Source organism: Crassostrea angulata, chromosome 9, assembly GCF_025612915.1.
Source record: "Crassostrea angulata isolate pt1a10 chromosome 9, ASM2561291v2, whole genome shotgun sequence".
NCBI lineage: Eukaryota > Metazoa > Mollusca > Bivalvia > Ostreida > Ostreidae > Magallana > Magallana angulata.
This window is the reverse complement of record NC_069119.1, coordinates 25,504,210-25,564,033: the sequence shown is the minus strand read 5'-3', so window position 1 is coordinate 25,564,033 and position 59,824 is coordinate 25,504,210. Positions and strand designations below refer to the sequence as shown.

The following is a 59,824-nucleotide window of genomic DNA, read 5'->3' as shown; positions in this document are numbered from 1 at the left end:
TTTGACTATTTTAAAGCCAGTCCCTACTGTAAATGATAACAATAACAAACCATCAATCGTCTCCAAAATCCATATAGCGATATACAAACTCAAATCAGAGCAAAACATGGACTTGTAAAGAGATAAAGGTGGGATCATGTGCCTAGGAGGAGTAAGCATCCCCCGCCGACCTGTCGCACCCTGTGCTCAATATCATGATCATGAAAAACGGAAGATGCTTTTAAGTCAATTCGGTGTATGAATAATAGTGTCTTTTATTAATTTAAAGACAATAGCCAAACAAGTATGAAAAGCGTCAGTCAGCATGTGTCTTTAAGTTAATAAAACACCGTACTTGCTGACAAGGTCATTGTATCGACCACAGAACTTGCGTAAAAATGATTATGGGTGCTGGCTGAATTGAAATAGTAGGGTTGTCTTTAGTCAGACTGAAATATAGTTAGGTACATGAAATGTCTACCTGCACATGTAAAAAAAAATGCTTACATATGTTTAAATTAATGAACTTGAGTAACAGACGATTCCTGTCTAATAATTCTTGTAATACAAGCACATTTTTGTATCGCTAATGTTACACGCAGCTGATATTATTAATAAATATAAATATAGCTAACTTACATGTAATGAGAAATAGATTGGTAACTTTATTTCAGCCTCAGTACACTATACAGTTACTAGTGTTTTAAAAGTTGACTATATGCATCGCATTTGTTTGTAATTTATACTCGTTAAAAATCTACAAGGGGTCATTATTCTAGGGAGAACATTTTTCCATTATTTACATAGGATTTACAGGGTTTAAGGAACGGGCCATTTTCTCCGCCGAATTAGATTCTAAAAAAATTACCCTCGGTCATTATTAATTTGGAGTACAATATGTCATGTTTATTTTGAATGTCAACGTGGAATGCAATTAATCGCTCGTTTTAAATTACATGTCCTGTCTTTTTTCTACATATATTTTGTTCTCATTGCTAGCAGATGCGGTCATAAAAAAATAATTTTCCTCCCAAAATAAATTTGACAGTTCGCTCACCGACTAATTCGTGTCAGACAACGGAGAACAATTCTGTTTTTACGAGTGCAATTAGTCGGCTATTTGCTGAGTTGTATTAGTTTGTTCTCGACATTTCGTGGGTTCAACAGTAAAACAAGGTATAACCTACATAGCTATTATAAATAAATCGAATTACTTTTAGACTCCGCAGTCCTAATTGAGTCCAGTCGTGCAATAAACGCTGTCCCATATAATTCACGACTAGTACGGTCGTGGCTGGGTTGTAAGGTACATAGACTGTGAATCGGTACAATTTCAGATATCGGTCTGTAAGCCATTGTTTCTTTCAAAGAGGCTGCTGCAGGGGGGAGGGGGGCATTCTACATCAGATATACCTTAAATGTCTTGATATTTTTTCGGATCTAGGTCTTAAACCACTTTATTCTTTAAATTTAGTCAGCAAATTAGATCAGATCTACTTTAAATGTCTTAATATGATTTTACATGTTTAACTACATGTATGATATGGTAAAGGGAAAAAAATCCAGATATATTTTAGTTTTAAAACTTAAATGGTTTCCAAACTCTTTGATTTGATTTCATTTGAACATATTTTTATTGTACGAAAATACAATTGGGATTGGGCACAAGTTCCATAACTTAGACCGCTCTCTCCCGTTACAAAGATATAATACAATACATGTGTACACAACATTTATCACAATCCAAACTCTTTATACAGAGCTCTTCTTCTCAAGGAAACCAATATAGTCTAAAACTGGTGGGGCCACAAGGGGGGATAAATTTATATAGAGAGAAAATCTTTAAAAATCCTCTTCTCAAAAACTATTAGGCCAGGAAAGCCCAAATTTGAGTGGAAGCATCCCCAGATCGTATAGATTCAAGTTTGTTTAAATAATAGTCCAGGGGTAGGGTGAGGCCACAATGGGGGATGAATTTTTACATAGGAATATATAGAGAAAATCTTTAAAAATCTTCTTTTTAAAGACTATTTGGCCAGAAAAGCTTAAACTTGTGTAGAGGCATCCTCGGGTAGTGTAAATTCAAGTTTGCAAAATCACAGTCCCTAGCTGTAGGGAAGGGCCGCGATGGCAGTTTGAATTTTTACATAAGAATATATAGAGAAAATCTTTAAAAATATTCTGGAAAAGTTTTCGGTCCAAAACTGAGTACTTAGTTTGAAAGCACAGGTTATGCAGATTTAAGTTTGATGAAACCATGATTCCCTAGAGAAAAGTGGGGCCACAAAATGGGGGGGGGGGTTTATAGGAATAGAGAAAAATCTTCTTACAGGTACAACAACAAAAGGGGCTTGATATTTTCCAAAAAAAAAGATGTGGATAAAAATTGGAAGATTTTGATTTTTTTTTAGCAAGATCTGCTGTACTTAGTTGTCAAGATATTTTGATACTGTACTGCTAATTTGATCAGATTTAAGGCAATTGTTGCTCAGGTGAGCAATGTGGCCCCTCGGCCTCTTGTTAGATAATAGTTTGCATGTAATAGGCGATGAATAACACAAACATGATTATTAACAATTTTAAAAAATGATAGCACTATTTGTTAAAAGAGGGAAAGAATCCAAATAAGGTTTGAATTGCTTTTCAAAGCCAATTTCATTGATTTAACGTGGTTAATGGACGATTCATCAACTTCAAAGACAGATTTTGATAGAAATCAAATGTATAATTTAGATCAACATTTCATACAAAGCATGTTTAAGTTGTCAAAATCAATGCACCGTAAAGCACACAAAAAATGTAATGATATACGGGGGTTACAATTTTCTTTTGATTTTTTGAAAAGTATTTACAATTTTTTTGACATGGTGTTTTTCGCATCAATACAAAGCCGATACTTTCATGTATTACACCTGAAATAGTTGATAACTTGTGATGTCAATAATATCGGAGATTGTAATATATACTCTCTCTCTCTCTCTCTCTCTCTCTCTCTCTCTCTCTCTCTCTCTCTCTCTCTCTCTCTCTCTCTCTCTCTATCTCTCTCTCATAAAGAAAGAGAGAGAGAAAAGAAATTAGAAATGGCCCTCTAGATCGGTCGCTTCAAGATGCAATACACGACTTCAAACAAAAAAAGTTATCGAGATTTTCAATTAAGTACTTGGATGATAATGTTGATTTGCGCGATAAAATCCGGTTGAACTTTCAAATGGATTAAAGATGTCAGATTCTACCATTATAAATCTTTCATTTTTTTGGTCCTGTGAATTTCTGCAGGTAACGAGAGACGGCTTTCAAGGAAAAAATCTCGGATTTTCCCCGTATATTGTACTTCTTTGTTATGTATATGCATTTTTGGTTAAAAACGGCCAAAAAGTGACAAAAATGGTACAGATTTGGGACAGATTATGCATGTGACATTAAACTACTTTAAAACAAAAATAATTATACATAACATGCCTTATAGCTTTGTCTCTTTCCAGGTTCGATTGACACTGATAATATCAATATCTATCGTGCATAAATCAAAACCATTTCTGATTAATTTGAACACAATATAATGTAACTGAACCCTCTATAGCTGCCTGAGTGAATATTAGTATTACTAATTGATGGAATGTCGGGAGTAGAACCTAATCCACTCCATGTTCCAAACTGTCATAACAATATCAATATGTTGTTACCATATCTAGAGAGATTACATGATTAATTTACGGCCACGATTCATATCCTTTAGGTCTCTCCAGGGTCTTCTATATCTCCGACAGAAATCGGCGCTCCCAGCCGGGTGTCCAATACAAAATGGATTTTCGGATTTGGACCAAATAATTACTCCAACTGGAAAGTTTAATTATCCGGAGGGAGGGCTTATTTTTTTCTCCTTCTTCTTCGGCGAATCCTGACTTTAGTTAATATGTTTGGTTGTGGAAATCGGGAACCCTGGGATACATGACGTCACGTGATTTCCTGTCCCCACGGACATTTCTGTGTTACACCAGGGGATAGTGGGTTCCAGGGCACTCACACCAAATTGTATTACTAATCAAATGCAAAGATAATCTCTCTCTCTCTCTCTCTCTCTCTCTCTCTTTCTTTCTTTCTTTCTTTCTCTCTCTCTCTCTCTTATTTAACTGGATTGAAGTATATTACTTCGGGTTTCAAATTATTCTTTCTCGACATACGTGACGCAATCCCATCCCAAGGATCTGTTCGATTTGTCAATCTACAAGAAAAGTGAATTCGTGCTTGGGTCCATTACGATAAATTGACAACAAAAACAACAAAAAAAAATAAAATAAAACATGATAGCGTGGGTGTAATGATAAGTTATCGAGTAAAACTGCACTGAAGTTCTTCAAGTGGAAAATTTCAGACGAATGCATGATGAACTATTTTCATCGCGACCAATTCACCGTTAGATCGGAGTGTATTTAGTACAATATAAATTATTTATTTAATAGATGTAAGATGTACGATTTGTAATATAGTAATAGGGATAATATATAGAACAGGGATATTTTAGTTACTTCATACACAAGGGCTTGTCTTTAAAATTGGCATTCTTTGTGACCGACCCCCACCCCCTAATCTAGACTTGAGTTCGTTGATCAATATACATGTATCATTATTGATATATCAAGACCAAAGAAAAATTCTTTGCTCAATTAATGTTGCCAGGCGAATCGCTTTAAAGGGGCATGGTCACGATTTTGGTCAAAAATTGTTTTTTCGATTTTAATGTTTACAATGCTTCAGTAAGGCATTTTTATTAGGCAACCAAAATTTGATTGTCATTTGTTGAATTATAAGCGAGTTACAGAGCTTAAAATTCTTCGCTATGTAAACAAAGCTTTTGTTTACATTTTGAATGTTGAAGTGAAAATTCCAGTTTTAGACCTCAAATGAATGTGTTAATCGTTAGTAACGGTTTATTTATGCTTTAAATGAATAAAAAGATAGACAAATCAGCTTGAAAAAGATTTTTTACTGGTATATTGAACCTATGTAAACAAAAACAGGGCACGAGCCTAGCTGCATGACTGTAGCTCCCGGTCTGAAAAAATTCGGATGGACGACCTGCGACCTGGGACGTCCATCCGAATTTTTTCAGACCGGGAGCTACAGTCCTGCAGCTAGGCACGAGCCTTGTTTACATGACGAAGAATTGTGAGGGCTGTATCGTGCTTAAAACTCATTGACTGGCACCCAAATTTCATTTGATCATTAGGAATGCCTTCCTAAAGCATTGTAAATAATAACAAGAGGCCCATGGGCCACATCGCTCACCTGAGGAACAATAGGTATGATAAAATCAGCTCAATGGAGTCATAATACAAACTATCTGGACAATATACAATAATTCATGTAAATCCTGTATAAATAAAATCCATTTTCCCCTGGATATTCTTATGTTTATAACCATTAGTCCCTTTTCTAACAGGATGATTTTATAGTCATATCATGTGTTGAGTATTGCAGTTCTCAAAAAGATCCCTAACAATAGTTTATATATGGGATATAAACGTACAGTAAACTCTCAACCTTCTGGTGAGGCCAAAGAATTGTCCTGGGGCCAAAGTCTTAACAATTATAAAGAATCATCTGGCTGATTAGTTTCTGAGAAGATTTTTAAAGATTTACCCTATAAACTCCTTTGTTAAACTTTGACCCCCCCCCCCATTGTGGCCCCACCCTACCCCTGGGGATCATTATTTTCACAACTTTAAATCTACACTACCTGAGGATGCTTTCACACAAGTTCCAGCTTTCCTGGCTGATTAGTTTCTGAGAAGAAGATTTTTAAAGATGACTCTGTTTATTCCTATGTAAAACATCGACCTCCCATTGTGGCCCAAACCTACCCCCAGGGGTCATGCTTTTCACAAATTTGAATCTACACTAACTGAGGATGCTTCCACACAAGTTTTAGCTTTCCTGGCTAATTAGTTTCTGAGAAGAAGATTTTTAAAGAATTACTGTATATAATCATATGTTTAACTTCAATCCCCCATTGTGGCCCCAACCTACCCCCAGGGTTATGATTTTCACAACTTTGAATCTTCACTACCTGAGGATGCTTCCACACAAGTTCCAGCTTTGCCTTCGAATTAGTTACTGAGAAGAAGATTTTTAAAGATTTACTGTATATATTCCTATGTTAAACTTCGATCCCCCATTGTGGCCCAACCCTACCCCCGGGGGTCATGATTTTTACAACTTTGAATTTACACTACCTGAGGATGCATCCACACAAGTGTCAGCTTTCCTGGCTGATTAGTTTCTGAGAAGAAGATTTTTAAAGATTAACTGTGTATATTCCTATGTAAAATGTCGATCTCCCATTGTGGCCCAAACCTACCCCCGGGGGTCATGATTTTCACAAATTTGAATCTTCACTACATAACGATGCATCCACACAAGTGTCAGCTTTCCTGGCCAATTAGTTTCTGAGAAGAAGATTTTTAAAGATTTACTTTTTACATTCATATGTTAAACTTCGACCCTCCATTGTGGCCCCACCCTATCCCCAGGGGTCATGATTTTCACATCTTTGAATCTACACTACCTGAGGATGCTTCCACACAAGTTTCAGCTTTCCTGGCCGATTAGTTTCTGAGAAGAGGATTTCTAAAGATTTACTCTATATATTCATTTGTTAAACTTCGACCCCCCATTGTGGCCCCATTCTCAGGTGAGCTAAAAAGGTTAAGTTTACAATTCAATAAGTTGGTTTCTGGAAGAACAGATTTTGAAAATTTTCGTAATAAATATTGACAATTTTTTTACTTTTTAAAGCGCTAAGCATAGCTCAGCCCTTTATTGTCATTAGACTTCAACTTCCGGTGCATCGAATAACCGCCCCCTATAAGCAAAAGTATACATCATTTAAACTGGTTAGGGAACCAGTTTCAGGGGTTTATGCACATAACTGCACGGGCTATTGTGAATCTAATTTATGGGTTATTGTGAAATTAATGTACGGGGCTTACATACATCATTGCAGGGACTGTCATGCAGTGATGAGGAAATATAGTGCGTATACAGAAGCTGAAATGCTATATACATATATCTGTTATATACATACAGAAGCTGGGTTAGCGCTTTTCAGTACTATCAGTACTTTGATTTAATCTTTAGCTTTTAAGATCTGTGTACAAACATAGAATTGTAGCAGATCTCTGTATCTTGCTTATAATTCGAAGCAAACACTAAAAAATGGTTAGTAAATAGAAATTGTTAACAATTAAACACAAGAAACATGCACTTCATGTATAACAAATAAAGAACACAATTTATTTTTTCGAAATGAATCATATATATACATGTATATACCTACATATTTCCGTAAGCGATATCAAACTCTATTTGAACTGAATAAACTAGAGAAAATGCCGAGTATCTCAACAAAAACCTATTGCATTAATCTACCATTACGCAAAAAATAATGCCGAATTACCGATAGAATGAATTGTATTTCAGTACTCCTACATCAGATTTGGTTAATTTGCGCAGGTAAACAGTTAACGTAACTGTTTGATTTACCGAAGTCCCTGTTTGATTTGATACGTAAAAATCACGAAATACAGACGACAGTTTCCAGGTTACAAAGCATAAATAATGAAAACGAAACGAAAATCAGAACAAGCTAACATCAACGTCATGTGTGAAAACTGTCAACGCATTGAAATATTTAGCCTCAATTTACTTCACAAAATCGGCACCAATATATTTTTCATGTTTCAAAAATTTCCCTTCATACGCGAACTGTTGCACAACAAGCAAATTCATCATAGTCAGATCGACCCTTTTTCGTATAATGTCATGGCTGCTTTCAACAAAGAACCTCGTTTTAGAAGTATGGAATACGAGTCTTGGTAAAATGGGTAAGCAAAACCGGGCAGTGGCAAAATAAAAGCCGGGGCAGATCGGCAATCGTCAATTCCAAATACGCATTATTTTGCAGCAATAATTACAGCAAATACAAATATACTGGTCCATCAAATATCCTGAAATTTTAATGAGATTGGCAGATTAATAACTGCTTATCTTTTGTTTTGCCCAGGCCAAGTCTTGTCTACCCATTTTACCGGATGCCGAATCCGAGGCTATTAAACTGATTGAAATACGCCTTTCCTTTATTATTATTTTCGTAATAACTCAGATTTGAAACAGAATTAGACCTTAATATTTGCAATTTATATTTTCCTTCCCATAAGGATAATTTATGCTAAACTACGTTGAATTGGAATCAGTAGTTCTTGAGAAGAAGATTTTTAAAAATGCACCCCCCTTTTTCTACATTTTCAAGGTTTTCTCCGCTTTGAATACAGATCGGACTTTTATTTCTGCAATTTATATTCGCCCTCCCATAAGGATGCTTTGTGCCAAATTTGGTTGAAATTGGATAAGCGGTTTTAGAGAAGAAGTTCAAAATGTAAAAAGTTTACAGACGGACAGACAGACGGACGGACAGACGGACGGACGGACGGACGGACGGACGACGGACAAAAAGTGATCAGAATAGCTCACTTGAGCTTTCAGCTCAGGTGAGCTAAAAACAGAAAAGCAGAATTTGACCAAAATCGTGACCATGCCCCTTTAAAGGTACGTAAAGACTATTTATTTGTTTATATCAAATCAATTAAAATAAGAATTACTACATGTAGCATATAAATAGTTATATAATATGAAAAGCATTATAAAGAGCCCCCCCCCCCCCCCACCCACACACACACACACGCAAATTATGCCAGTTAAACATTACAAATTCCTAAATTTTAGAACATCAAAAAAATTAGAACAGAAACTTAAGACAGATAATTATAGGTCGATTTGAGTTGCTGGGAAACAAACAATACATGGACATACATTTAGCTGTAAAATACCTATCTCCCACCCGATAAAAAAGCAAATATTTTTAATGGAATCGCTTTAATTGGCGTCAAATATCTTATCGTGACAGCCAGTGAATGAAATCGAACGCCTGCGTGAAAATATTTCAGTACATTCAGGTTCTGCAAAGTACTTTGAAATAAACAGATGAATGGTGTCCACTTCGGGGCAAACGATCCGATAGAAAACCGATGATAATGTGTCACCGGTGCAGTTGCATTGCACTGATTGAATGAAAGTCAGAAAGAGAGAGATAAATTCTAATAAAAATTGTATATAGAGCAAAAGGAGAGAAAAGTTGGTTGATTTTGTTTTTGATTTGTACTAAATGACTTGTCTTGATTCAGATATCTGGATAGTTGAGAAGAATTCTCGACTAAATTAACCTTCTTGAAAAGAAGAGTTCTCAATAAAGATTGAGGAAGCGACTCAGATCAAAATATTTGGAATTCTTCTTTAATAACCGTTTTTATGGCTATAAAAATTTGTATCTAAAATTCAACTTAGGTCGGATCAGTAACTTGTTGACTATTTAGCCCCCTTAATATAGTCTCTGCTCGAAGCTTCTGCCGTGATAACCGGGACTATTACATGATTAAGCCAATAATTATGCCTATAAAACGAATACCCAACTTCTTGTCCGATAACCCCAACGTGCTCCTACGTCCTCTGGCGGGAATTTGTCATGTACGCTGATATGGCTATACCACCATCGCAAATTATTACTAAAACCGATTTGGTTTGACTTTTCCGATCGCGTCGCGTTCAACTTTTTCAGCTACGTCATACATAAACAATACCCGCACCTTAACCACAACTTTTTTTATTGGTGGATTCAGCTTATCGCTGATTGGCTGCTGGTTAACTAAGACTAAATTATGCACGGACAGAACAACAACATATCAGAGAATGAAAAATTCACATGGGTACTCGTGACTGTCGAAATTGGGCTATTTTTCGAAAGTGTACACTTGTGATAAAACAATACATACGGTACATAACATATATAGCTGTAGCTCTGTGTATAAATTTTGGGTTAGAAAATATAAAGCTACAGTGCATACAATACTTACATGTACAAAAAAACTTAACGGCAATTTGCCGCGTATAAAAATAACACTATTTTTTAAAAATTATTTACATCATACCATACCACATTTTGTGCAAATAATCCATTTAAATAATTCTTCATTTAGTTTACTACTGTTAATAATTGTAGCTTTACCCGCCCCAAACTTTCTCCTATTAAACAACCTTTAACCGTACTCGGAAAGCGGATCAAGAACTGTATTTTTTATGTATGTAAACAAACCAGTGTTCATGTATGGAGCGGGTGATCGGGGGTTCAGAGACAGGTAAAATAAAGAAATCTGCAGTAAATGGTTTGTGGATATTTTAGTATATATATTTACACCGAAAGTGATAGGGCAACAGAAGAGAAACGAATCGGACACTTGCCTAATGAAGACGCACATGTTCAAACCTCCTTGCACTCTCCACTTCCGTCTCGTTCTTTCACACCATCGTTCAATACTTTTATTGACTGTCGATTGCCGATCGAAAGGTGTAGAAATCGAGGAATTCATACCTATCACTTTGACTGGCAAGTTAGTAGGTAATACATGTGCATTATACATTTACGGTATTTACATGAAATGGACGCTTAGCACATGCAACTTTTAAATATTAAATTTTTTATAACGCCGTACTCTGGACCGTAGCTTGAGGCTATGGTTTAACGCCCGTTTACACAGAGAGAGAGAGAGAGAGAGAGAGAGAGAGAGTTTAGCACAGAATTTAAACATACGGGATAGTCGATTTTGAATGAATAATATTGGGGGGAAATAAACTGTTCTGAGAAATCCTTCAGCTCTGGCATTGCATAAGCGTATACTGATAACTCGGCCTAAAAATAGGAGTTAACCAATCATATAGTTTTCACACCGGCGGCGTGTATAATTTATGCATGACGTAGCTGACAGATATGATCGTGACGCTATAGGAAAAGTCAAACCAAATCGGTTTTGATAATATTTTGCAATCTGTCCTGAAACAGCGCTTTGCGGTGAAATCGAAATCTTGATATTAATTTTTTCTCTACGTGTTCCTTCGAGCTATAATTACACGGCATCGTATATAGCTATGATAATCTACTTTATCGGGAATGTTTTGCATATTGTTAAGTATGGTTCTCATTTTTTGACGAGATACATATTTGCCCATATAATGCACTGGCAAAAAAGAATGCAGAATTGTTTTTTGACGATGTACTTTTGAACGAGAAATCTAACGATTAGACCAAATAGATGAAATGAGATCATCCCAAACTCATAGCTTTCTTCGTGAGTTTTGAATCAATTTTAATTTATAAATTTCATGTAAATTTTATGTTGGCTACCATAATTTACTTATTTTCTGTTTAGTGTCGTTGGGAATTCTGAAAAAGAATACATGTATATCCTTATTCGATTCTTGAAAAAAATCTCAGTAGAGATAAGTGAAATCGGTAAAACTTTCTTTGTTTTTGAGTTAGTTACTAGTAATAATGCAGTATACATGTATATTTAGTAACCACCGGAGAAAACTAAATAATTGTCTACACGGGTTCATGTTGTAAACAAACCACGAGAAAAGTCAATAGCATTGTCGCCAATTTAAACATTAAGGTAAACTTTCCGCGACAAATGCGAATTCCCACCGGGTTGGGTTCTCATAGTAGTCACTCTCATTGTTATTGGGGTAGCGGCGGTTAAATATCATGTTAACTATACATATATATGGTGCGGCAGCGACAATCGGTGGGGAAAAGAAGCAAAAAACCAGACTACAACGCTTTCTGTAAATATCTTTTTATTGACATTGAAAATTTTTGCACCAAAGCATGAATAAATAGATTAATTTTATTTAACCAATCAAAATATAAACATACTGATTTGTACTAATTTTATAAATTCTGTCATTTTATAATCGGATTTAGGACAAGAGAAATCAACTTCTTTTGTGGTTTTTATGGATACACTTTTTGCAGTGCGGGATTGTGGAGTAAAGTTATGTGTCTCAAAATGCATACTGTATACAGGATAATTTTCGCCCCGCTTTTTTCGCCATTTTACTCTTGCAAACGATTTCCCCCTGTATTAAGGTCTGCCAGACAATTGAAATATTATATATGATGCATGCTCTTTTATAATTAACACAGTAATTAAAGAATAGTCTTAAATTTATCCAGTTTAAAATTTGCCCAAATGACAAGGAGGGTAAAAACGGCCAAAATAAAACTGGGGCGAATATTTCCATGTAAACAGCAATTGTAAGGAACGGTAACTGCGTAATTGTGTGAAATTGTGTAAAATTTTGCTATGAATATTCCCTATTGAATTGAGCAATAAAAGAAATATTTCTACAGTTAATAACGAAAAATAATGATGAATAAAATATTGGGCAGGAATATCCTTGAAGCGACGTACATTCGACTGATTTATGTTCTTCAATGCAAACGTATTTTTTCAATCTTCTCATATCTTTATATAGAGATAAATTATGTTTTTCATCCCTTTACTCTCTTTATGCATGTACCTACATGTATGTATATAGTTATACCGCAAAACAGATATATAGATACAGTTGAACTTCGCTATCTCGAACACCGATATCTCGAATACAATGGATATTTTGAAGAGATTTTTAAGTTCCAGGCACTTATTTTTTAAGTAATTTACCCTCGATATCTCGAATACTAGAATATCTCGAAGTTTTTAAACAGAATCCCATCTAGGTCGAGATAACGAAGTTTGACTGTATAATTATTCTTTTTTGTAAAGCATCACTCTCCTCGTCTGCTGGGGCCTCTTTTGATATGGACTATGACATGATAAAACGCGGCCGAAATAATTTGAGGGAATATATTGTACTAAATTTAAATGTTGCGTCTAACGATACAAGAAATGCTCGATCTGTAACGAGTTTAGCTCGCGAGTCCATTGATTCTAACGACCAATTTAGAGGATTTACGAATGGCGATGGTGATTTTTTAAGCAAGTCATTGCGGCCATTACCGGAATTGTTAGGCGTTCTTTGAATAATTCTTCATCATTGTTCCGTATGCTGGTCGTTCATTAGGAGTTAATTCTGTAACCTGCACTTCTGAGTGAATCGTAAAATATAAAAAAGAAATTGAAGGACAAAATGGATTTGGCATTGCAAAGGATGCTGGAGAATACAGCTGTTTTATTGCATTTCTCAAACCAAAATTATCTCAGACCATCTTTCCCTCTCAGCCGTATCGTATAGAATTGAAGAAATCTCAACTCTAACATTTTCGCTAGCCAAGGTGTGGATCAGAAAACCTTGGCTAGCGAAGATGCAACTGTAGTTACTGTAATATATCCATCATTGAAATGGGGTATGTTTGGATCCATAGGGAGTTTGGGCAGAAGGAGGAGGATGATGCCTCCACCCCTCCTCTAAAAATAGACTTAATTTATTTGTAATGCAAAATTACAAAAAACGGGTATTGGAACCCGTAATGCAAACATAATTACATGTAACGACCCTCGAGTCCCCCCCCCCCCCCCACCCTCCCCACTCCCTTAACAAACCTAACATTAAGGCTAATACCTATCTTTGATGCCTGTCGGATAATTTACTGTTTTAAAATAATGTATGATCATTCGATTTTATTTACAATTATTCCTGAAAATTGTTACATGAAATACACAACAGATAACCATACTATATTTACATGTAAATGTCATAATTATCTTTAATTATTTGCAAAATAGGAAACAAGAATTATTCTATTTTGCTGACAAGCATAAAGGACTATTATAAATGAGTATTTTTCAGCCATTTTACGAAGGAATCATTTTTTGTGTATCTAAATATATATGTACATCTACCTACTTTTTCACCGCTCTCAAAGACCACAGCTGTTTATTATTTGTTGAATTAAGGTTCTCTATTAGTATATTCCGGTAATTAGGATGGCCCGATGTCATGTGATGCATAACTCACACAGGTGCGTGTAATTTTGAAACCATTACACATCCAATATCTCATCAATCACTTCAAAAACAACAACAAACACAATAGTGCTTCTTCATTTTTTCTGGGTATAAAGTCACCAGGAATTCAGGCTGCAACATATTCGTGAAGCCACAAAAGCAGAGACAGATACGCGCCGCTCTAAATGCTTGAACAAAACGATAATGATTTTGTTTATATACAACAATTGGTTTCAATTGTTAATTCACAAGATTTGTTGTTTTAGACATGTATGTAGAAAGTTTTCTTTTTTTTGCTAGAAAATTTTAATGAGTATGTGAGTTTTCTTTTTTTGAACATGCACTGCCAGGTTATACTTGGATCCTAAATTTTATTACACTCACTATTTTGTAATACTTGGAAAATTGTATATTTTATAAATAAAACCAGAAATGAGAGAGAGAGAGAGAGAGAGAGAGAGAGAGAGAGAGAGAGAGAGAGAGAGAGAGAGAGAGAGAGAGAGAGAGAGAGACCTTTTGTTCTGTAACAGTTATATTTAGCTAAATTTCGTGAAGAAAGCAATTTACAATGCTAATCAGTTTAAGAACGTCTTATTAATAAATACTTTTGCTGAAAACGAAGATGAAAAAAAGAGTCCTCTTGTCAAGTCATTTGGTACTTAATACTTTGGAGGTAACGAATCTAAAAATATTATGTTCTTTCGTATTTTCAGTGAATGTAATCAATAAAGGGCAATTTTCGTTCTTTTAAATAATGTTATGAATTATTATTATAATAGTTTTCTTTTTTTCACTTTCTAAAAGAAAGAGCTGATTTAACCAATAAAAGCAAGGGCAAGGGTCTCTGTGTGCAAACAATGTAAAGAACAAAAAAAAAAAAACCACCCCAGAGCGCATTCCCCGCATTGCATTGTTATTGATAGCGTGAGTAGATGGCATTCAACCAGCGTTAAAAGATAAAAATAAAAAACAAGTTGATTTAATTTCACTGCTAAAATCGGAGAAGATATGATCTTAAATACGTTTTTTGGATATAACGACCGTTTAGCAGAATTCTTTTTGCACTTCCTCTCGATCTAATAAACACAACGTCAAAACCTAATTTAAGAGGGCTGGATGGTCGAGTTCACTTTATTTATCTCCTTAAGAAGAAGAGTTAATAAACAGAGATGTAAACAAAAAAATAAATATTTCATTATGATAGTTTTTTAAGCTCACATTTTTGGGATTTATCTTCACGCAGTTGATACAACTTATCTTAAAATTCATATGACCGATGGGTAATTTGATGACTACCCCGCCTTATTTTTAAACATTTGAATAATTCAGAAAACATAAAAAAGCAAATTTTAATTTAAAAGAAGTTCCACCCCTTATTGTTTCATTCGTGCTATTTACATAATTGATACACACAGCATACTCATACCAGAGATGAAATACTTTACTCATCACGTGTGTAACTAAGTTTTGTTCTTTCAAATATACCAATAGACGACTATCACGTGGTACTCTCCATCCAATGACGTTGCGTTATTCTTGTCCAAGGCCAAGCGCAACCTTTTGGAAAGGCCCGAGAAATTACGTCTTGTCTGAGGAAAAACAAAGGCATATTATGGAGACTCCGAAATACTGTAAAATCTGTAGTTTTTCGAGAAAAAAAAGGAAATACATGTATAATAAATAAGATTTATAAAAAAACTTATATCGAATATTGTCACTAAAAACAGCTTTGATTCGTGTGTGAAATGAACTACTGTGGAATCGTCATTATTCGTGGGGGATCAATGTTCGCTGCTTTCATGGATAGCCCTTGCCCACGACTTTACATCACCACAAACGTTTAATGTTTATGAAAATTATCACGAATTGGCTACCAACGAAATTACGTCCCCACAAAATAGGAAAATGTTGGTTACCAACGAACATTGACTCCCACGAATTCCACAGTATATATAAAAATCCTATAGTCATAAGAATATCAATTCAACTCAAAACCACCGAATACGTTAAAGATATATTCTTTATTAATTAAATATGTTACCTCGATGATTCACAATTGATACAATGAAACACAAATCTTCATTATTGTTATGAATAATAATTATACATTTGTACTATTGCAACAAATTTATGCAACTTAGTCATGATAATACAATTAAAAGACAATATAAATTATCTACAACTAAATCCAAGAAACTGGTTTATACGATATTGCAACGTTGAATACATGTATATCACTATACTACATGTAGTATCATCAATAAATCAAAAACATCAAAATTATACGAACAAGAATGGCGATCATGATGCAAATATTTGTAATACATTCTTCATTGGACATGATAAGAAATTATATATTTCATCCTTTCGACTGTCGTTTTAAAATCTCGTACATGCAAAAAGTACGTTTACTTATTTGCGAGATGTAGCGTTCATCGGGATTTTCTATCAGGCCCTCTGCGTTGTGTGTAGCAAGGTACATGTACATGTAAGTAATGGACACACAGTCGTAATGTAGACATGCTATTGAATCACGTATGCATTACAAAGCATCAGAATCTCCCAAATCCAGCTATAGTTTAAATTTTCACCAGGCAAGATCATTCATCGTCACAGCCAGACATATTGTACAAATCTAAACGTATGTGCTTCCAACATTTTTAAAAACCCACTTAACTCTGTCCTCAGATCAATTTCTTTGAAGAAAAGTATATACATTTGAGGCCAAAACTTCGACTTGAAGCCGCGTATTCATTCGCTTGCGGAAAGATAGAGACGGCGAAGCTTGGACGTATATATTTCCAAAAGTGCTAAACAATCTATGTTAGTGTCAATAAACAGAGAACACAAAGTGATATAAACGCAGATCTGGTTTCAAATTGGTTAAATCGAGTTTTTTTTCTGTAGACAGAGAACGGTGAAACACAAACAAGAAGATGTATAATAACAGTTTCTCAGCACTAATGCCTTCTGCAGAATGTCAGACTGACGTCAGAAGATTTACGTCACAGACGTCTGCACCTGTGACATTGGGTCAACAATCGTGTATTGTGTGGCTGAAGTAGACTGCGCGCGCTTACGTTTCCCCGGTAACATGGCGTTATGTTGATTCCATTTTCGTTTTAGTAGTGAAAGAACCTAGAAATTAGAGCAATAAAAATCGATAACCAAAACTTCAAAACTATGCGTAAAATGACTTAGAATAAATGTATTTGAATTACAGGTAAAATAAATTATTGTAAAACGATTCTCAATTCTTCATATCATAATGGTTGATATGACCTGAATTTTTTAATTATTACTTTTTTCTCTTAAATTTCAGTGCAGCAAACATTTCAACACCACCAAACGATATTTAACTCTCTAGTCTACAAAAATGCATGCAAAACGTCCGTGCAATGTTGATATGGTTGTATTCCAATTTTACTCGGCAGCAAATATGGACACTTCACAAATATAACAACAACAATAGTAACCTTCACCGCAATAATCAAATCAATACAACGCTTCACCATTCCTACTGTGACATACAAAATGAAAGCACTTCTTTAACGCGGATTAAATATAGGATGTCCAATACAAATCGTGGAAAAACATTACGTAGTGATGACGTCAACAAATTTGATTAGTATAACGAGGAGTGGATATTACAATATTCAAAAACAAACCATGTGCTTATGAGTTAATAGATCAATGTGAGAGACACGCTTAACCACGACATCACGTTCTTGTGTGTGAATAAACATTTATTCACCTGCGCGTTTTGACAATAATCGGCTCATTCGAAACGAACTTATGGTCGAGAGTTGATACGAGTTCTTTAACTTACGCACCTCTCCATTGCAAAAACAGTACATTATGGATACAAAAGCACCCTGAAAGTAAAAAGAAAACCAGGTCATGGTGGAAACAAAAAGTAAAACAAAATCACACACACACTGAACTTGTACAATGTTTTACTCTATTACAGAAAAGAGAAAAACAAGAAACCAAAATAATTAAAGATTGAATAAGTTTTTAAACGCTAATCAATTAAAAAAAATCATTCTAGGAATCTTAATATTGTAAAACCTCACACACAATTCCGAGAATACCAGTTTTTATTATTATTTTATTAAGCTATTAAAAGCATTTTACCGTGTTTCAAAACAATTTTTATTTTATTTTTACATGCTGTGTGCATGCAGTGCGTTTCTCCAAACATTCCCTCTCATATTACTCACTCGTTACCTCTCTGAATCATTGCAATGAATATTATTAACTTAACCACAATCTACACTGCGTTTATTATTACCTGTAAAGGAACAAATATCGCCAATACATATTGGTATATTGTCGACAATGTCGAATCTTTGTCCTCTGGGCGCTTGATGAATATGAGAAACTGTAGGCCGAGCAGAGGAATCAAAATGGCCGTAGCTCGGACGGCCTTCCTGTGGATAGAGATGAAACTGTGTGCAAATTAAAACGATCCTCAAAAAGGAGGCACGAGAACTGAATTTTCAAATCAGTGTGTCGTCAATTACGAAGTTAAGACACTGGAATTCAATCATCTGAGGCTACAGGGTGCTTCAAATAGTTTAAGATTTACTCTTAAAATGTTACATGTACAATGTTTGTTCGAAACTTTTAAATTTGTTTTTAACAGTCGAAGATGCAAAATGGTCGAATATCACCAACGGGCTTGGCTAAAACAATAACTTGAAGAAAAAACCCAAATAATAAACAATAAGCTAATAAAAGTAACATTAACAAACAATGCTATTACAATAACCATAAGAGATAAAACTAGAGGTTTTTTTTAAGTATAAACGGGCATAAAAAACCCATTAATAAAAACAAAAGCCGTTCAAAGTTGAAGGTCCCACATTTAAACACCGAATTGATAGAGCCCGAAGTAATATGCTCCTTATAGATATTACCAGAATCCAGGATAATAACTTTTTTATATGATAGTAAATACTTGTAGTGTAATGTCTCCCCCTAAAAACGGAATATTTACCCTTCTTTCTGACATCTAATCACCGCGGAGTAATTTCAGCAATTTCCCCGCATTGTAAAAAGACATTAGTATCTCCTTAAGGCATGCGGAATATGAAGACAATAACCAGGAATTTTCATCTTAATGGGACAGAACGGCAATTGTTTGGATCGATAACCCGTTAAGGTCTCATTAATGGCTTCAATTAATTGCCAACTCGTAAAATGTATTAAAGTAATGGTCGTCATTTTTGAACAGGTGTTTCCCTGACAATGATTGAACTATTTGTTTGTCAGTTTTTTTTTAGATTATTGCAGTGTTTAAGATGAGATATCGCGCGTTAGTTCAACAACGTTAAATGAAACATTTTTAACAATCAAGTTATGAGTTCAACTCCATGAAAAATTACGATAGCAAATTTAATTTGGGAGATAATTTTTATTTCGTCTTACTTGTGGTGTGTTTCGGTAGCTGACAAAGTCTTTACAAAATGTCTTTACATTGTTCATGTATCTCAAATATCAAAGAATATCTAACAAACTTCGAGAGATCATAATATACACTTAGAGTAATAGCCAGTAAAAATCAAACTATAATTAAGTAAAGAAAAATGCAATGTACTGTACACAGGGTTATTTTCACCCCGTGTTATTTTCGCCCTTCTTCATTTGCAAACGGTTTCACCCCGTCTTGAATTCGCCCAGATATTGGTGTGTTTAAAGAAAATTAATCTGAGATACTGGCAATCGCCCATTCTTAACATTCGCCCGCTGACAACGAGGGCGAAAGGGGCGAAAATATTTTCCTGTATACAGTAATAAAACTTGATAATTTTTCATATTCTCCAATAATATCTTCATACATAGCTCTTCTTCTCGAGGAGATAAATACAGTTATAAAATGACCACGATCATAAAGCCTCTTTAAGGAAAGTTGGAAAACATGAGGAATAAACATAATACTGTGCACGGTGTATTCTGATATTTACCTGGTCTGGGCGACTTCCGGTATCTGTCTGAGTTTTGTGATGAGCAGCCTCATTATGTTCACGACAAACACAACGTTTATCTAAAAAGTCAAAATTTCAAAAAGTCAAATGTTTCCCTTATATAATTTCAACAGTCGCCTTGTATATATAACATCGTCGCCTTGTATGATATGACATCGTATAACAATCCGAACTGCAATTTCTATGACACAACATGACTGTATCTAAAACTGCAGTGATTCTTTTTGTAGCATACATAAACTTTTTTTTAATATTTTGTAAGTGTAACATTATTGTTGTGAAAAACATCAAAAGGCCCTGGCCCCGGGGCCATAAAACTTAGACGAGTTCACTTCTTTAATCTCAGTATCAATTTTCCACTATTTATTAATTTTCTTTTGTAAAAGTGAGACTGAGATCAAAAGTTAGCTCGCCTAAGTTTAATGGTCCTGGGGCATGATGTTAATTAACTATACAAATGTTGACAAGAAGGGATACACTTAGACATTGAATCCCTTTACTTACCGCCATGGATAGGACCACGGGGGCGTACATTATCCACAGAAAACTGCTCTCGCTGCTCCAACACCTGATGGCAAAGGGTGGAAGGAGACAAATCAAATTAATTCAATTTATTGTGCAAGATATTACAACATCGTGTGGCATGCAATTCATTTCACATTTAATATATTACTTCTATATTACATATAGCGCAATATTGCGACTATCCATAGGGAATTTGGTGGGAGTTGTGAATTACACGGATTTAGTGGTTTTGGGTTCATTCATCATACACAATAGGAGAATGACATTCAACTTATTATTTATAATTGTTTTACAGCAAATCGAAAGGATACAAATCATGGCAAAATGCCCATGGGCCTTAACGGTCACCTGAGTTTATTTTCATAGAAAAATCATTGATTTCGAATATCCATATGAACGTGTACATGTTCAAGTGGAATTTAATATGCATGGATAAAACCCCCCACCAAAAACACGTATACATATCGTTCAGATGGCAAATCATAGAGATAATTTCACAATGCAAGAAGCAATATCGGTGGGGAGGGGGGGGGTACTTATCGTAAATGGCCAAGACATTGAGTAGGAGGCTACAAATAATAAGTTTAAAAGATTTTGACACATACACGTCACACAAAAATCACCCCATTCCTTTTTGTATTAAAGAAAGGATTTGTATCCCCGCATACTGTAAAGTTAATGTGAGATAACATACGCTATGATATTGTCCTTCAGTGATGCTCTGACCGCACCGTAGATAATTGTTAACGGAACCGGAACTCCTGCAAAATATAAACACAGAAAGGGGTAAACTCAAGGAGGATGCGAGGTCTTGTCGTAAGATCCATCTGAAATTAAGGTGGTATGGGACATTTCCCTGTCGTGACGTGCTATTTATCGAAATAATCAAAATAAATCAAGTGTAATTTCATAAATAGTTTGTTTCTCAAAGTCATTACCAAACAGCGTAGAGCAGTGGATTTAGAGGGTTCACTATGAATCTGTAAGTCATGAGTTTGAATCCCGCTTGGGATTTTAAAATTTTTAACTTTCCAAAAAGATATTTTTGTTCTATATCTGAAATTCTAAAACTGTGAAAGTATTTTAATTATAATATACTTAATTCACATGAATATCGGCAAATGTCCCATACAACCCTGACTTAAATGAACTTTCTGGTCATAATACATCATTTGTTTAAAAAAAAAATCAAAAGTAAATCTGTAAACTAGGTCTTTTTTTGAATTAATTACAACGCTCTCCAGCGGGATGAAAATGACATTAAAATTGTGAGTACTGCGAATGAAGAATACAATTCACGTGCACTTTGCTCAATGGTGACCTGATAATAGTGATAAGATCATATGATTGTGGACAGATAAAGAGAAAATTGCATCAATTGCAACAGTACGCAACGTGCAAAACATGTTCTACATTTCTGCAATATAATGTAGGATGTTGAACTTGCCAATTATCGAATTGCATAGAATTGTATCATACATTCAACAGTACACCAACATCAGTGATTGGCAGAACTATCAAAATATGATTCCGCTTACCCCAACCAATTATGAGACATGCGATAATGACAGACTTTCCGGAAGTGAATGCGCTCATCATCACCGTGTGGAGATATAGTCCCTCGCAGAACATCCAGGCAAAGTTGCAGACGATCGCGTATTGTGTGATGACGTGAAGAAATTGACACCAGTCCTGTGGAATAGATCATTCTCCATCAAATAAACGAAATCCTTATATATATTTTAAAAAAAAGTACAAAAAAAAAAACATGTGGAGACAGAAATTTATTGGCCTGTTTAATGAGATAGTGCAAACTTTGGATTACTAATTAGTCAATCATTACACATGGGCTATGGTCTTATCCAGAAAATGTCATTTTGTTACAACATATGAAAATAGTAAGTTAATACTCTACAGGGATTAACGCAATGTTATTGAGTAAAAATCGTCATTTCATGGAATATTTAGTTACTTTTTAATGATTTGTCTTTCTCTTTTGCCATTGTGGTAAAAACCAATTCGTTTCTCAGACGGGCATGAGAGAGAGAGAGAGAGAGAGAGAGAGAGAGAGAGAGAGAGAGAGAGAGAGAGAGAGAGCACCAGACTGAACTCAATCTAGAAGCATTCTTAATCAGTTATCAAATATGCACAGAAAAAATAAGCTGCTTCTGCTAAGTAGAGCAATTTCTCTAGGATCTTGGATACAAGCACAACAAGAGATCAACCTTGAAGAGATAAAGACATTCATTTAGTTACTGTTTTTTTTTTGTTCTATGATGTTTCTTTGCCCGATTCCTGTCAAAATGCGTGTCTGTCTTATAGAGATTAACACAGTGTGGTTGGGATCATTGAAGGGTGATCGAAGGAAGAAGCATGAGAGAGCTGAAATGCATGCTTTTTGTAAAGACAATTGCAACAGACATGAATAAATGGTGATTTTTAAAACATATTATCTGAGAGTAATACATCATATGAACTGCACACACACATCATAATATTTAAAAAGATATATCATATCTTTTTAGTTTGCTGACGATTGTTGACACGGATCATGCTCAGATTTATCTTTTTAATGTAATCGCGGGGCGGAGGGGGCGGGTCACAATGTCCTGTCCCCGTCTCCTACCATGTGAATTTCAGACGCACTAAAGCAAGCAGTAAAATCACAAAAAGTAGACCTCATCCATTTTTGAAAGAAGGGCCCCTCCCCCCGCGGAAATATTAGAAGAACCACGCCTTCGCTGAACATCTATATATATTAGATACATGCTGAAAACTTAGAATAACTGCTTATACAGTTCAATGTAAATCTTTGTTGTTACATGTAACCGTGCTGTCCCAAGAAGTGCATAGCGTTGACCAAAGAAGGCATAAACTCACCGGGTTGTGTAGAACGACGTCTTCCGCAAAATGAATGACCGACAGGTACACCAGGTAAAATAAGTCGGTCAACAGGTAGGAAATGAACAGGTTTTTGTGGATGGTGATTCTGTCACATCGAAGTTGTCTGAAGGAAAATCCGGAATATCATTATAGTTGCAATGACTCAAAACCAAGATGTATACATCTGGTTCTGTTAAAAATATATTTGTGAAAGTTTTATATTTTGTTTAGATTTTTTTTTTTTTTTTACAAAATAATTTTTCATTCCTACGAATCAGATTTAAGACAAATGAAGATAACCGACAAAAATATGAAAGTTTGCATACTAGTGTATTTCAGATTCATTTTGCCTTTAGCTTTAAAAGCTTTATTTTTAGTTTGCGAAGGTATTTTGGTAGGAATGATAGATTTGTACAATTAAATTTGAAATTTTTACAACCGTTTGGTTCTTTTTTGTGTGCATTCTTCAAAGATTTAGAACGTGCATCAGAAGCCAACACAGACATTTTTTCATGCAGATCGCAGTGTCAGCATAATTATTAAATTTCGGTGCACGTACCTGAATTTGAAAAATATGACAAGCGATATGGAGATCATGACGAATGAAAGACAGAACAGCGCTATGGTGACGTAGATGTGAATTACGTCTTTGTCCATTTCCTGCATGAAAAAAGAAATGAATATGATAAATAGATAGATAGCAAGCTCAGTTTTCTTTTTCAATATATTGTTAACTGAAAAGCTTTAAGTCTAGATCTGTTTTCGATACTATATACTAGAATATATACCGCTTGTCGGAATGGACCGAGACGTAAGTCGTTGCAATTATACGAATTACTTGTAATAAACATATGTTCGGGCTAAAACTAGCAATATTTTCTAGACAAAAGAATTTCAATATTTTTTTGTAAATGCTATGCATGTATTATCAGACGAGTATATTTTGCAGAAAAAAATTTAACATGAAGCACCTTTTAATTATAAATTTTCCTTGGCATTTCAATAAAAAGTTCTACTTTCAAGTATTGCAATGGGAATTAACTCAATTATTTGAAGACACATTAACCTTAACCTGTTTTGAAAAGTATTCCATTGGGAGTAAGCTTCTTTATCAGAAGACCCCTTCAGCTTAATTAACCTGTTTCATTTATTAAAACTAAGCTCGCTAATTAGAAATCTTATTTACCAAAAAATGTTTCATTTATTCCAATTTAGAGTTTGCTCCCTTTTCAGAAGACACATCCACAGGCACCTTTACCTGTTTTATCTATTCCTATGGGAGTTAGGTCCCTTATAAGACGACCCATCCACCTTAAACTTTTCTGGGATTTCAATTACATGTATCTACAGTCACCTAGTACCTTGATAGCGTTTTCGAAGTTCAGGCACGCGGAGTAATCTGCATATTCCCGCCCCGTCGCTGGATTTACGTTCCACGTGCCGTTTTCCCGACAGTCAAAGGTGGCGTTCTCTGTTAATACAAGAACATGAAAACTGAATTGACACAAGCGTAAAAACCCGGCTGCAAAACAATTAAAACATATTAAAAAAATTATCAATACATTGCTGTTTAAAGGGCATGGTCACGATTTTTGTCAAATTCTACTTTTCTGTTTTTATTGTTTACGATAGTTTAGGAATGCATTTCTAATGATCAAATGAGATTTGAGAGTCAGTCGTAGATTTATAAGCAAGATACATGGCTCACAATTCTTTGTCATGTAAACAAGGCTCAAGCCCTGTTTTTGTTTAAATAGGCTCAATATACTCGTAAAAACACTTTCCCAAGCTGATTTGTCTATCTTCTTATTCAATTTAAGCATGAATAAACAATTTCTAACGTTTAACACATTCATGTTAGGTAAAACTGGAATTTTCACTTCAGCATTCAAAATGTAAACTCTTTTGTTTACATAGCAACGAAAATTAAGCTCTTTAACTTGTTTATAACTCACCGAATCACACTCATATTTTGGTTGCCTATTTAAAATGCCTAACTTGAGCATTGTAAATATTGTCTTATAGAAATGGCTTGATATTATTTAGTGTTAAAAGGACATGGTCACGATTTTATTCCAAAATCATTTTTCATATTCTAATATTTACAATGCTCAAGTTAGGCATTTTAAATAGGCAACCAAAATCTGGTTGTGATTCGGTGAGTTATAAACAAGTTAAAGAGCTTAATTTTACAAATTAAAATTGATTAATCCAAAAGTTAGGCCAGCAAAACATTAGCCAGATAAGAGATTTTCTCTTTGCCTAGTCACAGAACCACTTTTGACCAAACTTGGTAAAGCATCCTTGGTATTCGACTGAAGGTCACGGTGTTTTCAATCGTCTTTTGCATAAGAATTAAGATACACATATATATAGCCAGTAACATCATCAAAGTGAATGCCTCTACTTGTATATATTTAGCCTTCTTATATACAGGTAGTTGATTTAATTTAAGCTAAAAGTTTTTTTTTTTTTAAACCACGACCAAGAAAGGGGTCCCAATGGTGAACAGCAATAAACGAAATTTTGTACCGTACAATTCTGAAAAAAAAATACGACAATGATTTCTGAAATTAACATTCAGGAAACCAGTCCTAATTGGATTAATCATAATGTAATTTTGTATTTTATCTAATCTTTGTGTTTTCAAGGTGAATTTTCTAACAGAAAAATTTTAGAAAAGTAAAAAAAAAAAAAAGTTCGACGGAATGGAGAGATCACGGTTAGAACAGGATTCAGTTGACAATCAAATCAGATTACAGACGACAAACAGATGAGCGATAGAATAAGAGGCCGTCAGTTTATCTAATAAACAGAAGATAAACGTGTCGACTAGTTCCCCCCATTCCCTATTGCTGCTACTAGATAGAGGCGGGAAATGCATGCATGCGTCGGAATCTTTTGTATCTCGAATCTCGTGTTATGTTTCCATTCATGTTTTATTAGCGTTTTACAACTTTTTGAGTGAATTGCTCAATTTCGCTCACTGAAAGAGATCCTATCATGTATTATAATGGACGGTCTCTCTGCGCTTTTATTTTCTATATGTTCTATGTGCTTGAAACTCGCATTGGCACGCCATATAGAAAACAACGCGAATTATACGGATATAGAAAACCGTAATTGATTTAGTGAATACACTAAACATTTTGTAACGTTTTTCCGCATAAATTGCGTTTATTGACATCCTCTAACATAATATCTCTTGTTAGCAATGATTTACGACCGAGGAACTTAGTGAATAATTCTTTGTGAGGTTTAATTTATTTTCATTTTTGGTATTCATTGCATGTTTTTTTTTCCTAACGCGGATGAATACTTCTTTTACAAGTAGATCACATAAAAAAAAAAATTGTAAAAATAATGTTGTAGAAAAACGTTGATATTCTTTCGTGCTTTTTGTTCCTTCGATTTAGCATGCAGACAAGCCAAACATGAAATAAATGTAAAAAAAAAAAAAATTGTGAAATGCATGGTAATTCAAGAGCGAGTATAGAGAAAAGACGATTGTTTAAAAAAAAACCACTTTGTTGAGTTTGAAGAATATGAAATTATCTGACTAAATCAAAATTGTCAGTTTAAGTGTGAGTTAAGGTATAAAAAGGTATAAGAGAGAGCAGCGATTTGTAAAAAAAAATATCGGAGTGAGGTCGAAAAAAAATATTTAAGAGCTTTGAAATTATGAAAATAATTGTAAATTTCCCTTTATAAAAAAGAAAATTTTGGTTAAAAAAGTTAAAGTTGTCTGTGTGGTTCACTAATTCACTAAAAATCATTAAAGGTTGAAATGACGATTTTTAAAATAAAATCAATCGTGGCATCTTTATGTCTTTGTGTGTGTGTGCGCATGGGGTGGGTGGGGGAGGGTTGATCTGCTTCTCTTGAGCTGCCAATTTCCGAAAAATGTTCAATATACTCATATCAATGGTTTAATCTTAATAATAGATAAAATTTATGTATATATGTATGATTTTAGTAAATGTTTATTGAATAGTTTTATTTTGAAAAAAAAAAATCTGAATAATAACTCACGAAAAAAGTCAAAACCAGGTATTTCCGGACAGGGTATGGTGGCCCTGGTTCCTGCTTCCGTGTAATTCCAGCATCCCATGAAATGGTCGAGTTTGGGGGTGCAGTAAGACTTCCCTGTACGAACGAGAACCAGGAAGTGATCAGAATATCTATCAATGTAAAAATGTGGTTGATGGCAAATACCGGAACATAGCGAATTCATTTAAAAAAGAAGGCTGCAAAGTCACCAAAATAATTACCCATCAGATATACCTTAAAATTTTAGACACGATTTTTTAAGTCTTGAATTTTTATTCAGCCAAAAAAAAAAAAAAAACCAGAGCAGTCAAATAATTTAACTTTAAAATTTTAATTTTTACCTGTACACAAAACTTTTCTTTTCAAGGAGGTTATTTTAGTCTGAAATGGCCACAACCATCCTCCCCTTTTAAAAATTCAATTTAGTTCTCTCATTATATTGTCTTTTACTAATTAAGAATTCCTAATTTTCAATGAGTTCACGACTAATGATAAGGAATCGTTAATAAGTAAAAGATAATATTAAAAGATCTTGTAAAAAAAATTCATGTATGTCATTGCTTAAAAATATGAATTAAATTTAAAATTCATTATAAAAAAGATTTATGGAAAATTTTGGGATTTTTTTTCATGATTTATTTTGCAATGTAGAAAAGTAAAACCTTGGGTTTTATATGCATGTAATTTTTTTTAATTACTACGTGCAAAGGTGTGCTGTATCTTAGCTTGCTGATTGAAAAAGGGTGGGTTATCTAAATTTTATTTTTTTCTCAATCACAGTTTTTTAATGTTTCGGAGCAATTGGGCATAATTTATGTTATGTTATAGCTGGTCGTTCACGAGAGATAGAATTTCAAAATATATGAAAATCTAAGCTTTCAGTACAGAAAAAATGGTTGGAATCTGTTTCCGCAGGCAAAGGAATAAAAACAATATCAGTTGAAAATATACAAGATCAATTGTACAAAAAAATACCATGTTTTTACGAATGTGAAGGAATTCGTTCAATGAAACAAGGAAAGTTTGTTGGCATCATTTACTTTTCTTTAATCTTATACTAAAAACCTCAATTACGGAATTTTCTGAAAGAAATCTTGAATACTTGGTCTATGTTTGATATGACACATGTATATCTGGTATATTACATAACTGCAATAAAAATGTCCTCGGGTTTAAACTGGATTTTAAAAAAAAATGGGAACACTGGACCGCCTAAGTTTTCAAAAATGTTAGGGAAAAAGAATTTAATCATCTCTTAATCATTCGATTACTTTAGAAACATAAAAATTGTAATAGGTTATCAGAAAATAACTTCAGTCGAAACTGAGAATGATATATAAGGAAAATGCAAAGAAGATTTACATTCCGACCGATTTTTTAAACGGAAAATTGGTTGCCTTTAAAATTCCACCATTTTTTCATCGCTCGTAATAGAATACTGATGTGTTGTAAATTTTGACTCCACGGGAGGAAAACAGAGCGGGCAATTACTTCAGAATTCACCACAGCGTGGGTCCCCCATCTGGAAAGAAAGGGGGGTTAAGAAGGTCGAGTGTGTTTTTATGCTGTAAACAATTATACGGAACCAACCAAAAAGAATGGCTGAAGAAACTAGACAACAATGGGGATTGAGGAGGTTAGCAGGTGCGCTATGCTGTAGACTGCACATACTACACTCAATGTATATTCTATGTGCGCTATGCTGTAGACTGCATAATGCTATATTCAATGAATTGTATATTCTATTAATGCAGATCATAAATCTTCTTGTTGCATGCTTTTCAATAAAAATAACTGGTTGATTAATTAAATTTTTATTCATTTTCATTGTACTGCTATTGGACCAATTCTGTCCAAATGACGCACTAGTTTTTGGCCAATGCAGTGCAAACGACACAATTTGAGAGCACGCAAATTTTATTGGCAGAGAAATTGGTAGATTAATTTTTCTATTTCAAGAGAATATAACTATTATTTTTTTTTTTGGTTGGCTAAATCAATTTAGAATGAATTTGCCAAACACACCAACAAACCTAGTATACAATCAAGTCTTTTTAACGTTTAATTGTCTGTACACGATTAACTCTGTTGTGATGTATTCGTTTCATACGAACCATGGTTAAACAAGATGTACGATATCGAATTCGTTTTTTGTTTTTTGTTTTTTACAAGAAATGGGATAATTACAACAAATGTAGTGCCATCAAATGTTTTACTACACATAAATGTAAGAAGTAAGGGTATTTATAAGTAACAACTTCCTTACAAATGCTTCAGTGACAAGGAACAAATGCTGGATTTAGAAAAAAATGACTAAGTTTTGAATGCTAAATTAATAAAATGTGTATATGTACGTAATTATCTTTTGCAACATATAATTATACAGGTGTACGTAAATTTTGATACCTTAATTACATGCATTTGAAGACATAATTACAATATAAAGTACCCTTAAAAGCGTTTTAAAAGATTTATCGTTATTTCATTGTATAGTCAATAAGAAAGACTTTATTACAGATTTTCTAATATAATTGCGTATTGCAATATACATTAATCAAGGTAGGCTCATCCATGTTCAGTGTTGTCCTCAGTTGATCTATGACCAATATGGGAAGAGACGATACTCTACCCAACAGAGAGTGCAAATAGGTCACTTTCTAATAAAGATTCGATTTGCAGAGAAGACAGATGCATTAAGGAGATTGCAAGGTCCCGATTTCATTAATGACTTTGCGTTGTTAACGGAAATGATTTTAGTCGTTTACTAATACCATGTGACCTGAAAATTAGACTGTGATCAAGCCATACGAAAGTTGTTGATGACGCGCGAAAATAATTCAACGTAAAAATTAATGTGCTCATGAATAAGCAAGGAAAATAATCCTATTGTTTACTGTTGAACTATAATTTTGAGTTGAGGAGGCTAGCTTATCGATATCATTTATAATAATTTTCTATCTCCAGACAAAGAAGAATTCGACGAATAAAGTTAAAGCTAAATATATAAATATATGATATGAATTGCTGCAAGTGCATTTTTTGGAGACATTTCGCTGATATTGCTTTAAAACATGGCAAAATTTGACCAAAATTGACCTTTCTTTCAAAATAGCAAAATGTTCCAGCTCTAATTACCGGGAAAAAAGATCCAGATATTGAAAATGGTGGGAAATCAAAGTTTTTCATAATATTAAAAAATGCACTACAAATGCACTTTTGCAAAAGGGTCATCCAATCAAACAGAATAGAACTACAGTGTATCGCTACGTCTTTGTCTTTGAAGCAGGTACACATGCATTGAGAAGTTGGATTCAGAAGCATATTAGTCCCCCCCCCCTCCCCCCACGGATTAGGAATTTCGTGATTTTGGGAAAAAAAGTTTGTTGGTAAAGAAGTTTTTTTTTTATGGAAGTATAGGCATATCCCCCCCCCCCCCCCCGGATTAGGATTTCCATGATTTTGGGAATTACTTTTTTTCTCAATATTTCTGAGGATTAGTCTAGCCCCCCACTTTCAATTTGCTTCCGACGCCAGTGACATGTAAATATATTTTACCTCAGTGGCATCGGAAGCAAATTGAAAGTAGGTGGTAGACTTATCAAAAATCTTGACAAGCAAAAAAAAAAAAAGTTTTTGGTTACGGTTAGGAATAACTTTGCAAAAAAGCCCCCTTAGCCCCCCCCCCCCCCCCCCCGGTTCTGACGCCTAGGGACCTTGAAGTTGTTTGGACCACGATCAGATAACGTTGGGTCACGCTGAACCAGAGAGTCTCCAACTATTTACCTAAACACAGCTGTGACTTTCATAAAATCGGAAGAAAAAAAAACACGAAGAGCAGCGCGTGTATTCCATCCTTCTTCTGTTATATACCTTATCCTCGTCCTTTGATGGCAAACTAACCACAGCTGGTACGGGCACAATAGGGGATTAACTGAGAACTAGCGAGAAATTAAAAGAAAAAGTTATGTTAATTTACCAGATGCTGTCAGCGCCTAATCCGATTAAAAGTGAAGCGATCAGCCACTGTTATAAAGCGCTCATCGACTGCTGGTGATGAAATTACAAAAAAAAAAATGTTATAAAGAGGGAGCAGGACTACTGCAGAAAATCGCTTACAGTGAAAGAGAAGATAGCATGTTCTTTAAAACTCATATAATTTAAAATTACCTATAACAGTTTAAGATTGTTTTTAATTCTTTGAAATCAATTTTATTTTTTTTTTAAACTGTTGCTTGTGTTGAGGTGGTGGTGGTGGTGGGGGGTGGGTGGGTTAGTTGTTGCTTTGTTTTGTTTTATTATTTATTTTTTTGGGGGGGTGGGGAAGAATGGGGGGAAAGGTTTTGGGGGATGGGCAGAGGAAAGAGGGTTAACTGGGAGTTGGTTGTTAATATTACCTTGTAGGCTGAAAACTTTCAAAGCAAGATTCATATTGACAAAAAAAAAATATTTATATATAGATAATTTACTAACGGTAAAAAAAAGTTTGTTGAAAAAAAAACCTAGAAGCGCATCTTGTCACTGAGTTGATATGATGCTGATCTTAAAGTGCAGGGAACACACATGGTTTGTGTTTCATGTTTTAAAAGAGTTCTTTGTGATGGGCCGCCTATCTCTTTTACTTCTTTACCTCTTCTTTATTTATATTTCAAACGTGAAAGAATCCAGACCCTCCAGTAAACCGTATTAAATTCGTTTTTTGAAACTATATTTTGTTGAGTAATCGGAAACGACGAAAAAAGTGTTTCTGCCTGGTGAAGGGGGGGGGGGGGGTGTTGTTAGATTTCATCAGTGCACAGATAAAAATAAATTAACTCCCATTCATAAGGTCAAGACCCAACATAAGAAATAAGAGAGTGAAAACTTCAATACAATTAAAAAAAAAACCAAACCAAAAGAATCTTGACCAGATGTTCTTTATACCGCAATAATTGGGCCACTCATTTTGACCTTGTTGAAGATTCAAAAACCCAGTAAATTGCTCGTTCAGATCCGGCGATTCAAGCATCATTGCATTAAAAGCTTATTTAAAGAAAAAAAAATCATGATGGTATTTTTTATTTATTTCAGAAAACATAAAAAGGGGCCCTTAGACCTCTTTTCATTCCAGGAATATGTCCAATCTGTTGTTGTTACAGAATACGTTCTCTCCTTGAACCATTAAAGTTAGATGCGGACAATTAAGAAATTCTGAAATAATAGCTTTATCAGTGAACAAGAAAGGGGAATTCTTTCTTTATGAACTAGTTTTTTACCCCCCGGAGAATTCCTCTCAAAGTAACTCTATTAGTTACTGTGGACTTGCCAGGTGAGTTTTTTGTCTAATTTTTTTTTTTCATTTCGCTTGGAACGCAAAACGGAAAACACGTGAACTATTTGAAAGTCATGCATACGTGGGGTATGAATAAACTTACCTTGAACATATGGTGACCGGGCCTGTCAAAAATCGCGTTTGAAGTCATTTACTTTGTTTATTTCAAAGATGTAAGATTGCTGCATGGCTGTGGCCATTTAAAGGCTAAATATACCTCCTTTTGACGAAGAGCTCTGTATAACGATATTTGAAACCGCTCAAATTATAACCCCCCCCCCCCTTCGAAAAAACTGTTGTTGTTTTTTTTGCTGAGTTAGAGTTTATAAGCTGTTTATGACCACAGTTGTAATATCTTTAAAAGTTTAAGGTCAGACGACACGTTCCTCAATTTTATATAACCTTTTCTAGGAATTGTAATTGATTTACTATTCTACTTGCAAATATAATTTTTGAAACCCATTTCGGTGAAAAACCGGATTAATATTTTGATCGGAACTCTTTATTATGAGGAGATACAAACTGATCAAGGTACGTGTCGTCTGACCTTAAGGTAGATCTGATGGGTAATTTGTTGACCACCCCCCTCCCCCCCCCCCCCCCCCCCCAGCTTCATAAATGTGAAAATCAATATGCATGTACATGTGTATCGTCCCTCAAAGAAAAGAAGATGGAATGTCTTTCACCCTTTTCTGCCTCCTCTTGAGAAATAGCACCCTAGATTACTTCTGTAAATCATTAATTTCATAAATTGTTTCAAACAGAGTTATAAGTCGCAGGATTTAGCAACCTGATACTGCCGCGCTTGATATATAAAAAATTCTGGGGATCGTATCCAATGCCCATTTGATAGATATAATTATTATTTTTACCAGGATCAAAACGACATGGCGGTATCCAACACAACCCACTTTATATATTAAGATAATGAGAAAGAAATGTTAAACAGTTCAAATAGTGCGGATTCTTTTGTTAATTCTACTAGCTAGAGGTCGGAACAGATTACAAATAAGAAACAGGTCGGGTCAAAATATTGGGAGCATTTGTACATACACCGAGAGCAGTCAATATCCGATTTCAATTAACGTGTGCCTCTATTTCCAGAATACGACTTAGAATGAGATGAAATTCGCTGAAACAATGTAAACCGTATCAGATTTCGGACATACGTGTACATGTACACTTTTCAAATGCCTGTGTCAGACTGCATGTACATGTATAGGTTTATTTATACACAAGACGACACGACATTTATACACAAGACGACACGATATTTTAATATAAATACTTTATCATGCAGATTTTTAATTTACTTTATTCTATCAATCTGGAAAATATAATAATTATTGCGTGCATACAGCAAGTACTAAAGGGAGGTTTTACTTCCACACAAGTTGCGGGTTTCACTTCCGCTTAGATTCGCGGCGGAAGGAGATTTCACTTCCTCTCCTAAAGCCGCAGCGAAAGGATTTGATCCGAGTGTCATAATAAAGAAGGTAGTTTATTTTTATTAATTAATTATCGACCAACACGTTCTATCCAAGTCCATCAATAAATCTCTTCATCCATGTTAGAAAATGACATAATATTCAAAAGTATTGAAAACCAAATTCGTTCAAGCTGCACATTGCTTGTATATTTTAATATTCATTTACTAGTATCTTAATTGAAATCGTATGCATTCTGTCGAAATGCGTTTTTATGTAAATCCAGGTCATTCCAAGATATCGCTGTATTCTGAAATCGAACCCTCAGACGACTATGAAAGAAACCGAAATTGAACGATGACATGTCATATTCTAGCAACTTGATAATCCGTAAAAGTTTGAAAATAATGCTACTAGTATTTAAAGCATGAACTTTTGCGTCCAAAAATTTCACATTTCTATCTGAAGCAGAGAGTGGGAGATTTTTTTTTAAAACCGTTTTGATGGACGACGAAATGTACAACAAATGGAGAAAAAAAAATATCAATGGTCTCGAAAGCTTGCTTTTTGTCCAGTAGTTATTAAAAAATATGTTCGTTGGTAAATTGATCTCCAGAAGGAAAGCTATGTTAACGGTTAAATGTCGTAATAATTTTAGTTGTTCCTCTCTTTATGGACAGCTGATGATATATATTGTGGAAATCGTTCTCAAGAGGGCTGGATGGTCATGGCCATTTTTAGACTTTATCTATCTCCTTGAGAAGGAGCTCTCTCTCTCTCTCTCTCTCTCTCTCTCTCTCTCTCTCTCTCTCTCTCTCTCTCTCTCTCTCTCTCTCTCTCTCTCTCTCTAGAAAAATATTCAAATTTCAAACATAAAATATTTGATTTTTTTTTAATTTTACTTTTTAATAGAAAAGTTTATGGCTAAAGAAATCACCTCTTTAGATTTTAAGGTATATCTGATGGCTAATATATTCACCATTCGGTCTCATTACCAGAAGGATGTATGATATGTACATGTTCCAAAGCCTCATATCCTTATACTTTTAGCAATATCATACAGAACCTGCTCCGAAATTATACGATATTTTATACTTGTCAGTACTTATAATTCGCCAAACTTTAAAAATCTATCATCTGTTTGGGGATTTTCAGAAACATAACAGATCTCAGTTGTCAAACAAAATCACGTAGATTTTTCAATTGAAAAGATCAGAAGTTCAGAATTATCATTACATCTCTGACTGTATGAAGAGTTTTGAAGGCTAAAGGTCATGTTTCGAGCATTGTACATGTACCCATAAATTAAACCGAAAAAAATCAGTAATGATCTTTTTTTTCTAGATTTAAGAAATTATATTGTAAACTTGTAAAGGAACGATAAACAATTATAATATTTTCATATATACAATATATATGTTCACAAGAGGTTTTAATACCTTAATAATGAACAAAGCGGTCCAACAATTTTAAAAAGAAGGCTGAATAGTAGTTTACATTTTTAGACTATATTAATCTTCTTTAGAAGAAAAGCTTTGTATAAAAATGTAGGAAAATATTCAAACTTTAAGGGCTTAAATAATGTATTTGATTTTTTCTGAATCTAATAGTTATAGACAAGAAAAAAATCATAATTTAAAACTTTAAGGTAGACCTCATGGTTAATTTGATGACCAAACAACCTCCCTAAGGTACAATCTAGTTTAAGACAAGTAAAAATTCATAATTTAAACTTTAATGTAGACCCGATGGTTAATTTGCTAATCATACGCCCTTCTTAAGGTTAATCTGATGGTTGATTTGCTAATCATACACCCTTCTTAAGGTAGAACTGATGGTTGATTTGCTAACCATCCAGACTCCTTAAGGTTGATCTGATGGTTGGTTTGCTAACCATACAGCCTCCTTAAATACTGATGATTTGGTGACATGATAAGGAGTATACAAAGAAACCTTTGTACTTACCATCGGCCGGTGCAGGTTGGGATAAAACCCGGGCTTTACATTCCGCTTCTAACATTGCAAAATATTGTCTGATATATTCGTTTTCAGTCATAAACTCCATCTCTAACGTCGAGTTAATTTAGCACTCTCCAAACCAAAAATGATAAAATGCTCTCCTCCAAGAATGTATATATATCCCTCTTTCTGGAAATCAAAAAATGTTGCCAAAATGACAATATCCTTTCGTTAAAAATAAAACTAATGATTTATTGCTAATCATGTGTCAAAATCACTTGGTGCTGACTTTCAAATTATGATTTTCATTTTTCTGTCGTTTTTTGGAAGTTTACTGCTAAATCTCTCGCGGAACATTCTAGCTGGATATGTTCCTAACATTAATAAGGTTTTCAATTTCAGAAGTCGGGAGTTATCAATTTCCTCTGGGTTTGTTATCCTGGAAGTATTTGGTGTTAGAAATATCGGAAATCACATCGGCTTCTTCGCTCACAGTCTGTCTCCAGCTTAGAAGAGATTGTTGTGTGCTCGAGCAAGCACCAGCGGTTAAATACTAAGCGCTCTCTCTTCCGCTCGCTGGATCAGTATCACATCGTCCGGAATACGATCGCTTGTCGGTTGTCGTAAACAGGAATACGATCGGCTGTCACAAACTTCCGGTTCCAATTTAAGATATTAATTGGTTTCGGGATAATCAGATTTATTTTTTATTCGCCTGAAATAAAAAGAAGATATATCACTGAGTTAATCCCAGAAAGAGTTGTGAACTGTCGACTGCATTCATGTCGAATTTCAATGTGTAATGGAAGCGAAAAAGTTAATATTTAGCCAGAAATGTTGTGTAAAGGTGATTATACAAACATACTTTGTTCGACGCTGATAAATTAGTGGTTTTTATTTAGACGATAAATTAAATAAAAGCTATGAAAGTCTTTAAACTTGACGCGTTCTTAATTAACTTCAAGTACCCGTATGTTTTTAGTACTAGCTTAGTATTGTTACAGCTAACTCAATATTGACTGTCCCCATACTTGAATGCACATACGATGACTGTGTATTTGTCCTCTGATGTACGATAAGAATTTTGTTCTTAAATGACTAAACGGTTGACCTGTCTGGGACATTTTTCCCCACTTAGCCGCATGTACATGAAACGCGATATTGATTAATTTATTAGATTGTATGTCTGCTGTTTTCACCCCTTTGCTGAACAGTGCATCAATTGTAGTAGTAGATTACATGTGATCAATTTTCAGGAAAACCTATACAAAGTCAAGGCTATATATCAGTCTGGCATTCTAGCCGGGCTTTAGCTAGAGGACTTTGATTTAAGTTCATGTGAATAGTTAATTATTTTGGGGGCGGATTAATTGTTTTCCGTTGGTTTTTTTGTTTGTTTTGTATTTTTGGGGTTGTTTTTTGCTCGAAGGGGGGGGGGGGGGGTGTCGAATTGTATTTAAAAAAAAACTATGGGTCTGGTGGTTTTCTTGGGATCGGAAGCCCCTGACTCAGGCAATTCATTTAGCTCTCTCTCTCTCTCTCTCTCTCTCTCTCTCTCTCTCTCTCTCTCTCTCTCTCTCTCATTTTAAAGAGGATAAAACTCTCTCTCTCTCTCTCTCTCTCTCTCTCTCTGATTTTAAGGAGGATAAAAAAAATCTTTAAAAAATCTGCGCTCGACCGAAGATGTAGAAGGACATATTCAAGATGCAGGGTGACATGAAGCAATAGATTTTGATTGATATTGACAAAGTGGGGAGCCCGCGTGCTATATAGTGATGCATGAAAAAATAAATGAAAAGTCGATCATCCTAAGCTTTTGTTTAACGGAAATCTGGATCTGCATAAATTTTGAATTGACGTTTAGGAGGAAAGATCGTTAACATGGTTTGAACATCTTTGTCGCGGGATTGGATTTTTTCACACGTTAACTTATATTTGAGTACTAGTAATTGATTTTAACGAAAAAAATATACATGTATATCAAGATAAAGAATCATTGAACATTAAGATTATTAATCAAACTCCGCTCTGCTCTAATATTATAAGATCTTTAATTCCATTCGTCACAATCTTAACTACACATAACGGTAGGTCCACAAACAATTCTTAATTGACAGAGTAATATAATTTCAATCCATTATTTTACCCGATTGCAAAGATACCAGTTCTATAGTTATACTAAACAAACAAGGAAAGGGACAATGCAACTACAGTGGTTTCATCAATATTCGTTGAATACCAATTTTCGTTGATTTCGTTGTTAAGTTTATCCTTGAAATTAAATATTCTTTGAACTGCAATTTCTACTAATATTTTGCATTGATAGGGTCATTGGCCATGAATTTACGTATGCTTGAAACTTTATCCACGAAAATTGATACCCTTGAATATTAATGAAACTACAGTATTTGCAAGTTGTATGTCTTTGGTCTGTGACAACCCACGTTCAGGTAGAAGTGGGGGTGGAGGGTCGGAGAGGGGAAACAAGTACTATCAAAATGTTCATGAAATGCCCGGATCTAGAGAGGATTTAAGAAGTAAAGACCCCCCCCCCCCCCCAAAAAAAAAAAAGAAAAGAAATAAGAAATTCAAATTTATTTAAATCACATTATAAAATTACCAAATATATGCCTTGGACACCCCCCTCCCCCCCGGGGCAAACTCAAATAACCGTCGGACTCCTCCCTCTGGAAACAATTTCTGGATCCGCGCATTCATGTAGGGATTGAACTATTTTGAAAATTAACGGTTGCTTATTGAATTTTCACCATGCGCCGAATATTTAAAAAGATACTCTCAACCTGAATTTTAGATTTAATATCAAACTTATTTTTTACGTTTATGTACAACTGACAGACCTTAAACCCCCTACATGTATATTCGCCCCTTTTTCAGGAAATAATGATCTTTCATGGACCACAGACCCCTGTCCCACCCCCACCCCGTCCCACAGGTCAGGGTTTCTGACGATGCTATATAATTAAAAGTTGTTGTATTGATAGGAAATAAAAAATTGAATGATTATATTGATATTTAATAAATAATAAAATGTATTTGAAAACATCATTTCAAAAGGTATTAATTAAATTAAATCTAAAGTCTATAAGTTGATTATTATACAAATTCCCGTTTCGCACACATATTTGTATGCAAAACGAGAACAAATCAAACAAAATATAAAGTGTCAAAATGCTGTAATGATATTAATGGTCGTTATATTTACTTTGCATTCACAATATTTCATACACGGACCATGTACTCGTGTGTTTCGTTCCTGGCATCAAAGCACATGAAAAACATAATATTTTAAAACACACAAATAAATGTAGCTAGCTAGCCCTTTTTCTAATTCGCTTTTATTGAAACATGCTTGCAGCGCTCTATTTTTTTTTTTTGGCATGAAATGTTGATTTGTTTCTCTTTTTGTCGTTTTTATTGAACATGCAGGCAATTGTTCATGAAAACTGCACATTAAATGACTGAGATTGTCATTGCATTTTTAGTTTCTCTGTTTCGTTGGGTTTTTTTTTTCTGTTTGCTACTTTAAATAATCAAAACTTCTTTCAATATTCTACTACTCTTGGACAATACATGTACATCTAGATTTAACTTCATATTATGTAAATAGAAACACCTGCTTGCAATAGAACCTCCCTTACGGACAACGATTACTCAGAATGGAAAAAAATCCCCTGATGATAATGAGAAACCATCTATTGTATGTAACAGACCTTTTATTGTAGTGTTATTTTTTACTTTCAAAAAGTAGGTCCAATGACCTACTTTTAGAGTTAAAGCTTAAGGTCACAAGCAATGTTAAAGGTCATATTCCAAATAAGAATGTCAAGGTCAGGGTTTTGTAAGTAAAAGTTCAAGGTCAAAGTTAAGGCTAAAGGTCTAATGCATGTCTGGGACGTACATAATTTTAAAAGCTATATGTCGCTGTGATAAGATTTAAAACAACATTTAGGTTTTTTCCTAATATTACTATATTTCACGTCATTTTCGTAAAGTGTGCATATTTTTCTATTGTTAGGCAACAAGCTAGCAACGTCACATGTTATTTCTATAGCGCAGTTTTTTAGTGCGCCCAATTTTTTTGAGCTACAACGAGCAAGTCTGAGCTATTTTTACGCAAACCCACCCACCCACACCAGTTGTATTACTGCAAACATACCTTGTTTTTAGCAATTATGGGAGGTTACTTTTTCACATGTACTACATGTATGTTCTTTGTGTTTATTTGCGAATTGTATATTGAGCATTGCAAAAATAAAATTTTGTAGGCCAAGGATACTCCTGTTTATTTGAAGTAAGGTACATGTACATCTGTACTAACTGATGTGCATGTTAGATGTGTGTTAAAGGAAATGCATCAGGTTAAACGAAACACATTACTCTTTAATGACATTATTCTGATTTCAAACAAGTACAATGTACAATGCATCGTTTTATTCATTTTGTACTTTTTCACTCGTTTTTTTTTTTTTTTGCGAGCTAATAATTGTTGCTAATATTAGCAATTATTTAATATGGTATTACATGTCCAAGATTAATTTCGCTTTTAATCTACACTAATTAATTATTGATTTTATATGATAAAGTAAATTTCTAATAAACTGATGGTATTATATTGTTTGAGTGGGTGGGTAGGTGTGTGTGTGTGTGTGGAGGGGGGTGGGATGGCGGATGGGGTGGCCGGGTGGTGGTTTAAAGTTAATCATGAGAAAAACAGTGTCTGTACAATCACAACCAAATCTAATGAAATTTACCTTCAATATGGCTTATACACACGCCATGATCACTAAATATTCCACCCTTTATGAGTGAGAAAAAAAGTCACTTGCATTCAAGGACCGAAAATAGGACGTTAAATTCATTCTATTATGAATTCATTTTTTTTTTACATAAATCATTTCTACTATGTAATGTTTGTGTCTTTCCCATAAATATCAGTTCAACAAAACCGGAAACACTCCACTCATATCAAATTTGGATTTCAGAAGTGCTTTTTAATTTTCGAAATAGGATGTCTTATGGGAATACTGGTCACAAAATTGTATCACGGTTCCCTCTTTAAAATTGCTGTGCAATTGTGTGTGATAAACGGTATTAAAAAGTACATTACATACGGCCTGGCATTTGCTATATTGTCTTGCATTTAGCTTTACACTGAGAGAGAGAGAGAGAGAGAGAGAGAGAGAGAGAGAGAGAGAGAGAGAGAGAGAGAGAGAGAGAGAGAGAGAGAGAGAGAGAGAGAGAATCTCCTCCCTACTAAGCTGAGTTTTTTCAAAGCCGCCTGCGCTCTTGAACAAGTCCATAAGTTAATTCGTTTCTTAGTTGGATATCAGAATTTGTTAATTGAATTGTCAATTTCATTAACAAGCATGGCGAACAGGATAATTACGGGAAACATATCTCCGCACTTAAACCCAATCCACCCCGGTGGTGAAGTGATGAATATTTTCTTAATTTTTAGTATAATGAAAATATGAGGTAAAGTTAATATCAAGCCCGGAGACAGAGGCACCATCAAGCTGTTTAAAAGCAATTGCGGAATAAAATGAAATCATCTTATTCGCCCCATGATACAGAGGATATTATCTCAAGTTCCAAATCTTGAATGAGCTTGATGGGCGATTAAAAATAAAATAAAAATTATTATTATAATGATAATCATAAAAGATTTAGACATACCAGGTTGTTTCCGAATACGTCACTAATCCGTCACAATAATTCAAAATCTTGGAAAAAGTACGGAATTTAATTTGAAAAACAAAAGGTTTACAAACAGTAAGACTCAACTCTGCCAGCGCGCTATAAGCTAGCCAGCTCTGGTATCGCGGCTCCGTCACACGAAAAGATACCAGTGAACACTTGGAATGGAGAGCTGATTTGCGAGTTTGGTATACACCAGTACAAGATCAATTACAATTAAGAAACGATTTCCTCACATCATTTTCGCATAGACCGCATCAGCGCGATAAGTTGGGTCCTCAATTTATAATAATCTGAACTCTTGATTACATCCAACGCCGCAGTGTTGAGGATGCTGCAGTGTGCATGCACGGATCGGTCAGAGCCTCAGATTCCTGTCGGATCAATTGTATTCTGATTTTAGAGTTTGATTAATGACTGGAGTCGCGGATATATTCTCGCGTGAAGCTGTTTATTAAAACCTTCAGTAGTTTATTTGGACTAATAAGACGAACGGGATATGTAGAGATTCCCGTAGGATTTAGAATGTACTGTACGGGGTACCGAAATGCATTCTCCGTTGCTATGTACCCGAGACATGAAATTCATGTCTAGATCACATCAGGTAAACATCACCGCTGCTATTTTATATACCCAATCAAGTTAAGATTAACGAAACATTGTTAACCTATAACCCCGTTCCCATTTAAAAAAAAAAAAACTTTCCTCACCAAAACACAAAGAAACATTTTTAAAAAGAAAAAAAAATCAAAGTCTAAATATAATGAGCACGGATTTACAAGAACCATTATCTGTACGGGTGCAGCACATTCATGAATGAAAAATGAACGGTTTCTTTTGTTTGTGTGGAAAATGTTATATCACAATAACTCAATAAGATAATAGTTCCGACATTATGATTAGTCCCTTATAGTTGTCATGAATTGAAAAAGAATCTCTCTCTCTCTCTCTCTCTCTCTCTCTCTCTCTCTCTCTCTCTCTCTCTCTCTCTGAGAGACTCTTCTACAAAGAGACGGAGAGATGAGAAAAAATGCCTTTTGAGACTCTAATGATATCAAACCATTTCATTATAAATATATAAGTATACCCTCGAGACTCCGTGAAAAAACTCTCTGCTTACATTGAGAGATAACGACTTTAATTGCTATAAGTGTTCGATAGCGCCGCTTTGGCCAATACATATAAGAGTCAATTGATACACAAGCTGAAGGTTGCTCCACAGCTAGTATTGAATTTTCATAATTAAATATGTATACACTTAAGGAACGAGATCTGATATTGCGTTGTTTCTTTAAAACAAGCAGTAATTATTTGAATATTATGTTGGTCAACTTGTAGTAGTTCTTATTAAGAAGTATTACATTTTTGTATGCATTTTTACGTGCGACGATACATTTCAGTCGCTTTCTGGAGACGATGCAATCGCAAAAAATACAATTATACTCAACTTTTTCGCGTGCGAGAAATTTTCGCGAGGTTCGTTGTTTTGAATATTTCTCACCGCGAACAAGACATCAAATGTCTCTAATATAATTTTATTTTCCATATTACATTGTATTTTTTAAAAAAATTATCGCAGAAAAAAAAATCACCCACTTATAATTGGTTAATCGCGAAATAATGTTATCGCGAAAAAAAGTTGATTTATATTATTGAAAGCATGTTAAGTGCGATTTTAGATACAATTCCTTGTTTTTGATAACGAATAATGATTGATAAACAAAAAATGATTAATCAAATGAAATCTGTAATTATTATTTGACGGTGTTATCAGTTTAAGAGAACTGTGTGTTAAGGGTATGCTTATTATTACGGTATACTAAGCATTTTCCCGACAATGTGTGTTCCTATTATACCGACAAAGACCACCAAAGAAAACAAAAATATTGCTACAGTTTTTTTTGTTCTGCAGAAAGTATGTCAAACCTCAAAACATTTTTTTTTTTGGAATGACAGAAATGATTTAGATATATTATATGCATACATCTGACTTCTATGCGACAGAGATCCGTCCTTAGTTACACAACAGCATTATCTTGCTGGTTTATTGATGAATCTTGTAAGTTCCAGTGTATAATTGTAGCTCAGTATGCATATCAATATGATTATGATATATCAATATGAGAGAGAGAGAGAGAGAGAGAGAGAGAGAGAGAGAGAGAGAGAGAGAGAGAGAGAGAGAGAGAGAGAGAGTTGATAGAAAAAATATATAGGCCTAAAGCAAATCAATTTATTTATTCCTAATACATTTTGTAAATTAATTCAAACATTATATTTACATCTAATCGCAGGAAACCCATGGCCTGTGTCATACAGCTGTATACACTTCCTTAAAGGATATCTATTCCTTAGCAAAGATATATATATATATACGTGTACAGACTTTATATATACATCAATTTAACAGCGCATTCATACACTTACATGAATTATCTTAATATTATAATCCAAAATACTGATGCTGAATCAGATTTATACGTGTATAATAAATTAAACCTACATGTAACATGATCAATATACATGTATAGGGACCTCAATATTAATTTACAATATCTCGGTTGTTAATAATTCATCAATACACTAGCAATTCTCCATATTTTTCTTCCCAGTTCTCAATTAAGTGACCAATATTCTGTTATTATCAGATAATTCAAGGATAAAAATATATATTATATATATACGTGCGGGCGTACGTGTGCTTTGTTGGGGGATGTCAGTCGTTTCCATGAAATTATTGATGGAAGTAGAAGCTTGCGTGGGTGACCATTCTCATTGGATTTTTTCTTCTTTTTTTTTTTGTTTACTCGATCCTTCACCTTGAATCCATATACTAGTAGGCGCTTGCTTCTGTGAACATGTTCAGTCCATACTGTATACAGGGAAATATTCGCCCCCGTTTTATTTTAGCCCCTCTTTCCCTCGTTGTCAAAAGGTGAATTTAAGACTGGGCGAATTTTATATTGCAAATAATCTCTTTGTTAATACAACTGCATCTGGATGAATTCAAGACGTGGCGAGACTGTTTGCAATTGTTAAAGGGCGAAAATAACATGGGACGAAAATTACCCTGTACACATAAAAAGTATAATATCACATCTAATTACGTGAAGTACTTACCCCCTTCAGTGAATTACAATAATTTTGAAACGAAATATTTAGCATCACTGTCCTCTACGATAGTTGACATACAAAATGATATATATGGCGACATTGCTGCTATTATCTGTTTTCTTGGGGGGGGGGGGGGGGGGGGGCTATATACTAAAACAACTTCTAAGCAATACTCGCCGAACAGAAAAATCTGCTTTCATTCTTTGTGCAAAGATATTCACGAAATAGTATACTAGTATATGTAATGAAGACTGAGATTCAGGTATGGATCAAGAAATTTCATCCCAGAGTTAGGGTTCTCGGGGACGAATTCTGTTCGGTAGGGGAAGAGAGACCTTGTTTTGCCCACTTAATTTATTACTATTTAGCTACGTAATTTGAATAAGTTTGAACTTTCCATGGCCTGGGGTGAGGGGTGGGGTGGGGGTGGGGGAAGCCTGACCACCCCGCCCCGACACCTCTAGACGATTTATCTTAATTTAGCATATTCTGGTGGCACCCTTTAATAGTTTATTTCTAAGGAGAAAATATACGTGTATTTCTGTTCGCTTTCTTTTATATCATAAAAGCGATTCATATGGAATTGTTCTCAGTTCGCCTACACTGTTTAGCAATGGTTGTACGGAAACTTTAACTTCTGTCTCTCTATTCATGTGGTGAACGTATAAACATTGATATTCATCACGCAAAACACACAAAAACCCAGTAATAAAGTTTATTACTTTTTAAAGTTATCATTAATTGCATTGCAAAAACATAACAGCATGTGGCCAAAGAAATAAAAACGCAACAGAAAAATCTAACCAAGGTACATTTATTTACAGAACATACCAGGAATATTTAGATTCATCAATACATGTAAGCCCCCCCCCCCCCCCCAAAAAAAAAAATTAATTAAAAAAAAATTAACATAGATCAATCGATTCAAAACACTCGGCATATATAAAGAATTAAATCACCCCCTCCTACGCGACATCTTGTGATCACTCACAGATAATAAAACAATGGCTATGGGGCCAATTTATCAGAAAGGAACCGATTTTTTGTTTATTGATATCATTGTATGATTAAGTGTGTGATTTCTCGTGGAATTAATCATCTTGTCAATTCTCCGCGACTTTTTTGTTCATCACCGTTTTATTCAAGGTATCATATTACGATAAAAACGTATTTTTACATTATCAACATACATAAATGTTTTCATAATCGCGGTGGTGTTTTCCATTTCCAGATTATTGGAGATCGTTTTGTAATCGCATCGATTTCTTTTTTACATTCAATACATTTTTCCAATTTTATCCAGTACTTTTTTCGTTTATCAAAGTGTACTTCAATACCTGCGATAATATATATTTTAAATTAGCTAGTTCGTATAAGAACTGTTCAAAATAACTTGATAATTTGCACTGCTGTGTTTTCATGGGTGAAAAAAATATGAATACAATTAAATTACGAAAAATTTCCTCCCATAAAAAAATCCAGCTGATCTGCAGAGTACAGTCAGACAAATGTTTCATTCTCTGAAAGTAATTTGTCCGAATTTTGTTCAAACCGGAATCCCTCCCGAGGTTTATGATGAAATAAATAAAATTCGTAATAAGTTAAAATGCCTTGGCGACTACAGATCCTGTACCATCAGTCGGAGAACTTCCGTGGTTCTACAATTAGTTTCCAACTTGTACTTCCTGTCGATTGATAAAAAAATGGAGTCTCCCGTACTTAACAACGTTGTACGATCTGCGACCGGATGTAAAGCGAATTGTAAATAAGTTCGAACATCATGCCTTCTCTTTTTTTTTGCGAAACCTTGAGCTTTTAATTGCTTTAAAGTAAAGAAATCATAAATTGAGAGTGACCCTTTAATTAAACATTATTTTGATTGCATACTCGAAATTAAAATTGGTAATGGATGAACTTTATTTTGTCAACAGAAGATGCAAGTTTAATATGATGCTTGTACTGACTGTAATTATGGTATTTACGATTTACAAGGATTAAAAATATTAAAGAAATATGTAAATAGATGTAAAATGAATAGATTTTAAAGTGCCAACAGAACGCCTTAGCTTAATCTCAATCGTACGATTTCTGCAACTAAAGTACACGTGTGTTGTCCTTTTCAGCAAAAGTCATGCATTTACATTATAAATTAAAAAGTGTTCGCCACGTGATTTTATTTTTATGACGCCACGAGAGTTTTTTCGGTTTCGGGTTATCTGATCATGCAGACACATTGATTATTATATCATTTTAGCGTAAATGAATGTAACATCGACATTGATTTAACCACGCCTAGAAAAATTCATTAAAGAAAGTGATCTACGGCATTTGCCACACCAACACGTTTCATTAGAAATAAAGGGTATTTTGTTTTGAAGTTATAAAATGTACCAAAAAATTGCAAATATTCGTACATCAAATTAGAAAGATAACTTGATGGAAATGATTTTCTATTTTTTTTCGTTTGATTTGATGACTTTGGATTCTTACTTCATGATCCTAAAAATTCAAAAGTCAAATTAAAGCTTATAAACATGAATATTTTGACTAATCAGTTGGAGTCCTTTTCAGAAGACTATAGATTTGTTGGGGTTTGTGCTATAAAGTCTTTTAACCTTGATATACAAAGACTGATTGCTTAATTTGTTTTTAGTGTTGTTGAATCGATCATTGAGTTATAGAAATTAAAACAGCATGGATTATCTAAGCTATATTGTATGTCGAAATGGTACTCGCATATTATATATTTCATTTAAGATCAGCATCATATTTTTTTCTTGTTTTGATACTTTATAACATAAAAGCACTCAAAAACCAAATGCGTTTTTCCAAAATACACATATATATGCCTAAAAACCAAATCAACACAGATGCCCAAACGTGGACAACATACATACATCGTACCAAAGTTCCCAAATCTTTATATGGAGTGCGGACGCACTGGACACCATAATTATACATGCATACATCAATGCCGATGGGGGAGAATGCGTAGAAAAATATAAAGAATGTTCTAAGTTAGCGCATAAAACAATTCAGAACCGTGTCGTGTCAAATCTAATATTTGGGGGGTATCTTTATTGCCTTGGCGATCTTTTGAACAGAATCTCCCATCCTCGGAGATTTATACTGAGCCATTCATCTGAATATCTGACTCGGTCAGCATTTTATTCGTCCGATGTTTTTGTTTTGCGTTTTTTGCGTTGCATTCTTTATTTTTAATATTTGACGTCACGCATTTCCATTGGGAATAACGAAACACTTTAAGATTCCATTTCTTCTTTGTTGTTGATTTCTTTCGGTGTAGAATGTATTTAACACGCTATATATGGAGTCGTTTGCATCTTTATTTTGAAGAAAAACGTATCTTCCAAGTATGCAGACGGCATAACTGAATCAAGGTAGAATCAATTATCGAGGGGAATCTCTTCAACCAGTGCCCGAACTAAAGGATCTATTGGCTCCAAGAAGCCAGTAATTCCAGGCCTCGCCGTGCTATATCTCTAAGTCGATTGATCAGGGAATGATAGATTATTTATTTGTACACAACTGTTAAGCGGGGGTTTTGCCCGTTTATTTAAATTGGTTAAGTCTATATACATTTATATCAATTCATATAAGATCTTTAAATTAAAAGGAATTGGCGCAAGTATTGCTGTTTAAGTCGCACGGTATAAATAAACATTCTTGACTGAGCCACCCCCCAACCAAAAAAAAAATAACCGCTAAAGGTACATCAATTCAAGGGTCAGAGAAATTTAGCCCTCAACGCTTTTTGAATTATCATAGGTGGACGCACTTTAAGTTTAGGTCTTACCTGTTTTTATTTGTTATTTGTAAGAGTTAAAGTAACAAAAAACAGCAACATAAAAAATATGAAACATGTGCCACTATGAGGGATAATATAATTTTTTTATAACGCTTTCTTGGATAACCCGGTGTATGAGCATCATAAACATTTATTAATAAAAGTACAAGACGTTTTAAAGTGAGAATAAGCGTGAAATTATATAAATATCAAACAATATGAATTCCTTACCTTATTTCTCAATTCCCTTAGGTTTAGAATGCTTTATTTAAGTACGGGGGGTTCAATTCTGAAATTTATCTTATCTCACTGACAACTAGTCCGGAATTTTCATGACGGTTTGAGGTTCCGTGGTGTATTGGTTTTGCAGGTATATGTGTTGTTTTTTTTTTTGGGGGGGGGGGACATGTAGTTTTTTAAGGTGCTATGTTTTAACTAAAATTACGTGAAAAAAATCATTTAATGATGATTTAAAAAAAAACTATTTTAATTTGATTCGAGAGAGAGAGAGAGAGAGAGAGAGAGAGAGAGAGAGAGAGAGAGAGAGATGATGTCTTCAATATGTTTCCTTGTTATGAACTAGTCATCTTGAAGTACACGTACAATTATTTAAGGCAATTATTCCAGAAGAAACTCATCCGACACAGGATGCATTCTATGAAACACATCTATTAAACAATTCTATCACAATGGGATCCCTCAGGATAAAAGCTAAGGGGCTAAATTCAGATAATGTACTTTATAGGTTCATCTTCTTCAAGTATGACAAATTGTATCTCAATTTCAGTGTAAGTGAAAACGATACTTTTGATTAAACCTTAAAGTGGTTGTAACCTAATTTATGCACTTTGCACTATTACCGGGTAAGTAGGTCATCTAACGATATTTTCAAAACCGGTTCTGCTTTAAAATCCGGTGCATTTTTTTTTTAAAATTTTCATGCAAGACTAAAAAAAAATTAAAAAAGGAAAACAAAAAACACCCCCCCCCCCCAAAAAAAAAAAGAGTAACCCCCTCCAATAAAGTCATACCAACAACAAAACCAGTATTCAATGACATCCTTAAAAAGTTTGAAAGTGAAACCGATTTCCTTTTTCATTATAGATAATAGAAAATCATCATAAATATCCATTCGGTGCTAACTTTTTTTTTTTGGAAGGAGTAGAAAGGAAGGAGCTTCAATAAAAGATTCACATGGTTTTTTTTAAAATCTAAAATAGAGGTCTTAGAAAATGAAATACAGAAAACGTTCCAAATTTCCAAACAATTAAGTACGAAGTCGAGCCCCCCCCCCCTCCCCCCCCCCCCCTCCCACATCTCAACTCGAGGAAACTAACATCATAAAGAAAGAAATTAACATGATCCGGATATAGCGCCATTTATCTCACGACGTTTCTTTGCACTGTAATGCTCCCTTGAATTAGCCAACCCATCGCTCATGTTATTTGAGAAATTTCTTTCAATTTGTTCAAACAGAAGTCGTGGAGCGATCATTTAAAGTTTTCTTTTATGCTTTTTCCCCTGAGCACGGTTTATCTATCGCTTTTACCTCTGAGTACCGAGGGACAAATTTTCAGAGAATTCCAGTCGAACGCACTTGAGTGGATTTGAAAAAAAAAATGTTGTTCCTGATCATCAATTTTTCTGAATTACGAGGTCCGCATGACACGGGAATAGAATTACTTAACACTCGATAAGAAAACATATTAACGCTAAGCATATAATTTGTTGTATGGCAGAATTTATTGCTTCTCGAAATAAGACAGAAAGAAGAATTTAACCAGAAACCGTAAACATTTAATGAAAATGTGAGCGCATTTTTATTTTTGGTTAAACATTAAACAGCAAAAAAAAAAAAAAAAAAAAAAAAAAAAAAAAAAATCAGAACCAGAATTCTAGACAAAATTTTGTTATATTACAGATAACAAAAGTTTTGACATCAAACGTAATCTAATAAACGGCGACACTCGATGATAAAATGCCCCGGCAGCTTTCGTATTATGAACACATTGATTCCATCTCCATGCAGGTGCGAGCTTGGCGCGTCTGCGACGCCATATCGCAGGAAATGGACACAGAGATATGTATTCCAAAACATTTCCTAATGTTCCCACATTCGGCAAATTTCTAGCCTATCACAGCGATCGAACATAAAGTGTATAGGTTTTACTAAGGATGAAGGTTTGCCTATTTCGTTGTGTATCTTCTCACCTGTATTTATGACATGGGTTTATCTCTTCAGAACTTCCGAACTTTATCTGAGATAAAACGGCTATATAGACGGAGAGAGGATGTCAATGCGATAAGGCAAATCTGCATCAACTTGTTACCATGTTTGTGTGTGTGTGCAGATATTGTTTGGAGGGAAAAAAACATTTTTGAAAAAAAGTATATCGGTTATGAAAAGAACAAAAGAACAGACTTGTTGGAACCCAATAAAATAAAATCTGGTTATTATAACAACTGGGCGGCAATTGACTGACTGTTATCAGGAATTTTCTTTGTTTTCCTGTTTTTTATGACTTATTTTTTCATATCTCTTTTTTGTTGTTGTTGCTGTTCTGTTTGAGCGAAGAAATCTCTTTTATATGTGCGCAAAATTATGTTCACAACGTCAGCTAAGAGGGCATGATTGTTGTCGCCATTTTTAAGCTATTTAAATTTCCTTAAAAAGAAGAGTTCTATATAAAGATATAGAAAAAAGTCAAAATTTTAAAGCTCAAATATTTAACATTGGTTTCTACTAAATGATTTATGACCTAAAATTCGTTTCTAAAATATCAAGAAAGATCTGATGGATAATTTTGGTGATCAGAGGCACGTAGCAGAGATGGCTGCACCCCCCCCCCCCCAACTTTTTTGCGCATACAAAATATTGAATTAACATGGAGTTGCCTCCCCCCCCCCCCCCCCACTTTTCTGTGACTATGTAAAAATATTGGATAGAATATAAGGAAATAAACAGTGGAACGGAATTGAAAAGTACCCCCCCCCCCTTCCACCACGGATTAGGATTTTCAGAATTTTGGAAAGTAACCTTTTTCCTTTTTTTATTTGATTATTTGGATAAGTCTGCCCCCCCCCCTCCCACTTTCAAAAACGATGCTACGTGCCTGGATCATTCAGCCTCCTCAAGTAATTTTTTTTTTTTTGTTTATTTTGTAGGAAGAGAGCCCGAGGTTTGAATATCATTTTTCATATTAATTCAATCTTTGATCGAACAACTTCCCCACATCTATTCACATATATCTAAACGGTTTTATTGCTAAATAAACAATGATACCGTGACTTTATTCAAAAAATACGTTTTTATAGATATGTTACAGTCTAAAAGCTATGACAAAAGAATGTTTTATACGAATTATAAAAGGCTTTCTAAATACTTTAATTTGTAACAACTTTTGTTCAAACCTTAAGTGTATACTTGTGCTTTTTTCATAAGAAGCACAAAACAGTTTTGTAATTTAACCATATCCTTGCAAATTTTTTCCATCGCGTACCAGCCAGTAATATTAAACCATACAATAGAAAATACACCCATAAGACACATAGAAACTTAAAATAACTTTTGAAAATACTTTCTTTCAGAAAGAGTTTTAGAGAAAAAAAAATAACAAGTCCACATTTCTTCTGTTTAACTATAAATCTACCTTTGTCATGGCACATCTTTCTCAAATAAACAAAACTAGGAAATAAATATCGATATTTGTTTATAACATTGTTATTTTGTTTTTAAAACCATTTATATTTTAGTATTTATGTTTACCAATTTTAACGTTAATTTAAAGAAGTTCTTGCTTGTGAATTATCAGATGCTGTGGATGCGATTACTTATTTGTGTTCAATATCTTGTCAAAAGGAGTTTATTTTGAACATCGATTTAACAAGACCACATTTTCATACCTTATGTACGCAGCAACTGAGAATATGCCAGAACCATGCAATTGATATAATAACTTCAACGCTTTTGACACTTCAGTTCTTAATTCGTTTCCTAAATACAAAAGTTGGAATTAGCAGTATACATATATTTATTAGATACCAAAAATTGACATTTATTCTCGATTATGAGCATTGCAAACTTCGTTTTTGACCGGAAATAAACTTAAGACTTTTGCAATTATGTACCTTAAATTAAATGTAATGCATACCACGGTTTATAAAATAAGAATATGAATATATAAAATATGAATTAACAATTACCTTTATTCTCTATTGAATGATCATTTCATCTTGTTTTAGAAAATTCCACAATGGAATAGAAAGTCTTCCTCCGAACTGTCCGAATTTGTTCCAATGCAAGTATAATTGATTTCGATGATGATTATTTTTTATCGTTGTAATTATTTACTCTTTATAATCATTATAGAAACTAAGCAATTTTTATTTTCTAATCTTATTAACTATAATTATGCTTGGTGGTCAACAATTAACTCCTCAAATCTATCTTAAACTTTTAGAGAAGATTTTTTTAAATAAACTATTATAAATATACAGCTTAGTAAAGAAAAAATCCAAATGGATAAGTAATTTATAATCAAAATTTGTCTCTATCTTTATACATAAAGCTCTTCTTCAGGAGAATAAAATAGTCTACAAATATCAATAACTCAATAACCTTCAAACCCTTTTCAGATAAAAATCTTACCAATTCATGTATTTGTTATTTAATAGCGAAAAACCCATATAAATATGCTGTAAAATTTAAATATTACCTCATTATCTTTATACAGTTCTCTTCTTTTTTTTAAGAATGACCTTGACCAACAACCCCTGTAAGGAAGCTGGGTGGTTAACTTATTACCTCTCAGATCTACCTTAAAGTTAAAATATTTAGATGTGGTCTAGGTTAGAAATATTCCAAATAAATCAACTTTGATTACTGAATATTTTTCCTTATCTTTATTTAGAGCCCTTCCTCTCAACAAGATTAATGTAGTAATAGCCAGAAACATTTATTCATCTTAATTGAGTTTTCCCTGTTGTGAAATAAAAACGGAGGCTTAGGAAAGAAAGCTAACTCTAACCTCACATCTGCAGCTTGCTCTAAGAGGCTAAAATACTTAAAATTAGTTACCTTAACTTTTTTTTAAACTGCATAAATTCCGAAATCATATACCGTAATTTTGGTTGCTCTCTCTTCGTTCATAACGACTGCTTGTCATCATATTAATCAATGTTTATTAAGTTTTTTTAATTATCTTAAACAGTCGAAATTTTGTTACATTTACAGATTCTTTCCATACTATGTTACATGTATCCATGATAAAAAAAAATGTAAAGGAATAATGCATCAATCTCAAATGAAGTATAATAAAGCCGAGGAATGTTTACAAAAGGAGATGCAAATCCAGAAAGATAATGGGAATACTGAGTGTAAATACGTGAAATACATATTAAACTGATTATAAGAGGTGGGATTGGTCATCAAACGACTTTGGAGAGTTGACACTTTTAAGAAGGAAATAGAGCACTTCCTACATACATTGTAAAACAAACATTCATTGTGGTAAGACATGCACCACTAGGCAAGGAAGTCAGAGATAAATGATGTATATATCAGCCATCTTGAATTGTAGAGGTTTGTAGTTTATGCATGATTCTATTTACGTGTTTTAAGAGATAAAACGTAAAATAAATATATTAGTTTTATTTATAACACAAATTGACCATTTATCGATTTACGAAAATTTTAAATGACGTATAAAAGTTCAAAGTTATGAGTCAAAGAAACGGTCATAGTCAAGAACAATAACTACATGTAACTAGACAGTTTACGATTACTTTCAAAATTTAACTGCAACTAAACTTTTTCTGTTGACTATTATAAACTATGTTTAACTAATAACATTTTTTTCTTTAGGAATTCTCTTATAAGGCTAACAAGTTGTCTGGTAATGGACCCCCGTCGTAGTGCCCAGGATGTGTTACGGTGTCAGCTCTGTGCGTCGCCGGGACCCCCTATGTACTGTGACATTTGTCACATACATCTGTGTAAGAGCTGTGTGGGGGAACATCTCTCCGATTTTAACACAGAACACAAAATCGTGCCATTTGGAAAGCGGGGATCTACTACTCCATGTTCAAAACATTCCTCAAAACTATGTGAGCTTTACTGTGAACAATGCGACAGTCCTATTTGTGTACATTGTGCTTCTTCTAAAGAACACCAAGGTCATAAATTTGTTGACATTTTGAAAACACTAGAACTCCATAAAGCAGTCATACAGAAAGATTTAGAAGAATTAGAGGGCTCCATATATCCTAAATATCAGAAAATTGTATCTGACATCCCAGTTCAAAAAGATGATTTGAGTAAAAACTCACTGGAAGTTTCCACATCTATCAACAAACACGGAGAAGACCTGCACAGAGTAATAAATGTGGTCGTAAAGAAACTGAAAGATGATCTCGGTGAAATGGACTCCAAATACCTGGCTGTCCTAGAAAAACATGAAGACGAAATTATGCACACAATTTCTGATATAACACTAGGCATTGCAGATCTAAAGAAATTACTGGTCTGCCATGATTTAAACCTTGTCTCTGCCTACAAATCCAGGAACGCTGAATTCAGAAGACTGCCTCCTAAACTGACTGTTACCTTACCAAGTTTTGCCCCTCAGAAGATAAACAAAGAACTGATTTACAAACAGTTTGGTTTCTTGAAATCGTTGTCCATCGAAACAGAAGAACATGGCTACACATTAGATTTTCCTAATGCGGAGCACTTTCCCTCGAATAGACCGTTCATGGACACTCCTCAGATTATCGCTGAGATAACCACTGATTATTATACCCGGAATGTGTCCTGTCTGAGTGATGAAGACATCTGTATAAGTGGTAGCAACAACATTATGAGATTGTACAACCTACGACGGGGACTTGTGAAGTCAGTGCAAACCAAGTCAGGGAACGCGCCAAATGACATAGCAGTGACAAGGAGTGGGAATATAGTTTATACTGACAAAGTTGATAAAACTGTTAATGTTGTAGACAATAAAGTGATCAGACTTTCGGGATGGAGACCTTTGGGTGTCTGTACTTCCTCCGCCGGTGATCTTCTAGTTACCATGGTAGGCGATAATGAGAAACAACAAACAAAAGTTGTGCGTTACTCTAACTTCAGAGAGAAACAATGTATTCAGTTTAATGATGATGGACAAAATCTTTATTCATCAGGCGAGAGTACCAAATATATCAGTGAGAACAGGAACCTTGATATCTGTGTATCTGACTATGGAGCCCATGCAGTCGTTGTGGTCAATCAAGCCGGGAAACTCCGGTTTACCTACACTGGTCCTCCCTCTACTCTTAAGGAATCATTCTATCCCCAAGGTATTGCTACAGACAGCCAGAGTCGGATTCTGACAGCAGACCATGACAATAACCGTATCCACATCCTGGATCAAGACGGACAGTTCCTCCGCTACATTGAGATTTGTAATTTACAGCGTCCATACGGTTTATGTGTGGACACCAAAGACAACCTGTTTGTGGCCGAGTTCAAAACTGGTAATGTGAAAAAAATACGATACTACCTGTAAATAAACACTGTCTCAAACTCTTTATGTGAAGAATACTAATGTGTATAAACTGAATATGTCTGTAAATAGCATAAATTGGTAAAACAGTAATGTCTGTGTTGAATTTTATTTTCACGCATTACATAAAAAAATAGATTCAATAAAGAATTGTTACAACTCTGTGTTTTCATTTTATTTTGTCTGCTTAAACATGTCATTATGTGTATCGATTATAGAGGTTTATTTTCTGCTTTTCGGTAGAAATTTTGGGTCATCTTTAGTTCGAAAAGTCTGCATATTTAACATATTTTTTAATATTTAGCAAGTAGGTTTTTTTTTAATAATTTGCCTAAAATAAGTTTATTTCATGCAATTTTTAAAATTTATATCATTGACTCATTCTTTTAATTTTTTTTTCTTCATTTATACGTTTTTTCTTGGCAAGTTTTTAATATTTTGAGTAAAAGTGTGAGGCTTTTAACTTACTTCATTGACGGTTGAATTTTTTGTGCATGAAAGCTACGTTGTATTAGGACCAAAAGGTCAACATTTAGATAGGTTGATAAATTGAATTTTTTTCTCTTAGTTTTTTTTATTTTATATATTTACTTTAATTTTAAATAAAGCAAGGTTGTTTTTTGTGCCATGTTTCATACAAGAGAAAAAGAAATGGAGGAAAACCCAGTGTATCTGTAAGTACCACTTTGAGAGCAAAACGTCTATTAAAATGCTTTAGCTGTGTTTGTTGATTTTTACAAAAATACTTCAGCAAAAAACATTAAAGATTCTTTAATGCCGGGAAGAACCTCCTTAAATGTGAATATCACCAAGTATCTACAGACTAGATATGAATGGTTCATAGAGTTTTTATACCAAATAAGGAGATTGTATTTTGAACAATCCAACCTGTATAATATATATTTTTTAAAAATCCTTAAAAAGTTTCTTTGGTGTTTCAGTATGAGGAGAGCAATTACATTGTATTACTGAAGAAAAATACAAAGTACAAAGAATTTAAATGTTCATATAAACATATTCTATATATTAATGTACAAACGCTAGATCAAAAGTTAGATTGCGTAAAATGTTAATATTGTCTACAAGCACGTTACACAACCAGACCGGATTATTTAAAGATTTCCATGGTACATGCAACTAAACCTACTTTGAAGTCTTAGGTCCTTTCCTGCAAATTCGTGGAAATTGTTCTCTCAATGTAGGTTAAATTTCCACTGATCGGGGAAAAAAACCGCAAAACCCCACTAAAAGGCAGTTTACGATTTATAAACTGCGAAGCGGTTTATAAAAAAAGCGTAAACTGTTTCAAACCGTTTTATACCGTATAAAACTAATAAACATTGAATTCATTGCTTATAATTCCATTCTTTTTATCTTCATTGTCGATAAAAACGGTCATTTTACCTCTAAAATGACGTAGAATTGTACAAAATTCAAACGTAACGTCAAGCGTATTGATACCTTTTTGACGTTAGTCTTACTATGACGTAGGCAACATTCTTTATACGAAATAAAAATAATTTTTTAGCCAATCAGAAAGTGCGTTACAACTAGAATTAAATTATAACACCTTATCATGCACCCTAGGGTGAATATTATTGATTATCGAAATTGTACTCAATCAATCACTGTGAGACTTCTTATTATATCTGCGTAAAGTACACAAATACATGGGAGATTCTAACCAAAAATAAATTTCTAAAACTTTTATAAACAATGAATATAAGTACACAGGTACTAGTGAAATAAATAGAAAAAATGTTCGATGATGCATGTAAAAAAATAATTGACTAATTACCTTTGAAATGAATAGTGCCTTAACCTATCCAAGAATGAACAAAAGATAGTCTAGACCCTTACGACTTTTGCGACAGGTTGTATCCTGTCAATTATTCGAGACTAGTCACTTTAATCAGTACACAATTTGAACTTCAGAGATTTTTTAATTTATTTGCACCAAATTGCTTTTATTGGTTCTTTATTTTTAAATGTAATAACTTGATTGTTATAAGCAATTAAATAATCATAAGTGTATGAGAGAGATATAGAGTGCACACGGCTTTTTTTCCCGTAAGGGCAATAGTGCATGTACGACAGAGTTGATGCCTATACACTGATATGAAGCAATTATTAACATCGGAAACATATATTCATGTTTTTCTACCAAGATTATTTACAAAATGATATTATTTTCAAAAAAAACTTAATACTTCGTGCATACCTGATTAGCGTTACTGTAACTTTTTTTTAATTTGAATAAGCAATACGGTTTTTCTCTGCCAAATATGCACTTTTTGTCAAAAGTGCAAAGTCATTTGAAAATTAGCAGGGTGAGATAATTATTTACGGTTTAATGTGCGAAAGGAGGATATAAACAGAATGCAGTCTTATAAACTGTAAGAGCATCTTATAGACTCAAAGTGTACAGACAGCATGATGACGAAAGTTTCTCCATATCGTGACGAGGACGTAAGAAGTAAGATAAATACTATTATTTTATTTAAAGCAAAAATCAGTAGAACTTTTTTATTTCATCTCATTTCAATCTTGGTGTAGATAAAGGACAAAACAATTAAGCCTAAGATACTCTAATCAACATAATATTCGTTGGTTTTTCTTTTATTTTTTCAAAACATTATTTATTTTCTGTCAGGCGGACGTAAACCTGCAGAACATGTGAAGATTGCATTGGCTGTGGTATCAGTATTGTCAGTTGGTATTTTCATCGCTTTCTGTACAGTGCTTAGTTTACTTATCAAAGGTATGTTATTGCTTGCAATTTTAGCTCTACATGAAATGAAATGAAAGTGTTGACGTACTTGTTAGTGTTTCTTTTTACCTCAAGAATATTATTTCTAGAAATCGTGCTATGGTACTTCAATGTTAATTGCTCTTCGATTTGAATCATATATATCAACCAGTAGTAGCCTAATATCGTCGTACCATAATGTTTAGCACAGTAGCTAGGTCCCGGTCTACCTATAATGGTATGCAGTTTAGCATCGTGGGATACCAGAACAAGGCTAACCTACTAGTCAAATAAAAATCACATGACGGCCTCTAATCAAACAAAATATGTTTCTGACATTTTTTATTGTTTAGAATTGGCACAAACTATAACAGTATATATCTTCCTCCCTCTTGCATGTTATAAAAAAGCTCAAGTTTTTCTGACCAAATTGATTTTAAAAAGAATTTGTTTTGGTTAAAAAATTTCTATTCTATTGTAAAAGATGTGACCTTCTCCTCCTTTGTGACCAAATCCTATCCCAAGAATAATGATTTTTTATAAACTTGAATCTACACTGAGGTAGCGCGGGTTATGCAATTTTATATATTTAACATTAAACAATTTTACATTAAAAATGCGGGTTTTTTTAAATTCTAGAAAAATATGCTGAAAGAAACCATCATCTGGGAGGTGGAAGTTTGAATGAAGGTTAGTGTCGAACTATTTTATTCACTGTGATGATTTTATATTGCATGGATTGATTGTACCATACCAACTCTCTGCATTGAGCGACTCTTTGTCTTATACATGTTTGAAAATATTTTGACCCAACATAGTTTAATTATGCGCCCCCTGCCTTAAGTGACAAACGACAAGCGAATGAGAAAAGCGTCGTC

At 34.1% G+C, this 59,824-nt stretch overlaps 2 protein-coding genes across 4 annotated transcripts; one reads left to right on the top strand and one right to left on the bottom strand.

Moving 5' to 3' along the window:
- Positions 1-16,132: 16,132 nt before the first annotated feature.
- Positions 16,133-42,017, bottom strand: LOC128163075 (calcitonin gene-related peptide type 1 receptor-like). Of its 3 annotated transcripts, none has more exons than XM_052826546.1 (13): positions 41,714-42,017; positions 36,023-36,731; positions 27,305-27,418; positions 24,634-24,743; positions 23,832-23,932; positions 23,270-23,396; positions 21,928-22,081; positions 21,084-21,150; positions 20,369-20,432; positions 19,844-19,923; positions 18,169-18,325; positions 17,629-17,749; positions 16,133-17,012 (listed from the first exon to the last, which is right to left on the bottom strand). In XM_052826546.1, the coding sequence occupies exons 2-13, from the start codon at positions 36,120-36,122 to the stop codon at positions 16,975-16,977; spliced, it is 1,233 nt and encodes a 410-aa protein (XP_052682506.1). In that variant the 5' UTR covers positions 36,123-36,731; positions 41,714-42,017; the 3' UTR covers positions 16,133-16,974. The 3 variants fall into 3 exon arrangements, with proteins under 3 accessions (XP_052682506.1, XP_052682504.1, XP_052682505.1); XM_052826544.1 differs by having other exon boundaries at positions 17,708-17,749; positions 41,714-42,016; XM_052826545.1 differs by having other exon boundaries at positions 17,708-17,749; positions 18,169-18,307; positions 41,714-42,016.
- Positions 42,018-54,161: 12,144 nt separating this feature from the next.
- LOC128163483 (tripartite motif-containing protein 3-like) lies at positions 54,162-56,359 on the top strand. Its single transcript, XM_052827098.1, has 2 exons — positions 54,162-54,234; positions 54,517-56,359. Exon 2 carries the CDS (start codon positions 54,551-54,553, stop codon positions 56,198-56,200), a length of 1,650 nt encoding a protein of 549 aa, XP_052683058.1. The 5' UTR covers positions 54,162-54,234; positions 54,517-54,550; the 3' UTR covers positions 56,201-56,359.
- The last annotated feature ends 3,465 nt before the right edge of the window (positions 56,360-59,824 follow it).

Excerpts from the sequence above, each read along its gene's own strand:
- LOC128163075 (XM_052826544.1), bottom strand. The coding sequence starts at position 36,122 with ATGGAGTTTATGACTGAAAACGAATATATCAGACAATATTTTGCAATG. Across the intron at positions 24,744-27,304 it reads ACCTGGTTTTGACTTTTTTC|AGAACGCCACCTTTGACTGT; the intron begins GTGAGTTATTAT and ends TTGTATTAACAG. Across the intron at positions 17,750-18,168 it reads CGATATTTGTTCCTTTACAG|GGTGCTTTTGTATCCATAAT; the intron begins GTAATAATAAAC and ends TTTTACTTTCAG.
- LOC128163483 (XM_052827098.1), top strand. The coding sequence starts at position 54,551 with ATGGACCCCCGTCGTAGTGCCCAGGATGTGTTACGGTGTCAGCTCTGT.